At 42.3% G+C, this 60000-nt stretch overlaps 2 protein-coding genes across 2 annotated transcripts; both read left to right on the forward strand.

Annotated features, from left to right (window-relative positions):
* The first annotated feature begins 23871 nt into the window (after nucleotides 1–23871).
* On the forward strand, nucleotides 23872–56143 carry LOC121372419 (myophilin-like). The gene is made up of 4 exons (XM_041498726.1): nucleotides 23872–24041; nucleotides 48594–48748; nucleotides 53155–53368; nucleotides 54239–56143. The coding sequence occupies exons 1-4, from the start codon at nucleotides 23982–23984 to the stop codon at nucleotides 54407–54409; spliced, it is 600 nt and encodes a 199-aa protein (XP_041354660.1). The 5' UTR covers nucleotides 23872–23981; the 3' UTR covers nucleotides 54410–56143.
* Nucleotides 56144–57106: 963 nt separating this feature from the next.
* LOC121371977 (extensin-2-like) lies at nucleotides 57107–58816 on the forward strand. Its single transcript, XM_041498208.1, has 2 exons — nucleotides 57107–57126; nucleotides 58147–58816. The coding sequence occupies exons 1-2, from the start codon at nucleotides 57107–57109 to the stop codon at nucleotides 58814–58816; spliced, it is 690 nt and encodes a 229-aa protein (XP_041354142.1).
* Nucleotides 58817–60000: the final 1184 nt, after the last annotated feature.

The raw sequence follows: 60000 nt of genomic DNA on the forward strand, positions 1-60000 counted from the left end.
TCCGTCTAGCTCTCTTACAGAGTACTCGGGCTAGTAACCGTCCTAAAGTCCGTCTAGCTCTCTTACAGTCAGTTTACTCAGGCTAGTAACCGTCCTAATGTCCGTCTAGCTCTCTTACAGTCAGAGTATTCGGGCTAATAACCGTCCTAATGTCCGTCTAGCTCTCTTACAGTCAGAGTACTCGGGCTAGTAACCGTCCTAATGTCCGTCTAACTCTCTTACAGAGTACTCGGGCTAATAACCGTCCTAATGTCCGTCTAGCTCTCTTACAGAGTACTCGGGCTAGTAACCGTCCTAAAGTCCGTCTAGCTCTCTTACAGTCAGTTTACTCAGGCTAGTAACCGTCCTAATGTCAGAGTATTCGGGCTAATAACCGTCCTAATGTCCGTCTAGCTCTCTGACAGTCAGAGTACTCGGGCTAATAACCGTCCTAATGTCCGTATTGCTCTCTTAGTCAGAGTACTCGGGCTAATAACCGTCCTAATGTCCGTCTAGCTCTCTTACAGTCAGAGTACTCGGGCTAGTAACCGTCCTAATGTCCGTCTTGCTCTCAGTCAGAGTACTCGGGCTAATAACTATCCTAATGTCCGTCTAGCTCTCTTACAGTCAGAGTACTCGGGCTAGTAACCGTTCAAATGTCCATCTAGCTCTCTTACAGTCAGAGTACTGGGCTAATAACCGTCCTAATGTCCGTCTAGCTCTCTTACAGTCAGAGTACTCGGGCTAGTAACCGTCCTAATGTCCGTCTAGCTCTCTTACAGAGTACTCGGGCTAATAACCGTCCTAATGTCCGTCTAGCTCTCTTACAGTCAGTTTACTCAGGCTAGTAACCGTCCTAATGTCCGTCTAGCTCTCTTACAGTCAGAGTACTCGGGCTAATAACCGTCCTAATGTCCGTCTAGCTCTCTTACAGTCAGAGTACTCGGGCTAATAACCGTCCTAATGTCCGTCTTGCTCTCTTACAGTCAGAGTACTCGGGCTAGTAACCGTCCTAATGTCCGTCTAGCTCTCTTACAGTCAGAGTACTCGGGCTAATAACCATCCTAATGTCCGTCTAGCTCTCTTACAGTCAGAGTACTCGGGCTAGTAACCGTTCAAATGTCCATCTAGTTCTCTTACAGTCAGAGTACTGGGCTAATAACCGTCCTAATGTCCGTCTAGCTCTCTTACAGTCAGAGTACTCGGGCTAATAACCGTCCTAATGTCCGTCTAGCTCTCTTACAGTCAGAGTACTCGGGCTAGTAACCGTCCTAATGTCCGTCTTGCTCTCAGTCAGAGTACTCGGGCTAATAACCATCCTAATGTCCGTCTAGCTCTCTTACAGTCAGAGTACTCGGGCTAGTAACCGTTCAAATGTCCATCTAGCTCTCTTACAGTCAGAGTACTGGGCTAATAACCGTCCTAATGTCCGTCTAGCTCTCTTACAGTCAGAGTACTCGGGCTAGTAACCGTCCTAATGTCCGTCTAGCTCTCTTACAGAGTACTCGGGCTAATAACCGTCCTAATGTCCGTCTAGCTCTCTTACAGTCAGTTTACTCAGGCTAGTAACCGTCCTAATGTCCGTCTAGCTCTCTTACAGTCAGAGTACTCGGGCTAATAACCGTCCTAATGTCCGTCTAGCTCTCTTACAGTCAGAGTACTCGGGCTAGTAACCGTCCTAATGTCCGTCTAGCTCTCTTACAGTCAGAGTACTCGGGCTAATAACCATCCTAATGTCCGTCTAGCTCTCTTACAGTCAGAGTACTCGGGCTAGTAACCGTTCAAATGTCCGTCTAGCTCTCTTACAGTCAGAGTACTCGGGCTAATAACCGTCCTAATGTCCGTCTAGCTCTCTTGCAGTCAGAGTACTCGGGCTAATAACCGTCCTAATGTCCGTCTAGCTCTCTTACAGTCAGAGTACTCGGGCTAATAACCGTCCTAATGTCCGTCTAGCTCTCTTACAGAGTACTCGGGCTAGTAACCGTCCTAATGTCCGTCTAGCTCTCTGGTTTTTGGATTCGGCCAGTAAAGGTTCTTGTGTGCCATCCCGATGGCAAGTGGTAAACACATTTTTTTTTTTAAATCTTCAACGCTACAATCGTACGAAAACAATTGAAACTTCTTTCGATTTGCTGTCACATACAATATTTCACCAACAAATAGTTGGTCACCAGTAATCTTTGATCCATCCATGACATCAGTATCCCTACCGATGTAACTTTATTCAAGTGTAAACATTGAAAAAACTAAAGTTCATTGTATCGCCGCCATTTTCTTTTTTGCACTGGAACCCAAAAAGTTGTTACTCTAATACTAATATTAGTACAGTGGAAGCGTAATATGCAAAACGGTAACCAGTCTTTTATTATTTTAAAGGTTGCAAGCCATCATTTACGTTTGCAAAACAAATTAATTGTAAATTATTAATTTAATTTATAAAATATCACATAAATTGCAATAAATAAATAAAAACAATACAAAAATACACAATATACAATACACATTATCATGGAATAGATAAATTTAACAAAGTATCTACATTGAACAGATACTAATTTGTGTGTGTGTGTGTGTGTGTGTGTGTGTGTGTGCGTGTGAGGGTTGTACAGGCGGGAGGGGGGGGGGGGAGTTCCCATCCATAAGTAAATAAATATATACTAATTTTAAGTGATAAAATATTAATTTGTTTTTAATGCTGTTAATTGTTGTAATAGGTAACATGGATTGTGTTTTAAATATTAACAGATTAAATTGTTTGCATTTTTTTGCTGAACATACCATAAATTATGCCCAATGAGCATGTTGTGTAAATTGACAAATTGATTAAACATGATCTTAGGAGGCAAAATGTACATTAAAAAATTAATTATTTTAATTTACTGTTTGTTTTTGTTTTACAAACAGTTAAAATTGGGCAAGTGAATTTTTCACCATCGCCAGTGAATGTTCAAATCCACTGACCCCACGGCAAGTGAATGTTCAAATCCACTGACCCCACGGCAAATGAAGGTTCAAATCCACTGGCCCCATGGCAAGTGAATGTTCAAATCCACTGGCCCCATGGCCAATGAATGTTCAAATCCACTGGGCCCATGGCCAATGAATGTTCAAATCCACTGGGCCCATGGCCAATGGATGTTCAAATCCACTGACCCCTTGGCCAATGGATGTTCAAATCCACTGACCCCATGGCCAAAGGATGTTCAAATCCACCGACCCCATGGCCAATGGATGTTCAAATCTACCGATCCCATGGCCAATGAATGTTCAAATCCACTGACCCCATGGCCAATGAATGTACAAATCCACTGACCCCATGGCCAATGAATGTTCAAATCCACTGACCCCATGGCAAGTGAATTTACAAAAATACTTCTAGAATCCCTGCTGAGTGTCTCGCGTGCGTGAATCGCGTTGAGTATCAGGAGAGTAATTGTCATACCACAGCCTACCTTACCACTGGATCCAGACGCAGACACAGATATCCCAGCATGCTACATTTCAAACTAGCACACCGCCTAATAAAACTGTCACATTTGCATTACGATATGCACCGTGGTGTCACTGTGGGGATGGGGAATTTACTCATTGTGTACACGTCGTCATGGATTCATGTCAGTATATATGACTGCTGTTGCGTCACTGTTTGTCACCCGGACACAACTGTCTACGTTAAAATGTGCACATTTTCAAGTCTATTTATTGTAATGATTATAAGACGCAAATAATTTAGGTACAAATTCTATTTGTCCGTAATCGAAAATACGTAATGCGCATCTGTCACTTTCACAGGGGTTGACGGCATTCCATTCATACGTCCTCCGTACGTCATGTGCGTATCCAGTAACTCTATGCATTGTGGATTACGGTGTGTGTGTGGGGGGTGGAGGGGGGTTGGAGGGGGGGTTGGAGGGGGGGGCACCCTATCGTGTTGTTGGGTGGCAGGCTAATACGAATGGCGGTGGCTAAAACGAGGTGTAATTGGGGATTAATAACGCTACTTCCACCCCGTACCCACCCCCAGCGGCTATGCCAGTAACTTTGCCATAAAATACAATGTAAATTATTCTACCTACAGCTATACAGATATTGACTATTCGTGAGTTTAACCGATATTGATAATCTGTGAATTTGATATGCCATAATCACTACGAAGTATTATCCTTCCACGGTTCCATCATGATACCGTCAAATCTGTTCAGATACCAACTGCTAGGTTCAGACTACCAACTATCAACAGAACGTTGGCCAACTTTCTGCCGTCACGACTTCTACAACTGTCCACTTGCTAGTCTGAGTGCTCAGTGATCGGTCCCCTCACAGAGAGTTTGAGGCGGGTCAGTAGATCGCAGCGATCAGTCCCCTCACAGAGAGGTTGAGGCGGGTCAGTAGATCGCAGCGATCAGTCCCTTCACATAGAGATTGAGGCGGGTCAGTACATCGCAGTAATCATTCCCCTCACAGAGAGGTTGAGGCGGGTCAGTAGATCGCAGCGATCAGTCTCTTCACAGAGAGGTTGAGGCGGGTCAATAGATCGCAGCGATCAGTCCCCTCACAGAGAGGTTGAGGCGGGTCAGTAGATCGCAGCGATCAGTCCCTTCACATAGAGATTGAGGCGGGTCAGTACATCGCAGTAATCATTCCCCTCACAGAGAGGTTGAGGCGGGTCAGTAGATCGCAGCGATCAGTCTCTTCACAGAGAGGTTGAGGCGGGTCAATAGATCGCAGCGATCAGTCCCCTCACAGAGAGGTTGAGGCGGGTCAGTAGATCGCAGTGATCAATCCCTTCACACAGAGATTGAGGCGGGTCAGTACATCGCAGTAATTATTCCCCTCTCAGAGAGGTTGAGGGAGGTCAGTAGATCGCAGCGATCAGTCTCTTCACAGAGAGGTTGAGGCGGGTCAGTAGATCGCAGCGATCAGTCTCCTCACAGAGAGGTTGAGGCGGGTCAGTAGATCGCAGCGATCTGTCTCCTCACAGAGAGGTTGAGGCGGGTCAGTACATCGCAGCGATCAGTCCCCTCACAGAGAGGTTGAGGCGGGTCAATAGATCGCAGCGATCAGTCCCTGCACAGAGAGGTTGAGGCGGTTCAGTAGATCGCAGAGATCAGTCCCCGCACAGAGAGGTTGAGGCGGGTCAGTAGATCGCAGTGATCAATCCCCTCACAGAGAGGTTGAGGCCGGTCAGTTGATCGCAGGGATCAGTCCCTTCACAGAGAGGTTGAGGCGGGTCAATAGATCGTAGCGATCAGTCTCCTCACAGAAAGGTTGAGGCGGGTCAGTAGATCGCAGCGATCAGTCCCGTCACAGAGAGGATGAGGCGGGTCAGTAGATCGCAGCGACCAGTCCCCTCACAGAGAGGTTGAGGCGGGTCAGTAGATCGCAGTAATCATTCCCCTCACAGTTAGGTTGAGGGAGGTCAGTAGATCACACTGATCAATCCCCTCATAGAGAGGTTGAGGTGGGTCAGTAGATCGCAGGGATCAGTTCCTTCACATAGAGGTTGAGGCGGGTCAATAGATCGTAGCGATCAGTCTCCTCACAGAGAGGTTGAGGCGGGTCAGTAGATGGCAGCGATCAGTCCCTTCACAGAGAGGTTGAGGCGGGTCAGTAGATCGCAGCGAGCTGTCCCCGCACAGAGAGGTTGAGGCGGGTCAGTAGATCGCAGAGATCAGTCCCCGCACAGAGAGGTTGAGGCGGGTCAGTAGATCGCAGAGATCATTCAACCTCACAGAGAGGTTGAGGCGGGTCAGTAGATCGCAGCGATCAATTCTCTCACAGAGAGGATGAGGCTGGTCAGTAGATCGCAGCGATCAATCCCCTCACAGAGAGGTTGAGGCGGGTCAGTAGATCGCAGCGATCAATCCCCTTACAGAGAGGTTGAGGCGGGTCAGTAGATCGCAGTAATGTCCCCTCACAGAGAGGTTGAGGCGGGTCAGTAGATCGCAGTGATCAATCCCCTCAACGAGAGGTTGAGGGAGGTCAGTAGGTCGCAGTGATCAGTACCCTCACAGAGAGGTTGAGGCGGTTTAGTAGTTCGCAGTGATCAGTCCCCTCACAGAGAAGTTGAGGCGGGTCAGTAGATCGCAGTGATCATTCCCCACACAGTAATGTGCTGAGGAGTTCAACACATATGGATTTTCTCTTCAGTTCGTCCCTCTGAACACGCCCCGAATACCCACTGTTTGACAAGATAAGCGCATGACCGCAGCCACTTGACCAGTCAGGCGGACGTAGTTTATGACTAAATCTAGTTTGTGGTTCCAGTAAAAACACAAAGACCACAGAGGCCGTTTTGGTCCACAGTGTCAATATTTAACCAGCTTATCGTCACGTGATAGCTAACATGTCGCCGCCAAGCAGCTGCACACGAACTGAAGGGCAAATAATCGCCAGGCGTAATCTTTATGGTGCACATTAAATCAGTGTGAAAGAAAGACACGTTTGTTCACCAACATCTCTCTAAGGGAGGGGAGGTAAGATGTAATGAGTCGCAAGATAGATCCCCCGCTATGAACTCGGTTTCCCCGTCCCAACCTGTTTCCCATGATTGGATTGGTACATCAAATATCATGGTATGTACTGTCTTACAATAGTTCTTGTGACGTTATGAGTTATCTCCCTTTCTTTGTATCAAGTGTGTACATGACTGTGTGCAAAATGACCAAGTGTGTGTGTGTGTGTGTGTGTGTGTGCGCGTGTGTAAATGACTAAGTGCGTGTGTAAATGACCAAGTGTGTGTGTGTGTGTGTGTGCGTGTGTAAATGACCAAGTGTGTGTGTGTGTGTGTGTGCGTGTGTAAATGACCAAGTGTGTGTGTGTGTGTGTGTGTGTGTGTGTGTGTGCGTGTGCGTGTGTAAATGACTAAGTGCGTGTGTAAATGACCAAGTCTTTGCCACCAAAAGCTAGTTTAAAATGAGTTGATCATCATCCTCATCATCATCATCATGAGAGAGACTCGTAGAAACGATATGTTAGTGAGGTGGAGAGGTGTGGGTGGTTGTGGGCGTGTGTGGGGGATTAGGGGGGTTGACAATCAAAACCTTTAGCCTCATATGTCTTCAAGCGTGATGTCCTTGTATTCGGAGTTTTGAATGCTAGTATTCCGCTGTTTAAAGAGTTCTGTAACCTCACCATGGTGCAGGGTGTAACATTCTCTTTGAGAATGGCCAATACAGCACAAATCCCCTTGTTTTCTTCGGGATACAGTTGAAATTTTGAGTAACGGTCAGCATCTATCTGTGATATTTGTATTTTGCACAATTCTTTACACTGTTTTTATTTAAATCTTGAATTTTTATATTGATGTTGATCATCACTCTATTTGTTTGCATTACCATAAACATTCATTCATTCATTCATTCAAAGAGTTCTTTTTGAATTACTACAAACACCACAGTTGTGCATTTCCCTAGCTCGAGTACTCTGACTGTAAGAGAGTTAGACGGACATTCTGACATAAATACGCTCTCATTATTATAATGAGAGCGTATTTAAGTCCAAATGTCCTTGTAGCTCTCTTACAGTCAGAGTACTCGAGCTATGCATTTGCCATAGTTTGACACCCAACAGCTTATGTGTTTTTCGTGCTGGGGTGTCGTTAAACATCTATTCTAATCTACTCTAATCTACAAACCCCGCAGCGGCCAGAAACACGTTGCATAAGTTGATGAAATAAAACACAGTAGTGAATTTGTACACGGCTGTATTTAGTTTCCACAGCCTAAACTATGGGATAGCGGCTCTAACTGTATCACCACTGGGAAACAATTTGGTGTAAGAGAACCTGTAATCGCAGCATGATGATAAATATTATTGCGTCTCGTCTGTGTTGTTTTTAACCCACTTGTCCCACATCCAAGTTCTTTCCAGGTCTAGATCCCCGACTTGGTGACACTCGACCCTGTTTATCGGATGGGTCAGCCGCCAACGCCCAGGTCGGTTAGCATCGTATAAACATCGGCAGAGGCGGAATGAATTCTTCAGATAAGGTCACTACAGGAATTCTGAACATACCGTCTGAGCTGACGTCCTTACATCTTCATAGATTATATATCGAATTCACAGGCAGATTGTGTGTGTGTGTGGGGGGGGGGGGGGGGGGTGTTGGAGGTGGGGTGGTGGCATTCTCCTTTTTAGGCAAATGTTTGTTTTACAAATAATTCAACCGCACAGTTTCGGGCTGTTTCGGAAATGAACAAATGAATGTTTAACGACAACCCAGCACGAAAATAATATCGACTGTTGAGTGTGTAAAACAGAGGTGAATAAACTGATGATCAACATCAAAATAAAAATTCAAAGTTAAATTAAAAGACAGTGTAAAGAGCTTTGCAAATGAGGGCATGGATGCTGATATTTTGCGTGATAGAAGTTACTAATGTTGCGGGGGTGGGGAGGGTGTGTGGTAATTAATACTAATATCTTACTCCGCAGCAGAAGCCTGGCATATCGGGTCTAGAGTAGCCATAGAGCCGCTCATCGTAGTCGTTTGTTTTCTTTTAACGATAACACTAGAGCACATTTCTTTATTAGTCATCAGTTATTTGATGTCATACATTTGGTAATTTTGACATATAGTCATGGAGAAGAAACCCGCTAAATTGTTTTCATTAGTAGCAAATAATCGTTTATATGTACATCCCACAGACAGCATAACACATACCACGGCCTTTGATATAGCAGTCGTGGTGCACTGGCTGGAACAAGAAATAGGCCAATGGGCTCACTAACGGGGATCGATCCCAAACCGACAGCGCATCACGCGAGCGCTTTACCACAGTGCTACGTCCCGCCCTCTTATGCAGTGCAAAATTCCCCGGCAACGGGAAACGTATGGGTATGGGGCATTGTTAGCGTGGTTCCGCGGCAACGGGAAACGTATGGGTATGGGGCATTGTAGGCGTGGTTCCGCGGCAACGGGAAACGTATGGGTATGGGGCATTGTTAGCGTGGTTCCGCGGCAACGGGAAACGTATGGGTATGGGGCATTGTAGGCGTGGTTCCGCGGCAACGGGAAACGTATGGGTATGGGGCATTGTTAGCGTGGTTCCGCGGCAACGGGAAACGTATGGGTATGGGGCATTGTAGGCGTGGTTCCGCGGCAACGGGAAACGTATGGGTATGGGGCATTGTTAGCGTGGTTCCGCGGCAACGGGAAACGTATGGGTATGGGGCATTGTAGGCGTGGTTCCGCGGCTACGGGAAACGTATGGGTATGGGGCATTATTAGCGTGGTTCCGCGGCAACGGGAAACGTATGGGTATGGGGCATTGTTAGCGTGGTTCCGCGGCAACGGGAAACGTATGGGTATGGGGCATTGTAGGCGTGGTTCCGCGGCAACGGGAAACGTATGGGTGTGGGGCATTGTAGGCGTGGTTCCGCGGCAACGGGAAACGTATGGGTATGGGGCATTGTTGGCGTGGTTCCGCGGCAACGGGAAACGTATGGGTATGGGGCATTGTGGGCGTAGTTCCGTAGCAACGGGAAACGTATGGGTATGGGGCATTGTTAGCGTGGTTCCGCGGCAACGGGAAACGTATGGGTATGGGGCATTGTAGGCGTGGTTCCGTGGCAACGGGAAACGTATGGGTATGGGGCATTGTAGGCGTGGTTCCATCAGAAAACTGTTCAAGCTCGCCTGATTTCACCAGAAAGTTCTGTCCAAGACAGGAAGGGGAATCTGGGCTCAGCTACTGTAAACTAGTCACTTAGGAAAAGGAGATCGGTAGGTGGGTGATAGAGGTTCACTTTAAATACTGATAACACATAACGGACTCGGATGGCTTCACCGCCAGCTGGTTGAATTTGTACCCAGAATGGACTACCTAACTCTGTGATTTATACACGTAACCTCAGCCGCACACCCCGCTGTTTGTTTCCACGTTCTCACGATTTCAAACAAACGACGCATCTCTTTATTCATCAACTCAAGTATGTTCTGAGCGGTAGACAGGTCTATTATTCAGTGTCATGGCCGCAGAGCCGGTCAACGTGCGGTGAGCAGACTGCACCGCGCACGCGCACTTCACACTGTAATCTCGGCTTTATCTCCAGATTCTCATGTGTTAAAGGTCTATTCTCAAAGTGACAAATGTCGTATTTCCATATTCTGACATTTAGTTGGTACAACTAGCTACACATTAATCGATTCTACATATAATAGTTTCAAGAATCATTGCTGAAAAATACAAAATACATAGAAAATCGTCACCTCGTATCTATTAGAAAGCAACCCGTTCTTTGCTGGTGTTAAGGTGCAATGTTATAAGTTAATCTATTGGTCACTGTTATTGGATTTTGCAATAAAAGAACTTTATAAATTGTAGTAAAATAAAATTATTTGGATGTTTTATGAACATGCAATTTAAGATATGAGCTTTACATTTCACAAGAAAAGTGTACAAATATGCGAACTTAAAACGTTGCCTTTAACGACACATGATCAGAAATTGCACTAACGCGTCAACCTTATAATAGTTCATCTTGTATAAGTTTGTTTTGTTTTTTAGCTTTCTTTCCAGACAGTCTACAACCAAGCAAACCCCGTCCTTCTTTAACTCTTTTTTTTTGCCACACATTACTAGGATGTTTCAGCTATCTCATTTTGGCTTTAGGTCTCTGACCTAACTTCTAAATTTTTATTCCAAATTCCGCCCACCTCAAATTTATCACCCCCAGTCCTGTCCCGGACTTAGTCACTGGCGATGCCAGAGGTTAAAAAGGTGTCTTATGGGGTGGGGTGGGGTGTGGGGGTGTGGGTGTGGGTGGGGGTGTACACACCTTGATACATCACTACCACAGGTGTAGCTAACCCAGTGGTCACTACGCGTTAAAGATACATGTTTCCAACGTGTCACTTCTTTCAGTCACCTTCTGACACCTGACCTTGGTAACATGTTTGACACATACAATATTGCTCCTGTTTATAACACTTTAAAATCTTTGTGGTTTAATTAGTTTCTGACTTTACCGGCCTCGGTGTCGTCGTGGTTAGGCCATCGGTCTTCAGGCTGGTAGGTACTGGGTTCGGATCTCTGTGTGTTTCGTGACTCCAAACCCTAAATGAGTGCTCCGCAAAGCTCAATGGGTAGGTGTAAACCACTTGCACCGACCAGTGATCCATAACTGGTTCAACAAAGGCCATGGTTTGTGCTATCCTGCCTGTGGGAAGCGCAAATAAAAGATTCCTTGCTGCCTGGTATAAAAGAGTAGCCTATGTGGCGACAGCGGGTTTCCTCTAAAAAAAACAGTGTCAGAATGACCATATGTATGACGTCCAATAGCCGATGATAAGATAAAAAAAATCAATGTGCTCTAGTGGCGTCGTTAAATAAGACAAACGTTACTTCTTTTTTTTAGTTGCTGACTTAATGCTGATGACACCACAGATCGTGATGGTGGAAATAGTTCAAAGAAAGGTGATAAAACAAGGGTCTCCTACAGTTCTTAGAACACATTATACATCGCACGTGTATCGGAAAAAAGAGGTACGTACATCGAAAACTAGGATCAGAGTATTTAAAACGTATAAAATCACGACTGACAGGAAATACTGAACACTTTTCTACAAGGCGAACATGCACCTTTAAACGGCGATACTTGTGGAACATGTACTGTAACTGGCGATTCTTGTAGGACATGTACCTTTAAATTTCGATACTTGTGTGACATGTACCTTTAAATGGCGATACTTGTTTAACATGTACCAGTAAATGGCGATTCTCGTAGGACATGTAACTTTAAATATCGATACTTGTGTGACATGTATCTTTAAATGTCGATACTTGTGGAACATGTACCTTTAAATGTCGATACGTGTGTGACATGTACCTTTAAATGGCAATACTTGTGTGACATGTACCTTTAAATGGCGATACTTGTGTGACATGTACCTGTAAATGGCGATTCTTGTAGGACATGTACCTTTAAATTTCGATACTTGTGTGACATGTACCTTTAAATGGCGATACTTGTTTAACATGTACCAGTAAATGGCGATTCTCGTAGGACATGTAACTTTAAATATCGATACTTGTGTGACATGTATCTTTAAATGTCGATACTTGTGGAACATGTACCTTTAAATGTCGATACGTGTGTGACATGTACCTTTAAATGGCAATACTTGTGTGACATGTACCTTTAAATGGCGATACTTGTGTGACATGTACCTGTAAATGGCGATTCTTGTAGGATATGTACCTTTAAATGTCGATACTTCTGTGACATGTACCTTTAAATGGCGATACTTGTAAGACATGTACCTTTAAACGGCGGTACTTGTGGAACATGTACCGGTAAATGGCGATTCTTGCATGACATGTACCTTTAAATGTCGATACTTGTGTGACATGTACCTTTAAATGTCGATACTTGTGTGACATGTACCTTTAAATGGCGATACTTGTGGAACATATACCAGTAAATGGCGATTCTTGTAGGACATGTACCTTTAAATGTCGATACTTGTGTAACATGTACCTTTAAATGGCGATACTTGTGTGACATGTACCTTTAAATGGCGATACTTGTGTGACAGGTACCTGTAAATGGCGATTCTTGTAGGATATGTACCTTTAAATGTCGATACTTGTGTGACATGTACATTTAAATGGCGATATTTGTAGAACATATACCAATAAATGGCGATTCTTGTCGGACATGTACCTTTAAATGTCGATATTTGTGTGACATGTACCTTTATATGTCGATACTTTGGTAACATGTACATTTAAATGGCGATACTTGTAAGACATGTACCTTTAAATGTCGATACTTGTGTGACATGTACCTGTAAATGGCGATTCTTGTAGGACATGTACCTTTAAATATCGATACTTGTGTGACATGTATCTTTAAATGTCGATACTTGTGGAACATGTACCTTTAAATGTCGATACTTGTGTGACGTACCTTTAAATGGCAATACTTGTGTGACATGTACCTTTAAATGGCGATACTTGTGTGACATGTACCTGTAAATGGCGATTCTTGTAGGATATGTACCTTTAAATGTCGATACTTCTGTGACATGTACCTTTAAATGGCGATACTTGTAAGACATGTACCTTTAAACGGCGGTACTTGTGTGACATGTACCTGTAAATGGCGATTCTTGTAGGATATGTACCTTTAAATGTCGATACTTCTGTGACATGTACCTTTAAATGGTGATACTTGTAAGACATGTACCTTTAAACGGCGGTACTTGTGGAACATGTACCGGTAAATGGCGATTCTTGCAGGACATGTACCTTTAAATGTCGATACTTGTGTGACATGTACCTTTAAATGTCGATACTTGTGTGACATGTACCTTTAAATGTCGATACTTGTGGAACATATACCAGTAAATGGCGATTCTTGTAGGACATGTACCTTTAAATGTCGATACTTGTGTAACATGTACCTTTAAATGGCGATACTTGTGTGACATGTACCTTTAAATGGCGATACTTGTGTGACAGGTACCTGTAAATGGCGATTCTTGTAGGATATGTACCTTTAAATGTCGATACTTGTGTGACATGTACATTTAAATGGCGATATTTGTAGAACATATACCAATAAATGGCGATTCTTGTCGGACATGTACCTTTAAATGTCGATATTTGTGTGACATGTACCTTCATATGTCGATACTTTTGTAACATGTACATTTAAATGGCGATACTTGTAAGAATGTACCTTTAAATGTCGATACTTGTGTGACATGTACCTGTAAATGGCGATTCTTGTAGGACATGTACCTTTAAATATCGATACTTGTGTGACATGTATCTTTAAATGTCGATACTTGTGGAACATGTACCTTTAAATGTCGATACTTGTGTGACGTACCTTTAAATGGCAATACTTGTGTGACATGTACCTTTAAATGGCGATACTTGTGTGACATGTACCTGTAAATGGCGATTCTTGTAGGATATGTACCTTTAAATGTCGATACTTCTGTGACATGTACCTTTAAATGGCAATACTTGTAAGACATGTACCTTTAAACGGCGGTACTTGTGGAACATGTACCGCTAAATGGCGATTCTTGCAGGACATGTACCTTTAAATGGCGATACTTGTGTGACATGTACCTTTAAATGGCGATACTTGTGGAACATGTACCAGTAAATGGCGATTTTTGTAGGACATGTACCTTTAAATGTCGATACTTGTGTAACATGTACCTTTAAATGGCGATACTTGTGTGACATGTACCTTTAAATGGCGATACTTGTGTAACAGGTACCTGTAAATGGCGATTCTTGTAGGACATGTACCTTTAAATATCGATACTTGTGTGACATGTACCTGTAAATGGCGATTCTTATAGGATATGTACCTTTAAACGTCGATACGTGTGTGACATGTACATTTAAATGGCAATACTTGTGTGACATGTACCTTTAAATGGCGATACTTGTGTGACAGGTACCTGTAAATGGCGATTCTTGTAGGGCATGTACCTATAAATGTCGATACTTGTGTGACATGTACCTGTAAATGGCGATTCTTATAGGATATGTACCTTTAAATGTCGATACTTGTGTGACATGTACATTTAAATGGCGATATTTGTGGAACATGTACCAGTAAATGGCGATTCTTGTCGGACATATACCTTTAAATGTCGATACTTGTGTGACGTGTACCTTTATATGGCAATACTTTTGTAACATGTACATTTAAATGGCGATACTTGTAAGACATGTACCTTTAAATGGCGATACTTGTAAGACATGTACCTTTAAATGGCGATACTTTTGGGACATGTACCTTTTAACAGCGGTACTTGTGGTATATGTACTTTTAAGAAGAGGTACTTGTGGGACATGTACCTTTAAACATCAGTCGTTTAAGCCGTGTCGATACATCACTGTCACTTATATCTACATTATCTACATCACTGCCACTTATATCTACACTACCTACATCACTGCCACTTATGTCTACACTACCTACGTCACTGTAACGTATATCTACACTACCTACGTCACTGCCACTTATGTCTACACTACCTACGTCACTGCCACTTATGTCTACACTACCTACATAACTGCCACTTATGTCTACACGACCTTCGTCACTGCCACTTATGTCTACACTACCTACGTCACTGCCACTTATATCTACACGACCTACGTCACTGCCACTTATATCTACACTACCTTCGTCACTGCCACTTATATCTACACTAGCCTACGTCACTGCCACTTATATCTACACTGCCTTCGTCACTGCCACTTATATCTACACTGTCTTCGTCACTGCCACTTATATCTACACTGCCTACGTCACTGCCACTTATATCTACACTGCCTTCGTCACTGCCACTTATATCTACACTGCCTACGTCACTGCCACTTATATCTACACTGCCTACGTCACTGCCACTTATATCTACACTACCTTCGGCACTGCCACTTATATCTACACTGCCTATGTCACTGCCACTTATATCTACACTGCCTACGTCACTGCCACTTATATCTACACTACCTTCGTCACTGCCACTTATGTCTACACTGCCTACGTCACTGCCACTTATATCTACACTACCTTCGTCACTGCCACTTATGTCTACACTACCTACGTCACTGCCACTTATGTTTACACGACCTACGTCAGTGCCACTTATGTCTACACTACCTACGTCACTGCCACTTATATCTACACTACCTACGTCACTGCCACTTATATCTACACTACCTTCATCACTGCCACTTATATCTACACTACCTACATCACTGACACTTATGTCTACACGACCTACATCACTGCCACTTATGTGTACACTACCTACGTCACTGCCACTTATGTCTACACTACCTACATCACTGCCACTTATCGCTACACTACCTATGCCACTGTCACTTACATCTACACTACCTACATCACTGTCACTTATATCTACACTACCTACGTCACTGCCACTTATATCTACACTACCTACATCAGACCACCTACGTCACTGCCACTTACATCTACACGACCTACGTCACTGCCACTTACGTATATACTACCTACATCACTGCCACTTACATCTACACGACCTACATAACTGCCACTTATATCTACACGACCTACGTCACTGCCACTTACGTCTACACTACCTACATCACTGCCACTTATCTCTACACTACCTACCTCACTGTCACTTACATCTACCCTACCTACATCACTGTCACTTATATCTACACTACCTACGTCACTGCCACTTATATCTACACTACCTACATCACACCACCTACGTCACTGTTACTTATATGTACACTACCTACCTCAATGCCACTTATATCTACACTACCTACATCACTGCCACTTATATCTTCACTACCTACATCACTGCCACTTATATCTACACTACCTACATCACTGACACTTATGTCTACACGACCTACATCACTGCCACTTGTGTGTACACTACCTACGTCACTGCCACTTATGTCTACACGACCTATGTCACTGCCACTTATGTCTACACTACCTACGTCACTGCCACTTATGTCTACACTACCTACGTCACTGCCACTTATATCTACACTACCTACATCACTGCCACTTATCGCTACACTACCTATGCCACTGTCAGAAAGGATTTAATTATCCCCTGCGCCAGTGCGTTAATATCTATGTATGTAATAGTCAACCTCGACATACATACAATATATAGATATTCATACATCAATACATACTAGCCAATGCCAGGTCTGCCCACTGTTCCATGCACATAAGAGGGATAGACCGCGTAGATTGTAGGCCCCATGCATATGGTTGAGTTAAAGAACTTCCTTTTTATGAAAGCTTCGATAGCTCAGAGCGTATCGTGGTTAGCCTTGCAATTTGCGGGCGAATCGGTGCCACAGGTTCGAGTCCCAGCAACGGCATGGGACAATCCCCTGCGCCAGTGCGTTAATATCTATGTATGTAATAGTCAACCTCGACATACATACAATATATAGATATTCATACATCAATACATACATACACATACATAGATACATATACACAAATACATACATACATACACACACATACATACATACACACATACATACACACAAACACACATACACACACATACATACATAGACACACACACACACACACATACATAGACACACACACACCTCACACACATACCAGACACCCACACACACACACCTCACATACACATACATACACACACACCTCAAACACATACCAGCCACCCACACACACACAACTCTCACACACACATACACCTCACACACATACCAGACACCCACACACACACATACACACACACACACACACCTCAAACACATACCACACACCCACACACACACCTCACACACACATACACACACCTCACACACACACCTCACACACACACACACACACACCTCACACACATACCAGACACCCACACACACACACACAAACACCCACACACACACCACACACACACAGACACACACACATACACCTCACACACATACCATACACCCACACACACACACACAAACACACACACACACACACCACACACACACAGACACACACACATCCAGACACCCGCACGCACTCTTTCACACTCAGACACATACATGGCATTTGTTTTAGATGCTCAAAGATGACTGTTCTATGTGGAATATATTTTTGGGGAAGTATGTGAAACATTCTTTTCGTACAAGTTACAGTAAAAGTGTATTATTTTGTAACTTACACTGTATTATTTTCAAGTTACTATAAAAATTAGCTGAACTGGTTTCACTCTCTTGGTGGCGTGGTTACGTCCATTTTATTGTGGTTTGCAGGAATGCTCAATTTGAAAATGTTGAAAATCAGACGTCCTTATATGCAATGTGCAGCGTTCTTCAAGTAAAGTTCACCAAGACAGATGAAGGAAATACATGGTGAACATGTTCAAGCTAGCTCATTTAGCTGTATACCACGACCTTTAATATATCAGTCGTGGATCACTGGTTGGAACAGGATGCTAGAAAGAGCATCGTAGTTCAAACTGATTTGCAGATCTGATTCCCCGTCCCATAGAACAGAAAAAAACACCCCAATAACATAACAGTGGGTTTATATGGGGTTACAGACGCGAATTGTGACGAGAATCTAACACAGTTCTCTTGTTGGCCTGTACATACGAGACATGGTTTGAACTCCGTGTACCGCAGTAGGTGGTACCTAGTGTGTGTAGTGTGTGATAGGCTATCAACAAGTCGGTGCTGTATCATTTCAGAGAGTCGGTGATTATACACTACTAAGTGACACACGGGGGCGGCTTCCCTGCAGGAGAACAGGCGGGGTTTGAACACACTTGATACGTGTCTAACATAGCGCTGAATCATGTAGCAATATCGTCAATGTTTAAATGGGGGGGGGGGGGGGGGGGGGGTGCTCGGTGGGAGTATCAGGGAATATTAATCTAAATGATGTATGATCTTTTTTTTTTAAAGTTGAAGTTGATAATGGATTGAAAGGTCACTATCTCGGAATACTTTAATAGATTTAAAGGCACTTAAGTACAGTTTAAACCAATGACCAAAATGGCATCAAATGACATTTTATAGCAACATTCCCACAGACAGTACAACATATAAAATGTATGCTCAGTGGGAAAATGCGTTTGGGCGTATCTTCATACTAGCTCAATGTATTATTTTTTTCGAACCGCTCAAAATTAAGCGCACAATATCCAGACATTTTTTTAAATGCGCAATTTTTGGCTATGAAAACATTGCAAATTGCGCACCACCAAGCAACCTTCACGTTCGAACCGCCCATGCTATCTAAAACCAAGCCAGGCGTGCACTATAACAGCTTGTTCTGTATGTCATTGAAAATTGCGACCGACTGATCAGCCAAAATAAATGATTAACCACGTGTTCCATCCCCAGTACGATCCACCGATAGTTGAAAGTTTGTTTTGTTTAACGACATATTAGGGCACATCGATTTATTAATCATCGGGTATTGTAATTTTGACATATGGTCGACCCGCTACATTTTTCCATTAGTAGCAAAGAATCTTTTATATGCACCACCTCACAGACAAGATAGCACATACCACGGCCTTTGACAAACCAGTCGTGGTACGCTTGCTAGAACGATAAAATAGCCCAATCGGCGACGACGGGGGTCGATCCTAGACTGACCGCGCATCAGACGGACACTTTACCACTGGGGTACGTCCCGCCACTTAATCCAGCGATTGAGGACCGGAATCATAGGTCAACGCACTGTCGCTAAATCAATATTACATTAACTACCTAACAACGCACTGTCGCTAAATCAATATTACATTAACTACCTAACAACGCACTGTCGCTAAATCAATATTACACTAACTACCTAACAACGCACTGTCGCTAAATCAATATTACACTAACTACCTAACAACGCACTGTCGCTAAATTAATATTACACTAACTACCTAACAACGCACTGTCGCTAAATCAATATTACACTAACTACCTAACAACGCTCTGTCGCTAAATCAATATTACATCAACTACCTAACAACGCTCTGACGCTAAATCAATATTACATCAACTACCTAACAACGCACTGTCGCTAAATCAATATTACACTAACTACCTAACAACGCACTGTCGCTAAATCAATATTACATTAACTACCTAACAACAAGGTGTGAATTCACTCGCCGTTAAACCCGTAACCCCGGCCTTGTTCCCGCGTCACGCATCACTGACTCGAGAGATTGGCGGGGAGAACCTCATAACAGGCAGCGACCTCTACCGGCGACCCGACTCGTCTGCACCAAACACTGACTTCAACATGACGACTAGAGAGACACACTCACTTTCCTGTCACTGCTATTTCCTCGGCACCACCCTGCAGCAAGGGCTGAGCCAGAATAACACGGGGGATGTATGAGAGAGAGAGAGAGAGAGAGAGAGAGAGAGAGAGAGAGAGAGAGAGAGAGAGAGAGAGAGAGAGAGAGAGAGAGACTCACACACACTTTCCTGTCACTGCTATTTCCTCGGCACCACCCTGCAGCAAGGGCTGAGCCAGAATAACACGGGAGGGGGTATGAGAGAGAGAGAGAGAGAGAGAGAGAGAGAGAGAGAGAGAGAGAGAGAGAGAGAGAGAGAGAGAGAGAGAGAGAGAGAGAGACACACACACACTTTCCTGTCACTGCCATTTCCTCAGCACTACCCTGCAGCAAGGGCGGATCCAGAATAACACGGGGGAGGTATGATCGAGAGAGAGAGAGAGAGAGAGAGAGAGAGAGAGAGAGAGAGAGAGAGAGAGAGAGAGAGAGAGAGAGAGAGAGAGAGACTTTCCTGTCACTGCTATTTCCTCGGCACCACCCTGCTGCAAGGGCGGATCCAGAATAACACAATGGGGTGTATGATGTGGAGGAGGGAGAATGTTATACACATTGTTTTATTGATGGCCGTTAATCGTATGTGTCTAATGCGGGGTAATTGTTTGATGGCCGTTAGTCGTATGTGTCTAATGCGGGGTAATTGTTTGATGGCCGTTAGTCGTATGTGTCTAATGCGGGGTAATTGTTTGTTTGATGGCCATTAGTCGTATGTGTCTAATGCGGGGTAATTGTTTGATGGCCGTTAGTCGTATGTGTCTAATGCGGGGTAATTGTTTGATAGCCGTTAGTCGTATGTGTCTATTGCGGGGTAATTGTTTGATGGCCGTTAGTCGTATGTGTCTAATGCGGGGTAATAATTGTTTGATGGCCGTTAGTCGTATGTGTCTAATGCGGGGTAATTGTTTGATGGCCGTTAGTCGTATGTGTCTAATGCGGGGTAATTGTTTGATGGCCGTTAGTCGTATGTGTCTAATGCGGGGTAATAATTGTTTGATGGCCGTTAGTCGTATGCGTCTAATGCGGGGTAATTGTTTGTTTGATTTGTTTAGCGACACAACTGGAACACATGGATTTATTAATCATCGACTACTAAATGTCAAACATTTTGGTAATTGTGACATTTAGTCTTAGAGGGGAAACCCGCTACATTTCTCCATTAGTAGAAACTACCACGCATCAGGCGATCAGTGTAATTGGAAGGAAATGTTTTATTTAACGACGCACTCATCACATTTTATTTACGGTTATATGGCGTCGAACATATGGTTAAGGACCACACAGGTATTGAGAGAGGAAACCCGCTGTCACCATTTCATGGGCAACTCTTTTCGATTAGCAGCAAGGGATATTTTATATGCACCAGCACACGGACAGAATAGTACATACCACTGCCTTTGTTACACCAGTTGTGAAGTACTGGCTGGAACGATAAATAGCCCAATGGGGCCACTGACGGGAATTGATCCTAGATCGATCGCGCATGAGGCGAGCGCTGTACCACTGAGCTACGTCCCGCTCCCTCCGTGTAATTGAGGCACGGACTAGAAAGATTCAGTCGTTTAGGAGTTTTAGACATATTAACTACTTTGACGGCAGATATATCAGACTAACTATTTTCAATCAACAACAAATGCGATACAGATTAAAACAGCAACGGTTAGTGAATAGCTCTGCAGTTATAATATTAACCGGCCTCGGTGGCGTCGTGGTAGGACATCGGTCTACAGGCTGGTAGGTACTGGGTTTGGATCCCTGTCGAGGCATGGGATTTTTAATCCAGATACCGACTCCAAACCCTGAGTGAGTGCTCCGTAAGGCTCAATGGGTAGTTGTAAACCGCTTGCACCGACCAGTGATCCATAACTGGTTCAACAAAGGCCATGGTTTGTGTTATCCTGCCTATGGGAGGCGCAAATAAACTTTTTCCTTCCTGCTAATCGGAAAGAGTAGCCCATGTAGTGGCGACAGGGGGTTTCCTCTCAACATCTGTGTGGTCCTTAACCATATTTCTGACGCCATATAACCGTAAACAAAATGTGTTGAGTGCGTCGTTAAATAAAACATTTATTTCTTTCTTTCTTATAATATTAGGAAATATACTGAGAGGCATAAATAACACAAAGGGTATTTCACTCAAAATTTTGTTTTATAGAAATGTCATATTACTATGCATCAAGAATGCAGACAAACAACATATTGGTAACAACTATTTCTAAAAGTAGATATTGTTGAAAAATGGAATAAAATGCGTTGGAAACAAACCGCACCCCACCCCCGCCCCCTCTCGAAATCCCCCACAAAACAAAATCCATCCCCATGCACAAAACTTGGTTTCTTTTGCGCAATAGACAGGGAAAACACCGGTAACTTTTATAGGGAGACTAGTGCAGGCAACGCACGTGCAAAACGATTTTCATATGCAATGCTGTGCTGTTGCAATAAACACCCAAGTTAGGGTTTTTGGCTTCAACAACATCCTCTTTCACTAACAGCTGTTACCAATACGTCATCTATCCGCATACCTAATACACGTGATATGACATTTCTATTATCAAGTAGTCACTGAAATAGCCACTGTGTTATTTATGTTGCACAGTATATTTTTAAAAAGCGCGCATGTTATTCTAAAATAATATATAGGCTTTTTAAAATCTCAGGTATTGTTCTCCAAAGATCCTAAGAAGTAGCACAATCGTCAGTAGGCTTCTGTAGTTTATACACACTGAAATAATCAATACTATTAGATACTATCAGTCAAACTAGATTTGTCATTTTTAAAGGTTAATTTTGAAAATTCATAAACATATTTATAATATTCGAGGTTTCGTCAGTATCTTCAGGATAACCAACAAACTGGTGGCCATGTAGAGTTATAAAATAAAGAATTGTTTTGAGATTACTGAAGACGGGGCATCACGAAAATGAGCAAGGTAATGAGAAAACCAACTAGGTGTCATTGTGGGAGCATGACCACTTCGCTAGGTGTCATTGTGGGAGCATGACCACTTCGCTATGGAAGGAAAGGTAATGAGAAAACCAACTAGGTGTCATTGTGGGAGCATGACCACTTCGCTATGGAAGGAAAGGAGGAAATGGTTTATTTAACGACGCACTCAACACATTTTATTTATGGTTATATGGCGTCGGACATATGGTTAAGGGCCACACAGATATTGAGAGAGGAAACCCGCCGTCGCCACTTCATGGGCTACTCTTTTTCGATTAGCAGCAAAGGATCTTTTATATGCACTATTCCATAAACAAGATAGCACATGCCACGACCTTTGATGTACCAGTCGCGGTACACTGGCTGTAGCGAGAAATAGCTCAAGGGGCCCACTGATGGGGATCGATCCCAGACCGAGTGCTTTGCCACTGGGCTACGTCCCGCCCACTTCGCTATGGCTACGCCTGTATTATTTGGCCTAATGAATGATCCGATCCTTCCCTTCGATACGACCCTAGATCCGCCACTGTGAATAAAAGTCCATGGAGCAGCGTCTGTAAGGGGAGTCAGTTTTTATTTCGAGACTTTAAATGTCTCATGTAATAAGCCGAAATCACGCCAGAATCGCTATGAAGGGGGTTAATATTTAAAAAATTCCTTATGGGGCTTAGAGGCTTCGCGCCCTCGGCGCTCGCAAAACACATTTTATACAACCATAAAAATGAGCCCCCCGCCCCCTACTTTGAAAATCCGTCCTAGGTAGGGGCCTGTGTAGTCTACTGTAACCACATGTTACTAGTTAGACGCCATTTAATTTTCATTACGAGCCCAGACATCGCCGTCTGCTGTGTTCACTCACTAAACTGTCTCTCTGTATCGATTATCAAATTCAAACTCTCGCTTCTCCGACGTACAGTGCTGAAAACAAATAAATAAGTAAGTACACATACTTCACACCCATAGTAGCAGACAAAAACAATTCCTTCCCCTACCCTATCTACACCCCCTTAACACTGCCCTGAACTATCCACACAGTCGCAACCTGCTAAGCCACGTGATTTGTGAATGAATCATCCCATCCGACAGGCGGCGCGCCTAAATTTTGTTGTGTGGCCATTCAGATAATATAGAGCTAGTTGGAGCAGACGATTCTCAGGACACGATATTGGACGTTCGCTGTTGATTTCAGGACCAGTTTTACTTACCACAATGTCGGGCCAGTCGTACAGAGCGACCAAGTCGGGATTCGCCGCGGAAGCACAGTCTAAAGTAAGTGAAAACTTGAAAATGTAAACCGCAATGTGCGCGGTTACTCGGTGACATACGTACTTTTTACTGTGTTGAAACCCGTAGACAAGTTATGGCCGATCTATTCAATAATCCGGTTTACACCCAGAGTAGGATATTGTTTTGTGAGATTTATGTGCACGTTTCTAACGATTTACAGCTGAATTTGATTTGAAACAAAATGTCTATCGTTGATACAGGAATAAAGAAAATTACTTTAAAACATTTATTTAAGGTTTATTGTGAAATAAAAGTCAGAAATTAATTTTTATTACACTAACATATACGTAATTTAGACATCGATCGATCGATCGAGAGAGAGAGAGAGAGAGAGAGAGAGAGAGAGAGAGAGAGAGAGAGAGAGAGAGAGAGAGAGAGAGAGAGAGAGAGAAATATTGAGAGGAGAGATGAATATTGAGAAGGGGAGAGAAGAGATGAATATTGAGAGAGAGAGAGAGAGAGAGAGGGGGGGGGGGAGGAGGAGGGAGAGAGAGAGGGAGGGAGGGAGGGAGTGTGTGAGTGAGTGGCTAATCAGTTCCGAGGGTGGGCGTGTAACCCGCACTAGGTAGCTCTATATTAACTGACTGGTGACTTCTAACAGAGATAGCCGATGATTAATTTTGATCTAGTGGTGTCGTTAAACAAAACTAACTTCTTCTAACTGAGAAGATAAGTCTTATATGTACGTGTTGTAGGTTGTTCTTTTATGATCGTTACCATATACGGCAAATATCTTACGGCTGACATCCAGTGACCTATGACTAACCACGTGTTGAGGTGTCATTAAGCAGGCTTTCAATTCCTTTCTTCTACCCTACTTAATGTTACAGTGGGCTAGACAAATTAATACTTGTTGAGTACGGGTCACTGACGGTTGTCAATAAGATTCGGCAGCAATTTGTCCGCTGTGAGGATCAGCGGATAATGAGATAATTTAAAGATTTAAAGGTGTGCGTATGATTGGTGTAGGTGACCCATCTCTGAGTTGCTGTGATCAAACCACCAGATTTAGAGCTGGTAGCAGCTGGGTTCGCGTCTCAGAACCAGATCCATCACTATAAATACGGCGCTGGATCTTGATAAATAAACTAGGTGTAAGAGTTATTTTATTTTGTTTAACGACACCACTAGAGCGCATTGATTTATCAATTAGGTAATTTTGACAGTCTTAGACATTTTTCCATCAGTAGCAAGGGATATTTTATATTCACCATCCCACACAGGATAGCACATACCGTGGCCTTTGATATACTAGACCGACAGCGCATCAGGCGAACTCGACACCACTGGGCTGCGTCCCGCCCCAAACATGGTGTAATGTCCTTGACCCTGACTGGTCATCAGCATTTGTCCAACTGACGACACATGTACCCGTCATTAAGATGTAGCCAGAATAACTTCAGCCCTCGCCGTTTAAAGGGAGCGATCATTCGCTCCCCAATCACGCCCCTTAGTCTAGTTCAAAGAAGGGTAATTTTTTAGCCCGTTAGCATGTAAATTTATCTTCCCGCAATTAGTTTTCACATCGATGATGCTGTTCTGTGTTGTGGGTCTCGCTTGGGGTGTGGCGGATCGTATGATCGACCCTCTTCTAGGGACAGTATTTTGTTTCTGTCGGTCCATCCCAACTTGTATACCTAATGCCCTGGCACTTGCATGTGCTGTCCGCATGACAGCGCATAACCGTAAAGGATCCTGCATCATTCCATAGGAGCAACTTATGATGGATAATGCAACGGGTTTCCTTTAACTCAAGACCAAGTGTTAAATTTACCGTTACATCCCCCCCCCCCCAACTCCCACCCAACCACCCCAAACCTGTAGTTTAAAGTTGGTTTATAAAACTTAGTAATCAATTGTGTGATCTATGACACATTACGTCAGGTCTTTGTAAAGTTCCGATTTTTCTGATCGCTTCTCTTGATCTGCACAGCCGACAGTCATCTTTATACTTACCCAATGCCGCATGTCCAATCGACTGCCGTATACACAATGTATTAAATACTGTCTACAATTCCATAAATTAAACCTTAATGGGAACGTGGTGGCCGGGTATATAGCCTAGCGTAGCTTAATCAGTGCTGGCTGTCTATACAGCGGTCGTATTTTGGGAGGCAGGCCCGGTTTAAGGCCACGTACCACACCTCATCTAAACTTTCACGTACAAAGCGTGGGTTACATCTAGTTAACGTAGAAATATAGCATACATTCAACACTACATTACAGCTGTGACTGTAAGCATTTGGGTTACCTGCCTGTTTTTGTTGAAAGCTGACTTACGTTTATATACTACACACTGAACTGCATAGTTGATGACTCATCATGGCTTTAAAAACCTGTAGACGAAGTATTCATGAAATGTTTCTATATCTGTTATGTCACGTCACCTGTGTTAAACAATGCATTTGTTGTATATTTATTATAATTATGTCACGTCGCCACGGCTTTATTAAAATACATGTATGCATATTTTATATTATGTCAAGATGTCATCATTAAAACATGCATATTGTATTTTATGTTACGTCGCCATCATTAAAATATATACATATTGTATATTATGTTACTTCGCCATCATTAAAACATATGCATATTTGCATATTGTATATATTATGTGACGTCGCCATAATTAAAACATATACCGTACATATTGTATATTATGTTACTTCGCCATCATTAAAACATATGCATATTGTATATTATGTGACGTCGCCATCAATAAAACATATACCGTACATATTGTATATTATGTTACTTCGCCATCATTAAAACATATGCATATTGTATATTATGTGACGTCGCCATCATTAAAACATATACCGTATATATTGTGTATTTTGTGGCGAGCACATTTCTGATCACGGTTTACAGCGAGCCGTAGATGTAAACTTTTTCTCTACTGGTGACGAAAGTAGCCCGGCTGTCAGTGGGTCACACCAATTTGAAAGAACATTAAAATACGAGCCTATTTAGACGACTTTCGTAAAAACAAAAACAGTTTAGTACATTACCTGTATAACTTTTTGTTTTGTTTAACGACACCACTAGAACACATTGATTTACATTTGGTATTTTTAACTCCCTTAGAGAGGAAACACGATATATTTTTCCATTGGTAGGGGGATCTTTTATATGCACCATCCCATAGACAGAATAACACATACCACGACCTTAAGATATACCAGTTGTGGTACACTGGCTGGAACGAGAAATAGCCCAAATGGGCCCACCGTCGAGGATCGATCCTAGACCGTCGACAGAGCGTCAAGCGAGCGCTTTACTACTGGGCTGATTGCTACACTTCAAATACAAGTAGTCCCTTTTGAATAGCCACTGGATGTGCGCCCTTCGTGAACCGGACGGGATGGGTTTTTTTAATGATAGTGTTTCATAAATGGGTCAGATCCCGATTACTATTCAAAACGTTGTTGGATTTTGTCTGATGTCCTAAAGGTTAAGATCCAGATGAATTAACAAAGCATGTGTTTGATTTACAAGCGCATAACTACACACATAAACTGCTTAAACTGTGTTTAAGGAAAAAACTGGCTTAAAATGTTTTTAAGAATTTAGTAATATGTACGCGTGCACAAGCAAACACAAACACGCACGCATTAAACGCACATGGTCCCATTTATACGGAATTAGTTATTGGTTTGTACATTGTATTGACCCTAGTGTTAGAGAACATTCCTAGGAAACTCCCGACGCATCCACGAAATCATTTGTCATGAGTGTTATGTTCATTTTATCTCAGTTAAATCGTAAATTGTTTCAACACGGTAACAGCTCGACACGACGAATTCAAATTATGTTCGTCTGCCTGTGAAAGCGAGATAACAGGACACGCCTTGTACGAAGAGGCCGTAAAATGCAATACACGTCTGATTACTAGGTCAGTCGACGGCGGTTAAACTACGCGATAAAAATGTTGGTGAGCAAAGCGAAACTGTGACTCTTGGGTCGAAGTAGTCAAGGACATGCAAGTGTGTTCATTGTTCGAAGGAATCTTGTTTTAAAACTTGTTCGTATAGATGTCTTAATGTCTGCCTTAACCATCGACTAAGACTGGGGTCATCCTATGACGTCTCACTGTGACGACTCACGTTATTAATAGTCGTCAATTCCATCATTTTACTCGACTGTTACACGCCATACTGGTCGATACACAGGCAGTCCACCAGAAAACACATATAGTCATCAATCCCATCAATTGACTCAACTGTTACACGCCATACCGTTCGATACACAGGCATCGAACGACAGAGGCCACAAGAGAACTCATGTATATGTTGCCATTTACCAATCAATACATGGTATTTAAACAAACCTTGTGAAGTATGAAACGGATATCTAAGTCTTGAAGACCAAAGTGGCCGCCAGGCCACACCTGGACACAATACTGTTTCCTGTAACCCGGTCGACTTGAACACACTTCCCACTTCTCTTAAACAGTCACTCCAACTCACTTTGATTTTAACATCAGTGGGTTTTCGTATCTTTAACAAGGCTGAGATACAACAAATATTAATAAATACTAATGAATACATATGAATAAGACAAAAGGGGTCGGGGCTGGGTAATGTTTGAACGAATCAAGTCAACAAACGACCCATTGCACTGAATCCAGCGGTAGACTGTTACGTTGAATGTTTTTTCTTTCAGTAATGCCCTTGTATATTTCTTTGCAATATGGGGTCTTCTGAGACAGCTAAAACTCCAGGAATCATTCAAATAAGGCCATGATCCAAATTGAATGTTTGACAGCCAGTCTAGTTGTGGACCATCCTGTATGTATCGTCCTCGGGTGACCCGACATCTGTTTGAGCAGTACGTGGTGGGGATGAATGCTTGGTATTTACTCAAGTCGGTGTAAGACGAACATACATGGCCAAAACTGTTTCATGAGACCCAGACATGACGAGAGCCGTGACAATGCTGTAGTTGACATACATATATTGGAGTTCGTGTTAGTAGCTGGTTTCCTAGGGTGACGTGAACATTATCCTCGCTTGCAAGTGAAATTTATAAGAGATCGTTCCAGTGTTGAAGGAATGAAATGGTTTATTTAACGACGCACTCAACACATTTTATTTACGGTTATATTGCGTCGGACATATGGTTAAGGATCTCACAAATATGAGAGGAAACCCGCTGTCGCCACTTCATGGGCTACTCATTTTGATTAGCAGCAAGGGTCTTTTATATGCACCATCCCATAGACAGGATAGTACATACCACGGCCTTTGTTACACCAGATGTGGAGCACTGGCTCAAACGAGAAATGGCCCAATGGGCCCACCGACGGAAATCGATCCTAGATCATCGCGCATTAGGCGAGCGCTGTACCACTGAGCTACGTCGCCCCCCCCCCCCCCCCCCCCCCCCCCCCCCCCCCCTGTTCTAGTGTTGACTTCACATGTTTTGAGATAATTCAGATAAAAGCATGTTATAACAATAACTTGAATAAAGTCTGAACTGAGTTCAGCCAGACCGAGGACAGAAAACATTCCTCTGACTAATTTATGGGCTTCAGTGGCTTCACGTTATACTAAAATGACCAGAACGGGAACCACTGAACTAGTTCGAGAATGTCAGCAGACAAATCTGATGTGGAGAATGACTCATTACAACTATTACGTCGAATGACCCGCCTTGACCTTTACTTAGCCGTTAAAGATACTTCGATCTTACATCATCGTGTGGAATTATGTCAGATAGCTTTTTCTTGATTGATTGATTGATTGATTGATTTCAACTTATTTTAGTGCTTATATCCAATTAAGGTTCAAGCACGCTGTCATGGGCACATACCTCAGCTATCTGGGCTGTCTGTCCAGGACAGTGCGTTAGTTGGTTAGTGGTTAGTGAGAGAGAATAGGGTGTAAGGGCCTTACACCTACCCATTGAACCCTTAAGAACTCAATCTGGGTTGGAGCCGGTACCGGGCTACGAACACTTTACCTATCAGCCTGTAGTCCGATGGCTTGACCACTACGCCACCGAGGCCGGTGTCTTGATTGAAAGAGTACTGCGTTCACATAATGATGTATACTTGGCGTGAAATGACTCCTGAATGCATAATCAGCTACACATTTGTCATGCACAAACCAAACATAACATCAAATCAGGAGACTATTGATTGCCAGTAAATGTGTGCGATCATCCGAATTCCAATTTGTCAGTAATTGTGGTTTTATGCAAAATCCAGAATTATTAAACTTATAGCGTTCGCCAAATGGTCATAACAAGCACTGATATGAGATTCTGTAGATATAGGGTATTCCAAATAAACCGAAGATACATTGTAAGAGTAAACGCGAGGTACCGTGTAGTATGCAATAAACCGAAGATACATGGATGGGCATTGTAAGAGTAAACGCGAGGTACCGCATTGTAAGAGTAAACACGAGGTACCGTGTAGTATGCAATAAACCGAAGATACATGGATGGGCATTGTAAGAGTCAACGCGAGGTACCGCATTGTAACAGTAAACTCGAGGTACCGTGTAGTATGCAATAAACCGAAGATACATGGATGGGCATTGTAACAGTAGACGCGAGGTACCGTGTAGTATGCAATAAACCGAAGATACGTGGATGGGCATTGCAACAGTAGACGCGAGGTACCGTGTAGTATGCAATAAACCGAAGATACATGGATGGGCATTGCAAGAGTAGACTCGAGGTACCGTGTAGTATGCAATAAACCGAAGATACATGGGTGGGCATTGGAAGAGTACACGCGAGGTACCGTGTAGTATGCAATAAACCGAAGATACATGGATGGGCATTGTAAAAGTAAACGCGAGGTACCGTGTAGTATGCAATAAACCGAAGATACATGGATGGGCATTGTAAGAGTAGACTCGAGGTACCGTGTAGTATGGAATAAACCGAAGATACATGGATGGGCATTGTAAGAGTAGACGCGAGGTACCGTGTAGTATGCAATAAACCGAAGATACATGGATGGGCATTGTAAGAGTAGACGCGAGGTACCGTGTAGTATGCAATAAACCGAAGATACATGGATGGGCATTGTAACAGTAAACGCGAGGTACCGCATTGTAAGCGTAAACGCGAGGTACCGTGTGGTATGCAATAAACCGAAGATACATGGATGGGCATTGTAACGGTAAACGCGAGGTACCGTGTAGTATGCAATAAACCGAAGCTACATGGATGGGCATTGTAACAGTAAACGCGAGGTACCGCATTGTAAGAGTAAACGCGAGGTACCGTGTAGTATGCAATAAACTGAAGATACATGGATGGGCATTGTAACAGTAAACGCGAGGTACCGCGCTGTAACAGTAAACGCGAGGTACAGCACTGTAACAGTAAATGCGAGGTACCGCACTGTAACAGTAAACGCGAGGTACCGTGTAGTATGCAATAAACCGAAGATACATGGATGGGCATTGTAAGAGTAAACGCGAGGTACCGCAGTGTAACAGTAAACGCGAGGTACCGTGTAGTATGCAATAAACCGAAGATACATGGATGGGCATTGTAACAGTAGACGCGAGGTACCGTGTAGTATGCAATAAACCGAAGATACATGGATGGGCATTGTAACAGTAGACGCGAGGTACCGTGTAGTATGCAATAAACCGAAGATACATGGATGGGCATTGTAACAGTAGACGGGTACCGTGTAGTATGCAATAAACCGAAGATACATGTATGGGCATTGTAACAGTAAACGCGAGGTACCGCATTGTAACAGTAAAGGCGAGGTACCGTGTAATATCCAATAAACCGAAGATACATGGATGGGCATTGTAACGGTAAACGCGAGGTACCGTGTAGTATGCACTAAACTGAAGATACATGGATGGGCATTGTAACAGTAGACGCGAGGTACCGTGTAGTATGCAATAAACTGAAGATACATGGATGGGCATTGTAACAGTAAACACGAGGTACCGTGTAGTATGCAATAAACCGAAGATACATGGATGGGCATTGTAACAGTAGACGCGAGGTACCGCATTGTAACAGTAAACGCGAGGTACCGCATTGTAACAGTAAACGCGAGGTACCGCACTGTAACGGTAAACGCGAGGTACCGTGTAGTATGCAATCAGTACATTTATAAAATATGTTTTGGCTTTATACATTTATGAGGGGCGGGACGTAGCCCAGTGGTACAGCGTTCGCTCAATGCGCGGTCGGTGTAGGATCGATCCCCGTCGTTGGGCCCATTGGGCTATTTCTCGTTCAAGCCAGTGCACCACGACTGGTATATCAAAGGCCGTGGTATGTACTACCCTGTCTGTGGGATGGTGCATATAAAAGATCCCTTGCTGCTAATCGGAAAGAGTAACCCATAAAGTGGCAACAGCGGGTTTCCTCTCTCAATATCTGTGCGTGTGTGTGTGTGTGTGTGTGTGTGTGTGTGTGTGTGTGAATATATATGTGTGCGCGCGCGCGCATCCCACCGAAGTTAGAAATGCTCAGAAAGGCCATTTTGTAATACACAGCAAACGAATAAGCAATTTTTACGTGTCTTTGTATTCATTGATGTGGTATTGTGGTCTATGTTGGTCTACAGGGTATTCCTCAAGAACACTGTAATACGCATGTATGCCTAATCGTGTTGAGAGGATTGCTATAATATATAATAATATATACATAATGCATGGTCCATTTGTAAAGCTGTACCCTATCAGAGAGAAAAAATTTCTGCGTGCATTGCCATCAAGCAACACCAAAGTAGGGCAGGGTGGTAGGACCGACAGACTCACGTACAGGTCACGATGACCTGCTGGGACCGACAGACTCACGTACAGGTCACGATGACCTGCTGGGACCGACAGACTCGCGTACAGGTCACGATGACCTGCTCCAATGTATCTTCACACTGCTCATTCAACAAGCAGATCGATGGCTTAGCACGGTTCCATTATTTACCTAGATCTAGGATGCGAATAATCCGTACACATTGTCTCCAGGTTTATGTCATTCGACTAAACGTCTATTGATTTCGATGTTTATTCATAGTGGTAAACCACCTATAATTACATACATATTTACATATTATATGAACGCCAATGCAGGAAACAAAATATCACGTGAAACAAGTTCTGATTACCTAAAATGTTGAAATATTGTACCCGTCAGTTATTTTTTTATTACAGAAGAATTACTGTTAATTAAACCGCGAAAACTGGTTTATTGCTACGGAAGTGGAGTATAATATGTGAGATAGTGGTCAAGATAGACAGTGGAGTATAATATGTGAGATAGTGGTCATCAAGATAGGCAGTGTTGGTAGAACTAAGGATCAAACAGGTTGTCTGTGCCACACATCTGATCTGTCTGTAGGAAGCTGAGAGCGAACACTTTCCGAGTGGAAGCCAGTACTGAGATGCGAACTCGGCGCCTACCAGCTATGAAGCCAGTGAGGTGACTACAGCACGGATGCGATGACTGTAATTGATTTGTTTCCAACCAGAGTGGTTTGCCAACTGTTACATACCATTATTATCTGAATATCGGCATATATAATCTAAACCGTAAAGCTCCTAAGAGACGTCGGGAGAGAAAATTGAGCCACCAGTCTCTATAATCTGAATACTTAAAACTAATGATAAGACTTGATAAGACTTGAGAATGCTGACTCATCCCATTTCGCCAAGGGATGTTTCATTATAACACTACATTCTAGTTAGTGCTTTACCAAACCTCTGTTCAAAACTGGCCTCTAGTGACGTATCTGCCTATATTCGAGGATTTACAGCAAGCTAAGTGGACAGTTCTGTGCATAAAACCATTTGCAGTAGCTGAGAGCACTAAACCGGTGCTTGCACAAGCCTGTCACGTGATCAACTACTTGCCAAAAGGAAGCATATGAAGAGGAAGTAGTACTGGTGTGTGTCGAGACACGTCATCCGCGGAGAGGAACACGAGTAGGCTCGTGGGTAGGCTGCGTACTATACTGGTTAGCTACATAGTATACTGGTTAGCTGCATACTATACTGGTTAGCTGCACAGTATACTGGTTAGCTGCTTAGTATACTGGTTAGCTGAATACTATACTGGTTAGCTGAATAGTATACTGGTTAGCTGAATACTATACTGGTTAGCTGAATAGTATACTGGTTAACTGAATACTACATTGGTTAAATGAATAGTATGCTAGTTAACTGAATACTATACTGGCTAGCTGAATACTATACTGGTTAGCTGAATACTACACTGGTTAACTGCATACTACACTGGTTAGCTGCATAGTATACTGGTTAACTGCATACTATACTGGTTAGCTGAATACTATACTGGTTAGCTGAATACTATACTGGTTAACGGAATACTATACTGGTTAGCTGCATTGTGTACTGGTTAACTGAATACTATACTGGTTAGCTGCATTGTGTACTGGTTAACTGAATACTGTACTGGTTAGCTGAATAGGGTACTGGTTAACTGAATACTATATTGGTTAGCTGAATAGTATACTGGTTAGCTGAATAGTATACTGGTTAACTGAATAATATACTGGTTAGCTGAATAGTATACTGGTTAGCTGAATAGTATACTGGTTAGCTGCGTATTATACTGGTTAGCTGAATACTATGCTGGTTAACTGAATACTATACTGGTTAACTGAATAGTATACTAGTTAACTGAATACTATACTGGCTAGCTGAATACTATACTGGTTAGCTGAATACTATACTGGTTAACGGAATACTATACTGGTTAGCTGCATAGTATACTGGTTAACTGCATACTATACTGGTTAGCTGAATACTATACTGGTTAACGGAATACTATACTGGTTAGCTGCATTGTGTATGGTTAACGGAATACTGTACTGGTTAGCTGAATAGGGTACCGGTTAACTGAATAGTATACTGGTTAGCTGAATAGTATACTGTTTAACTGAATAATATACTGGTTAACTGAATAATATACTGGTTAACTGAATACTATACTGGTTAGCTGAATAGTATACTGGTTAGCTGCGTATTATACTGGTTAGCTGAATAGTATAGTGGTTAGCTGAATAATATACCGGTTAGCTGAATAGTATACTGGTTAGCTGATTATTACACTGGTTAGCTGAATAGTATACTGGTTAGCTGAATAGTATACTGGTTAGCTGCGTATTATACTGGTTAGCTGAATAGTATAGTGGTTAGCTGAATAATATACCGGTTAGCTGAATAGTATACTGGTTAGCTGATTATTACACTGGTTAGCTGCGTACTGCACTGGTTAGCTGAAAAATACACTGGTTAGCTGCATAGTATAATGGTTAGCTGAATAGTATACTGGTTAGCTGAATAGTATACTGGTTAATTGAATACTATACTGGTTAGCTGAATACTACACTGGTTAGCTGAATACTACACTGGTTAGCGGAATAGTACACTGGTTAGCTGAATAATACACTGGTTAGCGGAATACTACACTGGTTAGCTGAATAGTATACTGGTTAACTGAATAATATACTGGTTAGCTGAATAGTATACTGGTTAGCTGCGTATTATACTGGTTAGCTGAATAGTATACTGGTTAGCTGAATAGTATACTGGTTAGCTGAATACTATACCGGTTAGCTGAATAGTATACTGGTCAGCTGAATAGTATACTGGTTAGCTGCGTACTACACTGGTTAGCTGCGTACTACACTAGTTAGCTGAATAGTATACTGGTTAGCTGAATACTACACTAGTTAGCTGAATAGTATACTGGTTAGCTGAATACTACACTAGTTACTATAGTGATTAGATGAACAGTATACTGGTTAGCTGAATAGTATACTGGTTAGCTGCATAGTATACTGGTTAGCTGAATGCTATGCTGGTTAACTGCGTAGTATACCGGTTAGCTGCATAGTATAATGGTTAGCTGCGTAGTATACTGGTTAGCTGAATAGTATGCTGGTTAGCTGCCTAGTATACTGGTTAGCTGAACAGTATGCTGGTTAGCTGCCTAGTATGCTAGTTAGCTGCATAGTATGCTGGTTAGCTGAGTAGTATGCTGGTTAGCTGCATAGTATGCTGGTTAGCTGCATAGTATGCTGGTTAGCTGAATAGTATACTGGTTAGCTGCGTATTATACTGGTTAGCTGCGTGTTGTACTGGTTAACTGAATAGTTTACTGGTTAGCTGCGTAGTATACTGGTTAGCTGAGTAGTATGCTGGTTAGCTGCGTATTATGCTGGTTAGCTGAGTAGTATGCTGGTTAGCTGCATAATATGCTGGTTAGCTGCATACTATACTGGTTAATTGAATACTATACTGGTTAGCTCCGTAGTATGCTGGTTAGCTGCTTCGTATGCTGGTTAGCTGAATACTATACTGGCTAGCTGAATACTATACTGGTTAACTGCGTAATATACTGGTTAGCTGCCTATTATGCCGGTTAGCTGTATACTATACCGGTTAGCTACGTAGTATACCGGTTAGCTGCGTAGTATACTGGTTAGGTGAATAGTATGCTGGTTAGCTGCATAATATGCTGGTTAGCTGAATAGTGTACTGGTTACCTGCATAGTGTACTGGTTAGCTGAATAGTATACTGGTTATTGGTTAACTGAATAGTATACTGGTTAGCTGCATAGTATACTGGTTAGCTGAATAGTATACTGGTTAGCTGAATATTATACTGGTTAGCGGCATAGTATACTGGTTAGCTGCATAGTATGCTGGTTAGCTGCATAGTATGCTGGTTAGCTGCATAGTATGCTGGTTAACTGAATAGTATGCTGGTTAGCTGCATAGTATGCTGGTTAGCTGCATAGTATGCTGGTTAGCTGCATAGTATGCTGGTTAGCTGCATATTATACTGGTTAACCGAATAGTATACTGGTTAGCTGCATAGTATACTGGTTAGCTGCGTATTATACTGGTTAACTGAATAGTATACTGGTTAGCTGCGTAGTATACTGGTTACCTGAATAGTATACTGGTTAGCTGAATACTATACTGGTTAGCTGAACAGTATACAGGTTAGCTGCGTACTACACTGGTTAGCTGCGTACTATACGGATTAGCGGAATACTACACTGGTTAGCTGAATATTATACTGGTTAACTGCGTACTAAACCGGTTAGCTGAATAGTATACTGGCTAGCTGAATACTCTACTGGTTAACTGCGTACTGCACTGGTTAGCTGAATAGTATACTGGTTAGCTGCATAGTATACTGGTTAACTGCATACTAAACTGGTTAGCTGCATATTATACTGGTTAGCTGAATACTATACTAGCTGAATACTATACTGGTTAGCTGAATACTATGCTGGTTAACTGCGTAGTATACCGGTTAGCTGCATAATATAATGGTTAGCTGCGTAGTATACTGGTTAGCTGAATAGTATGCTGGTTAGCTGCGTAGTATGCTGGTTAGCTGCGTAGTATGCTGGTTAGCTGCGTAGTATGCTGGTTGGCTGCGTAGTATACTGGTTAGCTGCGTAGTATACTGGTTAGCTGAGTAGTATGCTGGTTAGCTGCATAGTATGCTGGTTAGCTGCATAGTATGGTGGTTAGCTGCATACTATACTGGTTAACTGAATAGTATACTGGTTAGCTGCGTATTATACTGGTTAGCTGCGTGTTGTACTGGTTAACTGAATAGTTTACTGGTTAGCTGCGTAGTATACTGGTTAGCTGAGTAGTATGCTGGTTAGCTGCGTATTATGCTGGTTAGCTGAGTAGTATGCTGGTTAGCTGCATAATATGCTGGTTAGCTGCATAGTATACTGGTTAATTGAATACTATACTGGTTAGCTCCGTAGTATGCTGGTTAGCTGCATAGTATGCTGGTTAGCTGCGTAGTATGCTGGTTAGCTGAATACTATACTGGCTAGCTGAATACTATACTGGTTAACTGCGTAATATACTGGTTAGCTGCCTATTATACCGGTTAGCTGCGTAGTATACCGGTTAGCTGCGTAGTATACTGGTTAGCTGAATAGTATGCTGGTTTGCTGCGTAGTATGCTGGTTAGCTGCATAATATGCTGGTTAGCTGAATAGTGTACTGGTTAGCTGCATAGTGTACTGGTTACCTGAATAGTATACTGGTTAGCTACGTATTATACTGGTTAGCTGCGTATTATATTGGTTAACTGAATAGTATACTGGTTAGCTGCATAGTATACTGGTTAGCTGGATAGTATACTGGTTAGCTGAATATTATACTGGTTAGCGGCATAGTATACTGGTTAGCTGAATAGTATGCTGGTTAGCTGCATAGTATGCTGGTTAGCTGCATAGTATGCTGGTTAACTGAATAGTATGCTGGTTAGCTGCATAGTATGCTGGTTAGCTGCATAGTATGCTGGTTAGCTGCATATTATACTGGTTAACTGAATAGTATACTGGTTAGCTGCGTAGTATACTGGTTAGCTGAATAGTATACTGGTTAGCTGAATACTATACTGGTTAGCTGAATAGTATACAGGTTAGCTGCGTACAACACTGGTTAGCTGCGTACTATACGGATTAGCAGAATACTACACTGGTTAGCTGAATACTATACTGGTTAACTGCGTACTAAACCGGTTAGCTGAATAGTATACTGGCTAGCAGAATACTCTACTGGTTAACTGCGTACTACACCGGTTAGCTACTAAACTGGTTAGCTGCATAGTATACTGGTTAACTGCATACTATACTGTTTAGCTGAATACTATACTGGTTAACGGAATACTATACTGGTTAGCTGCATAGTATACTGGTTAGCTGAATACTATACTAGCTGAATACTATACTGGTTAGCTGAATACTATGCTGGTTAACTGCGTAGTATACCGGTTAGCTGCATAGTATAATGGTTAGCTGCGTAGTATACTGGTTAGCTGAATAGTATGCTGGTTAGCTGCGTAGTATGCTGGTTAGCTGCGTAGTATGCTGGTTGGCTGTGTAGTATACTGGTTAGCTGCGTAGTATACTGGTTAGCTGAATAATATGCTGGTTAGCTGCATAGTATGCTGGTTACCTGCATAGTATGCTGGTTAGCTGCATACTATACTGGTTAACTGAATAGTATACTGGTTAGCTGCGTATTATACTGGTTAGCTGCGTATTATACTGGTTAACTGAATAGTATACTGGTTAGCTGCATAGTATACTGGTTATCTGAATCGTATACTGGTCAGCTGCGTATTATACTGGTTAGCTGCGTGTTGTACTGATTAACTGAATAGTTTACTGGTTAGCTGCGTAGTATACTGGTTAGCTGAGTAGTGTGCTGGTTAGCTGCGTATTATGCTGGTTAGCTGCATAGTATGCTGGTTAGCTGCATACTATACTGGTTATTTGAATACTATACTGGTTAGCTGCGTGGTATGCTGGTTAGCTGCGTAGTATGCTGGTTAGGTGAATACTATACTGGCTAGCTGAATACTATACTGGTTAACTGCGTAATATATTGGTTTGCTGCGTATTATGCCGGTTAGCTGTATATTATACCGGTTAGCTGTGTAATATACCGGTTAGCTGCGTAGTATACCGGTTAGCTGCGTAGTATACTGGTTAACTGAATAGTATGCTGGTTAGCTGCGTAGTATGCTGGTTAGCTGCATAATATGCTGGTTAGCTGAATAGTATACTGGTTAGCTGCATAGTGTACTGGTTAGCTGTATAATATATTGGTTATCTACGTATTATACTGGTTAGCTGCGTATTATACTGGTTAACTGAATAGTATACTGGTTAGCTGCATAGTATACTGGTTAGCTGAATAGTATACTGGTTAGCTGAATAGTATACTGGTTAGCGGCATAGTATACTGGTTAGCTGAATAGTATGCTGGTTAGCTGCATAGTATGCTGGTTAGCTCCATAGTATGCTGGTTAGCTCCATAGTATGCTGGTTAGCTCCATAGTATGCTGGTTAGCTGCATAGTATACTGGTTAGCTGCATAGTGTACTGGTTAGCTGAATAATATACTGGTTAGCTACGTATTATACTGGTTAGCTGCGTATTATACTGGTTAACTGAATAGTATACTGGTTAGCTGCATAGTATACTGGTTAGCTGCGTAGTATACTGGTTGGTTGCATAGTATGCTGGTTAGTATATTGGTATCTAAGTATGGTTCCAAGCTGTTGTAATTAACTATGGTTCCAAGCTGTTGTATCTATGGTTCCAAGGTGTATCTATCTATGTTTCAAAGGTGTTGTGTCTAACTATGTTTCCAAGGTGTTGTATCTATGGCTCCATGGTGGTGTATCTATGGCTCCATGGTGTTGTATCTATGGCTCCGTGGTGTTGTATCTATGGCTCCAAGGTGTATGTAACTATCGTTCCAAGGTGTTGTATCTAACTATGGCTCCATGGTGTTGTATCTGTGGCTCCAAGGTGTATGTAACTATCGTTCCAAGGTGTTGTATCTAACTATGGCTCCATGGTGTTGTATCTATGGCTCCAAGGTGTATGTAACTATCGTTCCAAGGTGTTGTATCTATGGTTCCAAGGTGTATCTAACTATGGTTCCAAGGTGGTGTATCTATGGCTCCATGGTGTTGTATCTATGGCTCCAAGGTGTATGTAACTATCGTTCCAAGGTGTTGTATCTAACTATGGCTCCATGGTGTTGTATCTATGGCTCCAAGGTGTATGTAACTATCGTTCCAAGGTGTTGTATCTATGGTTCCAAGCTGTTATATCTATGGTTCCAAGCTGTTATATCTATGGTTCCAAGGTGTATCTAACTATGGTTCCAAGGTGTTGTATTTAACTATGGTTCCAAAGTGTTGTATGTATGGTGCCAAGGTGTTGTATCTAACTATGGTTCCAAGGTGTTGTATCTATGGCTCCAAGGTGCTGTATCTATGGCTCCAAGGTGTTGTATCTATGACTCCATGGTGTTGTGTCTATGGCTCCAAGGTGCTGTATCGAACTATGATTCCAAGATGTTGTATCTATGGTTCCAAGGTGGTGTATCTAACTATGGTTCCAAAATATTGTATCTATGGTTCCAAGATGTTGTATCTAACTATTGTTCTAAGGTGTTGTTTTCGAGTATGCAATCCATACGTGTGGGATTTCATTTCGGGCAGTGGTTGGGCACAGCAGATTGGTGCGAAAGTCATGCCTCTAGCAAACAAGTGGAGTGTAAAATATTATCTTTCAAATGGGACATTCCACTGTAGTTCGATGCTTCCGTTATTCCAGTGGGACCATTGGCAGGGCTAGACTCTGTGATGTTTGATACTGTACCACATAATCATCCTGCTCCCTACTTTGTTAGTAACCCTAACATGATAAAATGCAGCATGCACATATTTCAAATACTGGGCATGGTGACCTGGCCAGGATAACACTTTTCAGCACAGGTCTTAATCGATAAACGTTAAGAAAAATATCTGTCGCAGCTATAAAACATGCGAGGCGGGGATGTAGTCTGGTGACAAAACGTTCGCCTGATGCGCGGTCGAAATAGGATCAATCGCCCATGTAACAGCGTCAGCGGAATTCCCGTCTCATTATATGTGTCGTCGTTAAATGTTCGACGACATATAGCCATAAATTGAAACAAAATGTGTTGACAGCGTCAATAGATTTTCCGGTGTTTGCCCCTATAAAACCTTGCCACAGTACAGACTGCCTGCACAGTTTTCTGCCCACGCGGCTATGAGTATGACTAGATGCAGATTGAAATTGACGAACCTTCCAGCCGGTATTATTTGTTATATCCCAATCGTGTCATACAAATCGCCAGTTTACGTTTTACGCCTTGTATTTTGAAAATATAACACATTGCAACAAATGTGACTGCAACAAATACTACTGTTACTTGGCTGGTCGTAATATAATACATGCCAGAGTTGCATTAGAAGCTAACTTTTTGTCGATACAGCGTATGTATTACTGTGCAATCAATACAAACAAGTGACTGTAATGCAATTATAGTAACGCATACGTTAATTAACAGTGGTAGGTACACACTGGTCAGTGGAATACAACCAGTAATACTCTACAGCAAAGATGTCAAGGCCGTTCTCTAACCTCTGTCCATTATACATTATGTTGTGTGTGTTAAGTGTATACCACTGGTCTGAATGCAGGTGTACCCAGCTTGACGTTAATACAGTAGCCTCGTTTGTGCTATTGTCGCTGGTGACAGCTTTCGTTCACCACTTCCACAAAGGCAATAGCTAGGGGCTGAATAACAAGTGTGGTATTTTAAAAAATAAAATTACATGCATGACTGCATTTGTTAGGAAAAAAGTCTTCCAGAGAATTTGCTTTTTAAAAAGGTTACGAACTTGAAGTGCTAACTTTACAACGGGTTGGCTAGTTTGTGAATGATCACATCGCATGTTGGAGTAGAATGGCTAGTAAAGTACTACCTTTACAACGGGTTGGCTAGTTTGTGAATGATCACATCGCATGCTGTAGTAGAATGGCTAGTGAAGTACTACCTTTACAACGGGTTGGCTAGTTTGTGAATGATCACACCATGCTGGAGTAGAATGGCTAGTAAAGTACTACCTTTACAACGGGTTGGCTAGTTTGTGAATGATCACATCGCATGCTGGAGTAGAATGGCTAGTGAAGTACTACCTTTACAACGGGTTGGCTAGTTTGTGAATGATCACATCGCATGTTGGAGTAGAATGGCTAGTGAAGTACTACCTATACAACGGGTTGGCTAATTTGTGAATGATCACACCATGCTGGAGTAGAATGGCTAGTGAAGTACTAACTTTACAATGAGTTGGCTAGTTTGTGAATGATCACATCGCATGCTGGAGTAGAATGGCTAGTGAAGTACTAACTTTACAACGGGTTGGCTAGTTTGTGAATGATCACACCATGCTGGAGTAGAATGGCTAGTGAAGTACTACCTTTACAACGGGTTGGCTAGTTTGTGAATGATCACATCGCATGTTGGAGTAGAATGGCTAGTGAAGTACTACCTATACAACGGGTTGGCTAATTTGTGAATGATCACACCATGCTGGAGTAGAATGGCTAGTGAAGTACTAACTTTACAATGAGTTGGCTAGTTTGTGAATGATCACATCGCATGCTGGAGTAGAATGGCTAGTGAAGTACTAACTTTACAACGGGTTGGCTAGTTTGTGAATGATCACATCGCATGTTGGAGTAGAATGGCTAGTGAAGTACTACCTATACAACGGGTTGGCTAATTTGTGAATGATCACACCATGCTGGAGTAGAATGGCTAGTGAAGTACTAACTTTACAATGAGTTGGCTAGTTTGTGAATGATCACATCGCATGCTGGAGTAGAATGGCTAGTGAAGTACTACCTTTACAACGGGTTGGCTAGTTTGTGAATGATCACATCGCATGTTGGAGTAGAATGGCTAGTGAAGTACTACCTATACAACGGGTTGGCTAATTTGTGAATGATCACACCATGCTGGAGTAGAATGGCTAGTGAAGTACTAACTTTACAATGAGTTGGCTAGTTTGTGAATGATCACATCGCATGCTGGAGTAGAATGGCTAGTGAAGTACTACCTTTACAACGGGTTGGCTAGTTTGTGAATGATCACATCGCATGCTGGAGTAGAATGGCTAGTGAAGTACTAACTTTACAACGGGTTGGCTAGTTTGTGAATGATCACACCATGCTGGAGTAGAATGGCTAGTGAAGTACTACCTTTACAACGGGTTGGCTAGTTTGTGAATGATCACATCGCATGTTGGAGTAGAATGGCTAGTGAAGTACTACCTATACAACGGGTTGGCTAATTTGTGAATGATCACACCATGCTGGAGTAGAATGGCTAGTGAAGTACTAACTTTACAATGAGTTGGCTAGTTTGTGAATGATCACATCGCATGCTGGAGTAGAATGGCTAGTGAAGTACTAACTTTACAACGGGTTGGCTAGTTTGTGAATGATCACATCGCATGTTGGAGTAGAATGGCTAGTGAAGTACTACCTATACAACGGGTTGGCTAATTTGTGAATGATCACACCATGCTGGAGTAGAATGGCTAGTGAAGTACTAACTTTACAATGAGTTGGCTAGTTTGTGAATGATCACATCGCATGCTGGAGTAGAATGGCTAGTGAAGTACTAACTTTACAACGGGTTGGCTAGTTTGTGAATGATCACACCATGCTGGAGTAGAATGGCTAGTGAAGTACCAACTTTACAACTGGTTGGCTAGTTTGTGAATGATCACATCGCATGCTGGAGTAGAATGGCTAGTGAAGTACCAACTTTAGAACGGGTTGGTTAGTTTGTGACTGATCACATCGCATGCTGGAGTAGAATGGCTAGTGAAGTACTAACTTTACAACGGGTTGGCTAGTTTGTGAATGATCACATCACATGCTGGAGTAGAATGGCTAGTGAAGTACTAACTTTACAACGAGTTGGCGTTTTTGTGAATGATCACATCGCATGGTGGAATAAAATAGCTAGTACAGACTCGGACCCGTTATTGCATGCACATCAATAGTTTGGTATTTTAAGTAAGTACTGCAGAGTACTTCAACTTATAATTGTTAGTTGGTAATGTTCCTACATGTTCTTGAATGGTGTTTTTTAATAATCATAATCAGACGCGTTTTCCATTCATCATTAATCTCGTGCAAAATGAATATACAAGACGATGTTTAAAATACGCGTGGCGAGACTGTAAAAGAAAAGAGAAAGAAAAGAGAAAGAAGTAGAGTATTAGCTTAAATTGTATGAGGTTTAAATTTAAGATATGCTCATAAAAAAAGGGAACAGGGAAAATGAAGAAAGCAACAGAACGTACAAGCAAGCAAGCTAACACGCAAACAACAGCACCACCAGAGAGTGAGTGCTCCACAAGGCTCAATGGGTAGGTGTAATCCACTTACACCGACCAGTGGTCCATAACTGGTTCAACAAAGGCCATGGTTTGTGCTATCCTGCCTGTGGGAAGCGCAAATAAAAGATCCCTTGCTGCCTGTCTGCTCTAGTGGCGTCGTTAAATAAAACAAACTTTAAAATTTTTGGTTACAACTAGGTACGAATGTACCCTATACTATCTGGAGAGTACCACCTCTAGAGCAGCCACTCGCCCCCCTCCCCTATCGCAGTTCAGTGCAGGCTTAAATATCACAACGAGGAAGTGTGTTGTGTATAAAAGAGTTGTGATCACTAGTTGTCGTCGCACCCAGTTGTTCAAGAGAGGTCAAGTAGGGAACACGATCAGATTTAGTCCACGTTTATACAAAGCTGCATGTTTTACATTGACAGTCGTCTTTCCAGCGGCGAACCTGCAGGTCGTAAAATAGTCTGTTAAATGCCTGTAGTCTATTAATTTTTATCGCTTCTGCCTAAGACGAGAGCTGCTTTGAAATCAATGGCATATCGAAGTCAATGACATGAACTATGAAAAGTCATATAAAATACTGTAGCAGCTGACCTAAAAAAACGAGTGGCGGATCTAAACGCCCCACCCCACTAAATTTTGCGAACGTTATATTTTTTATTCTATTTGATTGTTTTTTTTACTTTGGAGAATCCGAGGAATCCCATGTCATTTGCCCCCTCCCAATGCATTTTTTTATCCGCCACTGAAAGCGTAACCTGTGTGGTGGCAGCGAACGTATTCTCGTACACGGATCTGGATGTGTGATCATGTTGTTGAGCGGTGTAGCTTCTGTCGGAGGTGCGATAGACCGCAGCTTCAATCCCCGTTACTGGACTGGCCCATTGTAGTATTTCTATTGAAAACTAATGTCACACCCATGACCTACCAGTGGCCACGGTGTAAACAAATGTGTGTACCGAGAATTCAGCATATTAAATTGCGACTGTTGTGCGTCTAGTTACTCTAAAATACGTCGAATATAAGAGGAATTGGCCAACCGACGGGGATCGATCCCAGACCAAGACCAGACCGCACACCAAGCGAGCGCTTTACCACTGGGCTACATCCCGCCATGCATCTTACAACACGAGCACATCGCTAGCGTTACACCACTAAACCCCACCCAGCCCCACCTAGCCCTATGCACGTGTGATGACTCTTCAGGCAATGGCAGTCTGGAGCAGTTGGAAAAGTAAAAATTTTACCCAAGTGTTTTGAAGGTGGGATCCATTGGGATAGCGATTTCTTGTCATATAAATGTATCTCTGATGTCACAAAGTGGTGGTCATGGGGATAAATAAAGTTCTGTTCTGTACTGTTCTTTGGAGCTACTCTCGGCATAATAAATTCAAAAACATATGTAGATCCCTCCATTATATTTCGGCGGGCGTTCAAAATTGTGCATAATTTCCTTCATACAAACTGCGCACCCTTTCCATTTGGCTTTAATCCTACAGTACTTTCCAAATTCCATAGCACTATGCCACCATCCACCTGTTACCGACCCCGGTCGGGCTGCTGGTGCTCCCTTGCACCTGCCTGTGCAGGCGGTCCTCCTCTTCACCCACCCCACCAATTCCTATCCTGGGCAGAACCGTCCGAGGCCGGCACTTGTGCCCAAGACAAGCGTGCGCTACAACAGCTTGTTCTGAATGTGCACGCTAAACACTGACCTGACCTGTTCTGTTCTGTTGTCGAACGGAACATTTTCTTTGCCCTCCTCAACCGATCATGGCGCGGTTATATATTATTATTATTATTAAATGTGCGTGAGTCTTAAAACGGCCGTCATAAGACAGGGATAGGGTAAAATATTAAATATATACACTACTGTACAGGGACGTCTCACTTGCCCGAGGGATTAACACCTTTCATAAAGTCGGTCATTATAATTATTAATTTGATTAAATGACTTCATAAACCAACTAATGAGAATAAAGGTAATGACTCTGGCACTCATTTGTGGTTCAATGACGTGCTGTGTCGGGCGGATATTTGCTGTCACTTTGTTATCAATCATTTTATTCCGAGGCCTTCTCAAGGGCTTCCTTGCTTTGATAGATCTTATTATTAAAGGTCTTAAGTGTTTGCTGTTTTAGCCTTTTTTCTCATAATAACTGAGGAGCGAGCGGGGGGGGGGGGGGGGGGGGGGGGGGGGGGGGATTTAGGTCAGTCGGTTGAATGCTCGTTTGAGGTGCTTGCATCGCAAGATCGAACCACCTCGATGGATCTGTTCAACTGATTGTTTTTTCTCTCGTTCCAACCAGTGCACCACAACTGGTCAAAGGCCGTGGTATGTGCTTTCCTGTCTGTGGGAAAGTGCATATAAAAGATCCCTTGCTGCATTAAGAAAAATGTAGTGGGTTTCCTCTGATGACGAGTCAGAATTACCAAATGTTTGACACCAATAGCCGATGATTAATTAACCAATGTGCTCTATTGGTGTCGTTAAACAAAATACACTTTAACTTTAACTTTAATCATAATAACCGAAACTACTGTTCCTGTTATCACTAAATGTACCAGCTTACTAGGGCCAGTTTTATTATCACAAAGACAACTAGTGGCGTTTAGGGATTGTGAAGTGACCCGCGTATCTGCATGTTTTAAACTACGTCTATATTGTTGTTTAACTTACGGTTATTGACACATGATTTCATTAGGGTGTAGAACACGTCACACTGCCACCACGCCTGCTATTTCTATCGGATAGCTGCAAGGAATAATTTCTATGAAGTTTTTCAGACACACCAGGAGATAAAAAAAGAAGGAAGGAAATGTTTTATTTAACGACGCACTCAACAGTTATTTACGGTTATATGGCGTCAGACATATGGTTAAGGACCACGCATATATTGATAGAGGAAACCCGCTGTCGCTACTTCATGGGCTACTGTTTCGATTAGCAGCAAGGGATATTTTATGTGCATCATCCCACAGACAGGATAGTACATACCATGGCCTTTGTTACACCAGTTGTGGAGCACTGGCTGGAACGAGAAATAGCCCAATGGGTCCACCGACGGGGATCGATCCTAGACCGACCGCGCATCAAGCGAACGCTCTACCACTGGGCTACATCCCGCCCCTCACCAGGAGAGCATACACCATGTTTGTTGCTATATCTGTCATGTGGCGCAGTAGCTACTACTAGTTCTAATGGAAGCTCCAAGTCCTCCGAGAGGATCGATCCTGTGATCCATCACACCTCAGGAGAACGCTCTACCACTGAGCTACACCTCACCCTGGGGTGGGCAGAAAGGCGGACGTAGCCCAGTGGGAAAGCGTTCACCTAATATGCGGTCGGTCTAGGATCGACCCCCGTCATTGGGCTATTTCTCGATCCAGCCAGTGCTCGACAATTAGTGTAACAAAGGCTGGGGTATGTACTATTCTGTCTATGGGATGATACATATAACAGATTCGCAGAGAGTAGCCCATGGAGTGGAGGAAGCAGAATTGCTCTTCCATTAACCCTGTGGTACTTAACCCTGTGTCCGACGTCATATAACTAATTACAATATGTTAAGTGCGTCGTTGAATAAAACGTTTCTTTCTTTGTTTCTGGGATGGGTAGATTTGAATTCAGTGACGAAGGAGTCTAGCTGCATTCGTTTGAAGCGTGTCGGCCGCCGATTCGCTAATGCTATTATCACATGCAAATCTGCTGCTATGTTGGATGCAGCTGTTAGTAATGTACGAGTATAATGAAGTTTGTGTTGTTTTGTTCCGCAGATTCTGAAGAAGTACGACCCTGACCTTGCCAAGGACGTCCTGGAGTGGATCAACAAGGTTCTGCGTCACGGCGGCCACGACCAGCTGGTGGACGCCTCCACGGGCGAGATGCACCACTTCGCCCAGCAACTCCACGACGGCGTCGTCATCGCCAGGTGGGTTCCCACGGCCAGGACAACATCCATTCGTTTAGTTTCGCTTTGTTGTGTTTTCCAAATTAAGTTTCCAGCAGCTGCCACAGACGCTGCCACCAGTTTTAAATTACGAAGCGATCTTAGCGTTAAAATCACTTTAAGTGCATAGAGTTACGTTATGCACTTAGGTGATCTTAGCGCTATAGGTGATCTTAGCGCTACGATTGCTTATTCACTTCCAACGTAAACAAGCCATTTGTAGAAAGTATGATATGCGTTACATGCATTGTTGTGTATTTTGGTTTTTTTGAATGATTTGGAATTATGGCATGGCTGATGCCGAGTCATGGATTCGATGCGATTTTGTTTTGTTTTATAAATTAAAATTACAAATTAAAATAATAATAATGCCAGTCAGTCAGAAAAAAACATTGCCCGTTAGACTAGTACTTGCATTTTTTAACTCATCCTTCATTTGGCGAGCAGTGGAGTACTTCCTGCACCTCTAATAAACAGCTACATGTTTAACTCATCCCTCATTTGGCGAGCAGTCGAGTACTTCCTGCACCTCTAATAAACAGGTACATGTTTAACTCATTCCTCATTTGGCGAGCAGTCGAGTACTTCCTGCACCTCTAATAAACAGGTACATGTTTAACGCATCCCTCATTTGGCGAGCAGTCGAGTACTTCCTGCACCTCTAATAAACAGGTACATGTTTAACTCATCCCTCATTTGGCGAGCAGTCGAGTACTTCCTGCACCTCTAATAAACAGGTACATGTTTAACTCATCCCTCATTTGGCGAGCAGTCGAGTACTTCCTGCACCTCTAATAAACAGCTACATGTTTAACCCATCCCTCATTTGGCGAGCAGTCGAGTACTTCCTGCACCTCTAATAAACAGGTACATGTTTAACCCATCCCTCATTTGGCGAGCAGTCGAGTACTTCCTGCACCTCTAATAAACAGGTACATGTTTAACTCATCCCTCATTTGGCGAGCAGTGGAGTACTTCCTGCACCTCTAATAAACAGGTACATGTTTAACTCATCCCTCATTTGGCGAGCAGTCGAGTACTTCCTGCACCTCTAATAAACAGGTACATGTTTAACCCATCCCTCATTTGGCGAGCAGTCGAGTACTTCCTGCACCTCTAATAAACAGCTACATGTTTAACTCATCCTTCATTTGGCGAGCAGTCGAGTACTTCCTGCACCTCTAATAAACAGGTACATGTTTAACTCCTCCCTCATTTGGCGAGCAGTCGAGTACTTCCTGCACCTCTAATAAACAGGTACATGTTTAACCCATCCCTCATTTGGCGAGCAGTCGGGTACTTCCTGCACCTCTAATAAACAGGTACATGTTTAACTCATCCCTCATTTGGCGAGCAGTCGGGTACTTCCTGCACCTCTAACAAACAGGTACATGTTTAACTCATCCCTCATTTGGCGAGCAGTCGAGTACTTCCTGCACCTCTAATAAACAGGTACATGTTTAACGCATCCCTCATTTGGCGAGCAGTCGAGTACTTCCTGCACCTCTAATAAACAGGTACATGTTTAACCCATCCCTCATTTGGCGAGCAGTCGAGTACTTCCTGCACCTCTAATAAACAGGTACATGTTTAACTCATCCCTCATTTGGCGAGCAGTCGAGTACTTCCTGCACCTCTAATAAACAGGTACATGTTTAACTCATCCCTCATTTGGCGAGCAGTCGAGTACTTCCTGCACCTCTAATAAACAGCTACATGTTTAACCCATCCCTCATTTGGCGAGCAGTCGAGTACTTCCTGCACCTCTAATAAACAGCTACATGTTTAACCCATCCTTCATTTGGCGAGCAGTCGAGTACTTCCTGCACCTCTAATAAACAGCTACATGTTTAACCCATCCCTCATTTGGCGAGCAGTCGAGTACTTCCTGCACCTCTAATAAACAGCTACATGTTTAACTCATCCCTCATTTGGCGAGCAGTCGAGTACTTCCTGCACCTCTAATAAACAGGTACATGCTATTAACTATGTATGGACATAACACACTGTGGTGATATTATACCTTAGTGTTAATGCTATTAACTATGTATGGACATAATACACTGTGGTGATATTATACCTTAGTGTTAATGCTATTAACTATGTATGGACATAACACACTGTGGCGATATTATACCTTAGTGTTAATGCTATTAACTATGTATGGACATAACACACTGTGGTGATATTATACCTTAGTGTTAATGCTATTAACTATGTATGGACATAATACACTGTGGTGATATTATACCTTAGTGTTAATGCTATTAACTATGTATGGACATAACACACTGTGGCGATATTATACCTTAGTGTTAATGCTATTAACTATGTATGGACATAACACACTGTGGCGATATTATACCTTAGTGTTAATGCTATTAACTATGTATGGACATAACACACTGTGGTGATATTATACCTTAGTGTTAATGCTATTAACTATGTATGGACATAACACACTGTGGCGATATTATATCTTAGTCTAATAAACAGGTACATGCTATTAACTATGTATGGACATAACACACTTTGGCGATATTATATCTTAGTCTAATAAACAGGTACATGCTATTAACTATGTATGGACATAACACACTGTGGCGATATTATATCTTAGTCTTAATGCTATTAACTATGTATGGACATAACACACTGTGGCGATATTATATCTTAGTCTAATAAACAGGTACATGCTATTAACTATGTATGGACATAACACACTGTGGCGATATTATATCTTAGTGTTAATGTTTTGACAATGCATTGCATTGCTCTGTTGCCATAGTATGCATCCACAATTTTATGGTGGTGCGTGTTTGCTTGAACAGTTCATACCACAGTGATGTTATCGTATGTGTTTGAACAGTTAATCATTGTGTCACAGCATAAACTACACTGTAGGTGTGTGTGATAAGGAAGTTTTATTTTTAAACAACATCACATTCCCCATTACAGGTTTAGTCAATTGTTAAAGTTTGTGATCCGCCATTCAGCACTATGTACGTGTTTGTATAATAAAGTATTTCTGACTAACAGATTTTCTTTCTTGCAATATTGATTTCTGCACATTGTACGTGTTTCGTCCCATTACCTGTAGGATGCCCGAACCAGTTTGTGACGTGCCTTTAACAGCACGAGCCCACTTAACCATATGTCTGACGCCATATAACCGTAAATAAAATGTGTTGAGTGTGTCGTTAAATAAAACATTTCTTTCTTTCTTCACCTGAAAAATAAAACTTGCCCTTTGTACTTTAAAAGTGTTTTTTGTAGATCTTTATAAAATACTGTATTATAGTGCCCTGTTTCTTTATAATGGCCATTACTGTGATCTTTTAATGTCCTCTTAATCCGATGCAATTATTTAAATTCATATTTTCACGATAAATATAATTTTAAGTTTAATTTCTCAACATATAGCAGCATGCACTTAACAAACTTGTTTATTGTTATTGTTATTAAGGGTTGCCAATGTGATAGCCATGACTTGTTTTAAGGGTGGTCAATGTGATAGCCATGACTTGTTTTAAGGGTGGCCAATGTGATAGCCATGATTTGTTTGTTTTAAGGGTGGTCAATGGTATATCATGACTTGTTTTAAGGGTGGTCAATGTGATAGCCATGACTTGTTTTAAGGGTGGTCAATGTGATAGCCATGACTTGTTTTAAGGGTGGTCAATGTGATAGCCATGACTTGTTTTAAGGGTGGTCAATGTGATAGCCATGATTTGTTTGTTTTAAGGGTGGTCAATGTGATATCATGACTTGTTTTAAGGGTGGTCAGTGTGATAGCCATGACTTGTTTTAAGGGTGGCCAATGTGATGGCCATGACTTGTTTTAAGGGTGGTCAATGTGATATGACTTGTTTTAAAGGTGGCCAATGTGATAGCCATGACTTGTTTTAAGGGTGGCCAATGTGATAGCCATGACTTGTGTATAAGGGTGGCCAATGTGATAGTCCTGACTTGTTTGTTTTAAGGGTGGCCAGTGTGATAGCCACGACTTGTTTTAAGGGTGGCCAATGTGATAGCCATGACTTGTTTTAAGGGTGGTCAATGTGATAGCCATGACTTGTTTTAAGGGTGGTCAATGTGATAGCCATGACTTGTTTTAAGGGTGGCCAATGTGATAGTCCTGACTTGTTTTAAGGGTGGCCAATGTGATAGCCATGCCTTGTTTTAAGGGTGGCCAATGTGATAGCCATGACTTGTTTTATGTTTTAAGGGTGGCCAATGTGATAGCCATGACTTGTTTTAAGGGTGGCCAATGTGATAGTCCTGACTTGTTTATTATGTGAAGGGTAGCCAATGTGATAGCCCCGATTTGTTTTTTGTTTTTGTCAGGGTAGCCAATTTGATAGCCCTGACTTGCTTGTTCTTTTCAGGGTAGCCAATGTGATAGCCCCCGGGTCGATCCCGGCTAACAAGCTGAAGTCGGCGCCCACCATGTCCTTCAAGCAGATGGAGCTGATCGGGCTCGCGATCGATGGCTTCAAGAAGTTTGGCGTGCCTGATCATGAGATGTTCGCCACAGTCGACCTGTACGAGAGCCAGAACTTGAACCAGGTCGTGTGCGCCCTGTCGTCCTGTGGACGCAAAGTGAGTCATTAAGTCTCAGTGATGTCATCATTTGTGTTCTGGGACTCAATATATCAATGATCTTTTCTTCAATTCATCATCTCCTCGATTCATCGTCTCCTTTGTGTAGGAGTTTTTGCTTGATTCATTATCTCCCTTGTGTGGGATCTTTTGCTTGATTCATTACCTCCCTTGTGTAGGATCTTTTGCTTGATTCATTATCTCCCTTGTGTAGGATATTTTCCTTGATTCATTATCTCCCTTGTGTAGGATATTTTCCATGATTCATTATCTCCCTTGTGAAGGGACCGGCCTCGGTGGCGTCGTGATAGGCCATCGGTCTACAGGCTGGTAGGTACTGGGTTCGGATCCCAGTCGAGGCATGGGATTTATAATCCAGATACTGACTCCAAACCCTGACTGAGTGCTCCGCAAGGCTCAATGGGTAGGTGTAAACCACTTGCGCCGACCAGTGATCCATAACTGGTTCAACAAAGGCCATGGTTTGTGCTATCCTGCCTGTGGGAAGCTCAAATAAAAGATCCCTTGCTGCTAATCGGAAGAGTAGCCCATGTAGTGGCGACAGCGGGTTTCCTCTCAAAATCTGTGTAGTCCTTAACAATATGTCTGATGCCATGTAACTGTAAATAAAATGTGTTGAGTGCGTCATTAAATAAAACATTTCTTTCTTTCCCTTGAGAAGGATCTTTTCCTTGATTCATTATCTCCCTTGTGTAGGATCTTTTCCTTGATTCATTATCTCCCTTGTGTAGGATCTTTTCCATGATTCATTATCTCCCTTGTGTAGGATCTTTTCCTTGGTTCATTATCTCCCTTGTGTAGGATATTTCCCATTACTGTATTAATAACTATTTTATTTATTTATTTTAGTTGAGTGGGCCCTTGCATTTTGGTCCCAAAGAATCAGAAGCGAACGTAAGGAATTTCAGTGAAGAGCAGCTAAAGGCTGGTCAAAACGTGATTGGCCTTCAGATGGGAACAAACAAAGGCGCCTCACAAGCTGGTATGAACATGGGAAACATGAGGCATATCGTTGACTGATCTCCATCCTGACCCTACCAGACATTATAGACATTCTCTTTCAGTGCTATAGACTTTTCATTCGCAAAACACTTAATTTCTCCTTAGTGGCCTTAGTGTGAACACAAATCTGCAGATATTTTTGGATTAGCATTCACATTTTTTTTTGCATTAGTAGATTCACATATATATCTTTGTGAAAACAAGATGTTTGCAGCTGATCTACATTCAGAAAACGTTTTTTTTTCATTAGTACACTCAACTAATAGATCCTTATGAAAAACAATCCTGCTGCTATTTCTGGATTTAAAATCACAAAAATATTTTTGCATTGTTATACTTACAAATAGATCTTGTTTGTGAAAAAGTCTACAGCTTTTTCTGGATTTTTATTCAGAAAAGATTTATTCTTGTTTGTGGACTTGAAAATACATCTTGTGAAAACTGATGTCTGATTTGCAGAGTTTTGAGAAAGTTAATGTGGATATCACAAGACAAGTTACATATCTGGAATATCCGGACGTGAATACGCTGACTAAACAGCTGTACCCTGGATGGAAAGTAAATGTCTTCGTGTAAACGTTGAAGACCTTTCGCTGATAATGGAACTAAGTACGGATTCCAATAATGCATTTGTAAATTCCACAGGAGATATGACAATTTACTTCTTGTTTAATCCGTGCAAAAAACACCATCTGATTTGTCCACTGCCCAGAAAGAACTGATCTGCATAATCTGGACCCTGTTTAACGCATTATGTCAGGCGGACGACCGTTTCACTACTTGCAGGTTGTTTATTTTCAATCTTATTTAGTTTGTGGTCTAAATAATTCACATATAAAAATCACTGGAATTATCAAATTTGGAATATAGATATTAGTATATATTAGCAACAAGAAGCTCGCTACCAAATATACCTATGTATGTTTGAAAAAAAGTTTAAAATAAATATGTAGACTTAGTTACTACGGCCGAACGTAGACGAACGTTATTTTCAACAAAAAGATTTTACTGGCTTTTGTTTATATATAATTTCCACTTTGTACGCGTTAAATATGATCCAAAGTTTGTGATATACCAAGTCATAATAAATATCGACACACAATAGTTTATGTACTTTCACTAAAATATTTGTATACATTTTACCAATATAGTTACAATGCCTTGTAGCAGGTAGTAAGTTATGTGGATTATACATTGAAACCGTTTCACATTTTATGATTTTATATCACACGTGTTTAGCAAGCCACTTTACAATGACAGTGGAATCAAAATACAACCATGTGATAGTGTGTTTAGCTTTGTTTATGTCCTTTTATAACCTAAAACGATTTTCATTGGTGACGTCTGTTAGTAGTTGTAATTCTGCTGTCAAGTTTGGGACCAATTTAAAATATAAATATTTTCATACATGTTTTTTTATGTTATTGACATTAATGTCTGTTTTTGTATTATTGTTTAACACATTAATTTGTGCTATGAATGGGACCAAAAATTGAAAGCTAAAATTTGTTAATTAATGTTATATGTTAGGATATGTCATGTTTAATAATCACTTCTTCCCATCTGTATAAAATGTACGGTGGATTGCCAGGTTTTCTATTCTTGGTTTTCCGTCTTTTAAAGATATCAACCACAATGTGTTGTCTTGTACTAAATGTATCAATGTTTCTTACTACTTAGCAACATGTTGCATTCTTCATAATGCATATCTCGTTTCTAAAGGCGATTGAAATAAATATTTTATGAATCTCAGTGGTGTGTGTTTTGAAGAGTTGTATCATGATTGTGGATGGACCAATTAGAAATGTGGGGGTGGAGTTAAAGCCATCTATGATTGTGGACGGACCAATTAGAAATGTGGGGGGTGGAGTTAAAGCCATCTGTGATTGTGGACGGACCAATTAGAAATGTGGGGGTGGAGTTAAAGCCATCTATGATTGTGGACGGACCAATTAGAAATGTGGGGGTGGAGTTAAAGCCATCTATGATTGTGGACGGACCAATTAGAAATGTGGGGGTGGAGTTAAAGCCATCTATGATTGTGGACGGACCAATTAGAAATGTGGGGGTGGAGTTAAAGCCATCTATGATTGTGGACGGACCAATTAGAAATGTGGGGGTGGAGTTAAAGCCATCTACGATTGTGGACGGTCTAATCGGAAATGTGGCGGTGGAGTTAAAGCCATCTACGATTGTGGACGGTCCAATTAGAAATGTGGCGGTGGAGTTAAAGCCATCTACGATTGTGGACGGACCAATTAGAAATGTGGCGGTGGAGTTAAAGCCATCTATGATTGTGGACGGACCAATTAGAAATGTAGGGGTGGAGTTAAAGCCATCTACGATTGTGGACAGTCCAATCGGAAATGTGGGGGTGGAGTTAAAGCCATCTATGATTGTGGACGGACCAATTAGAAATGTGGGGGTGGAGTTAAAACCATGTAAGATGGTGGACGGACCAATTAGAAATGTGGGGGTGGAGTTAAAGCCATCTATGATTGTGGACGGACCAATTAGAAATGTGGGGGTGGAGTTAAAACCATGTAAGATGGTGGACGGACCAATTAGAAATGTGGGGGTGGAGTTAAAGCCATCTATGATTGTGGACGGACCAATTAGAAATGTGGGGGTGGAGTTAAAGCCATCTATGATTGTGGACGGACCAATGGGAAATGAGGGTGTGTGGAGTTAGTCATGTATGATTGTGGAGGGGTTATGGCTTTCATCTCAAATATGTAATGAAACCACGGCAAATTAAAACTAGATGTCCTGAAATGTATTGTCTGCATTCTGTAACATCCATCGTTACAAATGCTGATAAATTGCGCAACTGTTTAAACGTTTTGAAAACAAAAACATTGTTTTGTTTAACAAACCACTAGAGCTCACTGGTTTATTAATCATCGGCTACTGGATGTCAAATATTTGACATTTGTTTTACATATATAGTACTAGAGCACACTGGTTTATTAATCGTCGGCTACTGGATGTCAAACATTTGACATTTGTTTTACATATATAGTACTAGAGCACACTGATTTATTGATCATCGGCTACTGGATGTCAAACATTTGACATTTGTTTTACATATATAGTACTAGAGAGAAAACCTGGTGCATTTTGCCATTAGCAGCAAGATATTTTTTTGTATGCACCATCCTACAGACAGGATAGCACATACCACGGCCTTTGACAAACCAATCGTAGAAGACTGGCTAGAACAAGAAATAACCCAGTGAGCCAACCGACAGCAAAGTGCATTTTCCACGATGCATAGCACGTTGTATGCAAGTGTATATGCTGAACATTTAAACATCATGTACCAAATCATTGGATCAATAGAGAATACTACATGAGCGGCCGTTAGATAGCATTTATCTCACAACGAGTTGTTTATATAGAGAATACTACATGAGTGGGCGTTAGATAGCATTTATCTCACAACGAGTTGTTTTAAAATGTATTTAACGAGCGAAAATGAAATAATTATTTACAATGAACAACTAAGATCAAATCAAGTAATTCGTTACAATTACAATTTCAAATATTAATATTGATAACAAATAATGGGATTACTATTTAGGAGTTTGTATTAAAACATTTACTTTAAACCCTGGATCTAGAAGGATTCGGGACCCCCACCTATGTGGACGCCCACGGTAGGAACAGTGACTGAAAGGTGCGTACGCTATAGTAGATTGGTGGTGCACAAACACATTTTATACAATTAGAACAACAAACAAAACGTATTTTAGAACACCACCCCCACCTCCACCCCATGTTTTCCGCGAACCACCTCCACCCCATGTTTTCCGCGAACCACCTCCACCCCATGTTTTCCGCGAACCACCTCCACTCCATGTTTTCCGCGAACCACCTCCACTCCATGTTTTCCGCGAACCACCTCCACCCCATGTTTTCCGCGAACCACCTCCACTCCATGTTTTCCGCGAACCACCTCCACCCCATGTTTTCCGCGAACCACCTCCACTCCATGTTTTCCGCGAACCACCTCCACCCCATGTTTTCCGCGAACCACCTCCACTCCATGTTTTCCGCGAACCACCTCCACCCCATGTTTTCCGCGAACCACCTCCACCCCATGTTTTCCGCGAACCACCTCCACTCCATGTTTTCCGCGAACCACCTCCACCCCATGTTTTCCGCGAACCACCTCCACCCCATGTTTTCCGCGAACCACCTCCACCCCATGTTTTCCGCGAACCACCTCCACTCCATGTTTTCCGCGAACCACCTCCACCCCATGTTTTCCGCGAACCACCTCCACTCCATGTTTTCCGCGAACCACCTCCACTCCATGTTTTCCGCGAACCACCTCCACCCCATGTTTTCCGCGAACCACCTCCACCCCATGTTTTCCGCGAACCACCTCCACCCCATGTTTTCCGCGAACCTATAAAATAGGAGAATATGTAGCTTTAACTATCCGATGGATAGTACTCGCGTGTACATCAGCAGTGTCATACAACTGCAACACCGGCGTCCTAACTGTTTATTTGGCGACAACTCCGTCACAAATACCACATCACGTGAGCCCCAGACTCTCCGTACGTCAGCGAGCCAGTGGAATGACCGCTCGCTGTGCACTCGTTGTTTGCTTTCTGGGAGGGCCGACTTCATTAGCGCGGCCCACGTTATTTACCTACCTGTCGTCGCGCTGATTGTTTGTCCGGCTCCGACCATGGTGTCAAGATACCGCTCGCTTTACACTTCGCATCCTAAACACTTCCAAACAGGGGCGGATCCACAGTGACATGGGACGGGATGTAGTTTCGTGGCAGAACGCTTGCCTTCGTATTTTTGATAACACATACTGTTAACACATATTATGTGTGATAACAATATAAATATCTACGACTAGCTGCCCCTAGGTACGTGGTTGCCACTGTCATACCACGATATACAAGTTAACTTATGCGTCACAGACAAATCAATTTCAGGTTAACTACAATCGCTAGGGCCGTAAACCGATTTTATTTACAGAGGAAACAAAAAAAAACAAGTACATTTTTCGTCTTCGAGTTGGAAGAGAGAGAGGGGCACAGGCAACCAGTAAAATGTACTGAGTGCGTCGTTAAATAAAACATGTCCTTCCTTCCTTTATTTGATTGGATGATATCGCCGTGTCGACCGGGTCACATCGCGGATCAACCAGTCACAAGTCTGACAAGGTTTGTCAAACCGACTCAACGAATGCGAGGTCAGAACGAAAACGAGTGTGATATTAAATTTATTACCCACCTTAAAATAATGTAATATCTGTCAGGACATCCGTAGATTCCATCATTGCGAGTAGGTAGGGAAGCATTTTGGATTGAGGCGGAATGATGTGTGTGTAGGCGCGCGCGCGTGTGTATCTCTTTGTGTCTTTACCTGTGTGCGTGTATGTGTGTGTGTAGTGAGCGTATATATATATATATATATATATATATATATATATTCTGTCAACGCATAGGCGAAATATTCATGGATTTATCTCTTTAATACAAAGTGGCATAATTTCGTTATTTATGATCGTATCACAGTCAAATTGGACAGGAGTATGTGACAATGTTCTTGCTATGGACTGACGGCAGTGGAGGCGTTTT

Source organism: Gigantopelta aegis, chromosome 4, assembly GCF_016097555.1.
Source record: "Gigantopelta aegis isolate Gae_Host chromosome 4, Gae_host_genome, whole genome shotgun sequence".
NCBI classification, from domain to species: Eukaryota; Metazoa; Mollusca; class Gastropoda; order Neomphalida; family Peltospiridae; genus Gigantopelta; species Gigantopelta aegis.

Excerpts from the sequence above, each read along its gene's own strand:
- LOC121372419 (XM_041498726.1), top strand. The coding sequence starts at position 23,982 with ATGTCGGGCCAGTCGTACAGAGCGACCAAGTCGGGATTCGCCGCGGAA. Across the intron at positions 48,749-53,154 it reads GACGGCGTCGTCATCGCCAG|GGTAGCCAATGTGATAGCCC; the intron begins GTGGGTTCCCAC and ends TGTTCTTTTCAG. Across the intron at positions 53,369-54,238 it reads TGTCGTCCTGTGGACGCAAA|TTGAGTGGGCCCTTGCATTT; the intron begins GTGAGTCATTAA and ends TATTTATTTTAG.
- LOC121371977 (XM_041498208.1), top strand. The coding sequence starts at position 57,107 with ATGGCTTTCATCTCAAATAT. Across the intron at positions 57,127-58,146 it reads ATGGCTTTCATCTCAAATAT|AACACCACCCCCACCTCCAC; the intron begins GTAATGAAACCA and ends AACGTATTTTAG.